The following is a 69442-nucleotide window of genomic DNA, read 5'->3' on the forward strand; positions in this document are numbered from 1 at the left end:
GGGCTCACTGAGGCCAGCTGTTGCTTATTTGAGAGGATTTAGGAATTTGTATCGTATAAGCCAAGACCAGCCATTTATGTGGGAAAGCGGCTTGGGTGGGCCCAGAAGTTGGGTGTGGTGGAGTCTCTGGGGATCTCCAAGGCAGGTCAAACAGCGTTAGCTAGGTTGACGGAGTCCCAGATATGGCACCAGCTTGCTGGCGCTGTGGCTCTGTTGAGGAGGGGCTCAGAAAATGGATGATGGCCTCTACTCACCCAAATGCCAGACACTTCAGTCTCTCCCAGCATGCCACTAGTGCCACTTAAGCTGCCACCTAGTGCTGGAGCTCAGAAGGAGTGAGTCTGGGTAGATGAGTACATGTGTGGGTTCTTTAAGAGGAACTGTTAGGGCTCCTGGCTCTGGTACTTATTTTCTTGGCCCTGGTACCCTCGACTGGAGGGCCTGGTGTGGGGCTGGCACTCCTCACTCCTGAGATAATCCCTCTTGAATTTTTATTTATGACATGTGGGTTAGGGACTAGCCCATTCTGCATGTGTGCTCGTCCTACTGGTCTAGATACATGTGGGTTTCTTTAATTCTGTAGTTATTAGACTTCCATTCAGTTCAATCTGATGGTTCTAAGTGATGGTTGTTCTATATTTTAGTTGTAATTTTGATGTAGCTGTGCAAAGAGGCAAGCTATGTTTGCCTACACTGCCATCTTGTCCAGAAGTCTTAGGATGTGGACATCTTTGAGGAGCCATGCATTGTTCTGCCCATCATAGCTACCCTGTGTCAGAAATGGCTGGAAAGTGTGTCCTACCTGCCTTCTGGCTAATCATAATCCTAAATGGTGATTCCTCAACCATGTCCCTAAATAATTGGAACTGTTTTGGTGATTGCTCCAGATGTATCTTTCTCAACACTCCCCTCCAAAAACTTACCGATTTCACTCTTTTCTGGTTTTTTGTTTGCTTGTTTATTGTACAGCCTCTCTTTCTTTGACTGTTATTATCATTGTCAGACTAAGCCTGTAAATTGGAACCTGATTCAGAGAAATAAAATAAAAGTTGCTGATAAGAAAACACTTCCTAATGTCTAACTTAAATTGCCTTTGCTGAAACATAGTAATATTCCTTTCTGTCCTCATTTTGGAGGTAACAGAAAGCAACTAGTCAATATCCAACCTAAAAAAAAAAAAAAAGAAAAAAGAAAAAAGCCTTTTAGAGTTCATCTTTTTAATACCAAAAGGAAAAAAAAATAAACAGGTATGTCTAGCAACCAGACAATCCAGAAAAAAGGTCAGTCAAGTTGGTTAGTAAAGTGATAAAGTGATACGGTCAAGCCCTAAGATAAATAACCACCCACAAACATGATCGATGTGGTACCTTCAGTTTTTTCCCTCAGCCAACATACCTTTATTCAGTTCTTGCCTGTTTCCTAAAGTTCTTATAATTTAGGTTGCCCTGCCTTAGTTCTGAATCCTTCTGGAATCTCCTATGTAAGTTCAACTTAGACTTGGAGCTTCTTTCCTCTCTAACTAGCAAAATCTTCTTCATCTTTCAAGACTTTTCCCGTATGATCCCTTTCTTCCCCCAGAAGAAGTAGCCATTTTCCTCTTTGTGATCCCCTGGGTGTTGCTAGGGTGTTATACTTCTATTACCCTTAACTTGTGGGATGGAAATTCTCTACATTACCATCACTTTTGGACTCAAGTCTGGTTACTGGACTATGAATCTCAAGGAGGCAGGTATTGTGTGTCATATTTTATTGTTTGTAAGTAAGTTTTCCAAGATTTCTTCCCACCTCTCTAGCTACTCCTTCTATTTTCAGGTCAATTCTCCTTTATTTAGAAGAATTCCAACTCAGTGTTGGAATCCCTCAACACTCAATCTCTGGTCCTCCTCCTTCCTCAGTGTATACTCCTTACTCTAGTTGATTTCATCAATTCTTTCAGTTCCAATGACTACCTTTATACAAATTTATCCCTACAGATTCCCTAATGTCTCTTCTGAGATTAAGCCTAGCCCATTACTCCAACATTTCTTGAATGTCCTAAAGGCACCTCAAACACATATGCAAAACAAAACTCAAGAACTTTCTTCCTGATAATAAGGACTTTTGGTGACCCTCCCAGCACCCATTTCTCCCTTCTTAAAACAGCAGTATCCTACTTTCCTTTAAGGCCTTCATGCCTTACATTCTTGGCCAATCTGGTCTCTGTGAGGCTGACACCATGCTCATTCACAGCTCTAGGAGTAGGAAGTAATTAATCTAAAGCAATCCGCATAGCGCACCCCCCTGGGAAAGATGTCTCGTGGACTGTGGGTGTACAATACAATCAGAACAAATGAGCAACAGTCGTGCCTTAGCTGAGGCTCCTGGAAAGAAAAGCCGTATTCCAGTACTTGGTGGTGTATGTGGTTATCTTGCTTCCCCAAGTGGCCATAGGTACCTTAAGAGAATCAGAGCCAAGAAACGGATCCTTGTCACATTGTTTAGCCCCTAAATAAATCATGCCTAAAGCCAGATGATCTTTTTTTTTTTTTCATTTATATTGGTCAACTAATTTTCCTCTTGTGTAAGCCTGTTTATATTGGGTTTTCTGTAACTTGGATCATAAAGAACTTTAACTGATGCTCCCTCCCCTACACCTGATCTTCCAGAGTCCCCCAGATCAGTGAACAGAGCCATCATGAAACCAGCTAGGGAAGTCAGACATGCAGGAGTCATTTTAAATATCTCCTCCTCCTTCACCAGCCATATCCAATCTGTCACCAAGTCCTGTCAATTAGAGACCCTAAATATTTCTCAAATCTGTCTATTTCTCTCTATCTTTATTTTTCCCATTCTATTCCACCTATGTTTGCCTAGACTACTATAGCAAACTAACTGCTCTACTATGCCCTACCCCTTGTCTTCCTCTGATCTATTCTCCATACTGCAGCCAAAAAAATTATCTCTCTGAAGACCTACAATGCTAATTTAACCATCCTATTTAAAACAGGCAAAACAAAAATTCCAAACTTTTTAACATGGTACCTCTACCTGGCTTCCCCCCAAAACCGCAGGACACAAAAGCTTGCCTGTACATAGTTTCATTTGGGAAGTGACCCCAGAGAGCAGGAGTCAGGAATTAGGGAAAGTGAATGAAACTGGGAAGGAGGGAATGAATAAATTGATCACCACTGTGAGCAATTGTGATCAATCCCATGGGAAACTTCTGAGAGATTATGGGGAATATGTTTCAAAATTCTCCCCCAGAGATAAAGGGGAGAAGCATTGACCCATTGACTTTCATCTGCCAGTGGCTGAGAGTTGCCCTGTGGATAATAACTCCCTGGTACTTCTGTGCTGCTCACATGTGACTGCCAGTTGCCTCCTGCAAGGACCCCAGACCTGGTGACCAGAGAAGCCCAGGCACAGTTCAGATGAGATCAGCACAGAATCAGTGGGAGCTGGTGTAGCACGGTCCACTATAGCCTTGGTTGGCATCAGACTAAGACTTTGAAGTGGTGCTGTACAGGTGTCTGATGCTAAGCATGGCCTTGGTCCTCTTCTCTTCTCTCCACATTCCTCTCCAGCTTCCTCTCATCTTCTGACTTCAAACCATGCTAGTCCTATAGCTCCTGGATTTTATGTGTTCCCACCCACCACAGGGCCTTGGAATATGTTGTTTCCTCTGCCTAGAATGCTCTTTCTTTCCCTCTTTGCCTAGTTCCCTCTACTTTTCATCAAAACTCAACTCAAGCATCACTTTCTCTGGGAAGCCTTTCCTGACAATGTCAAAGCCACCATAATGGACACTCACAAGTCTGTATGCTTCTCCTTTGAGACTTATATGGAAGTTGCAATTGTCCAATTGAGTGATCATTTCAGAACTACAGGCAACATGAGGATAACTACAGAAACCCCAGCATCAGCATGGTATCTGGCATGTGCCAGGCACTCAATAAATCATAATTGAAAGGATAAACAAATTTATCTTTTTATTCCTATTAGTATCTAAAACAAATAGGTGTTCAAATATTTTTAACATAATTAATCAATAATTGATGAAGTTAATACTTTAAGAAGCAGAAATGTTATTTTCTCATGGAATTTATTTAACTTACACTGAATTGCATTTTATTTCTTAAAAATGCTATAGTGAGATTCTTCTCTAAGAAGCCCTAGGACAAACATTGTTTGTTTGTTTGTTTGTTTTAATGTATAACACCTGTAAATAACAACTGGATTCCCCTGGAAAGAACAGTTGAGAGAGTAAAGAGAAATCATCAATGTAGATAAGAAAGCTTCATGGTGCACCAAGATACGGATCCTATCTAAAACAAATGGGTATAGGTTATTGACCACAGGAAGGATAAAATTCATTGGTATGTGAAAACAAACTCCCCAGAATCACTCTGAGCTCTCCCTTTTAGCCAGCACCATCAATTATGATTATTAAGTGCCTGCTCAGCTGCTGTACTGTAGAAGAGACAAGGAGGTTTGGTAGCTAGGCAACAGCCTGGAAACTCAAAGGGTAGGAGTTGTGATTCTGGCTCCTCCATAAAAGTGATAAGTGGCCTTGGGTAAACTCCCCTGCCTTATTTTCTTCATCTAAAAAATAGCATCACCAGTCTACTTTTCTGCACTAAAGGAAGAAAAACAGAGCAAACAGTGCACTGCAACTGTAGAAAAGTGAGTTTGTGGGGCCCAGGGAATGAAGAACTCAACAGAAGACCAGCATTTCAAATGAAATCACCACTTAATACTAATGGCTTGAGCCTGAGTAACTGTGCCTCAGTTTATCCATCTGGAATGATTCACAGACAACGGTCAGGTCCTGACTTGAAATACTAATTAAAATGTGTTAATTAACTTCTGTAGGGTTTAGGGGAAAATTTGGGTGCAGGAATCTTTCCCACAATGTGCTCTCAGAATTTCTCAAGTACCCATAGACTGTAAGTGCCTCAAAGACAAAGGTCACATCTGTCTGATTCACACATAAGCCCCAGCATCTGGCCCAGGATCTGGAGCACAGTTGGTGCTTAATTGTGTTTGCTGAATAAATTTATTAATTATTTAAATAATATCACCTTTTTAAATGGGACAAGATGATATATAACCTTAAATGAAGCATAACTAGTCTTGAAAAAAAATGAAGTTCATTGAACAACTTTGGAGGAAATGGCCTTGATCTGTACTCTAGAGTGAAGATAAATCCATGCCAGGTCATGAACAGATATGAAATGAGGTTATACTCTGACTAATTCTCTTTCATTATTTTTACTATTATTTGGGACAGTCCCAAATAATATAGTTACAGCCTAACAGCATTCCTCCCTCAAAATATATCTGCCATTGCTATAGAGTAAGTTTCAGAAATGTTTATATATTATCAAAATGAAGTTTCAAAATGAGCTACAGTATCTGGGAAAAGGGGATAATAATATTTCACAGAAACTAATTGGAAACTTGTTTTGAAATAAAGTAGTTATTATTTCCATCATGGAGAGATGAAAGTACAGAGATTTCCTTTTATCTTACCCAGCCTAGAATCTTGCATTATTTATTCAAACTAAAATTAAAACCTGGCCAAATCCTACTGAGGCATATCAGTTAGAGATTATTCTTCTGGAAATGAACTTCTGTTCACAAATTTCATTATGCAGTTACAAATGACTATTATTAAAATGTAACATAGAAGACTAAATTGTCTTTTTTCCCTGGCCATCCACAAGGTTCACTTTCCTATGAAGTATTTTTCTTTCCTTCTAGACTTAGCCGCATGCTTTCCCTATGCCCAATGACTCAGCATCCAGAGAATCTCACAACGCCCACCCCACTCTCCTGGAGACCCCCTCAATGCCACTTTTTATTGCTTTATCCCTTAAACCCCAAAAAACAGACATCAAGGACATTCTCTACCTGGTGACCTTGTCCAGGCCCATTTTCATATTTTCTGCAAAGTGTCTACCTGTAAAATGTGCCCAGAGTATGGTATTGACCCACTTGCAGATTTCTGAATGCCTGCTGCTGAAGCTCTTTCTTGCCCATTCACCAGGCCTTGCCATGTCCTACTCACATTGCCCCCATTGCTCTTCCTTGGTTGCCTAACCATGACTTCTCCCTCAGATCTCAGTTTATGTGGAACTTACTCTGGAGCAGCTACAGGGTCAGGTACAGCCTCTGTGTTGCCATGGCACCCTGTACCATGCAGCACTTACAACTTTTTCTTTTCAATTTTCAATTCCCTTCCTCCCACTAGATTGTAAGCCTCATGAGAGCAAGAATTAGATCATGTTGGCTATCATTCTTTCACCAGTTCCCCAAACAATGACATGCATACAGCAACTGATCAATAAATATTTCATTTTAGATTTAGATTCAGCTCTGGTATCTGGCCCATTGGAAAAGCAATCTCCCATCCAAATCCCAAAGAACACACTATCTCCAGACTTTCCGGGCATTAACTTTGTGGTTCGCTAGAGTTCTCCTTGATTCTTCACTTTCAGAACACTGATCTTCCTTCTGTTCATGTCCTTTCACTACCAGAAGGTCCTATGTAGGTCACATTTAGGGTTTTCTCTTCTGGTCAATCTGTTCATATAATATTCATTAACCGGTTTTCAAACTCGGCCCTACTTCTTGGGTTCTTTGTACCACTATCCCATCTCCTGTACATCCAGGCTGCATCTTACTTTCTTTCCACCCTCCAGTCTACTCTTTACTCTCTCTAGCTTGGCAAAGATTAAGCCTGGTATGCACTTTTTAAGGGGGAGGACCAAAAATGTATCTAGGCACTGCATGGATTGTTGTACAAAACAATAATTTTAAGAAATGTACAATATTAGTTTCTGTGTATCCTCATGATCTTTGCTCTTGATTCTGCTGAAACTTTTCCTTTTTTCCAGGACAGGATACTCTTCTACCTCCTATTCTTTAAAAAAAAAGAAGAAAAAAAAAAGCCTCCCATCCCACCCCTGAAAGTTATTTTCCAATCACCTAATTTAGCTTTTCTCTATGTCTATGTGCTAACAATAGCTCCTTTTTCATATGGGTTTCTAGATTTATTTGTTTATTTAACTCTGATGAAGGATAGAAATAAGGGCAGGTTTTCCCAGGAGGAAGTCAATCAGGTCATTTTCGCACAGGTTGCTTAAAGACTGTCTTGGTTATAAGTAAAGAAAAAAGTTAATAAATATTGCTTACCTCCACTCTTATTATTTGCATCATTTGAAGTATGAGAGGATCAATGGATGATATCCCTTTCTCTCCTTAAGAATCAAGACACAGGAGACAGAAAAATAGAGATCAAAACATCAGCTTTATTATTACTGATGAAACTGACTTGAGAATCTGACTTGAGGCTTAGGCACAAATGGTCTTGCTAAGACTGCTTCTCAATTAGGCAGATTTACCCACCAATCATAGGATCACTATACCACTGTAGGACCTTCCCCACTCAGGCAGTAGCTGCTCCTGTAAGTTTCCAATTTGTCAGATCCTATAGAAAGGAAAACTCCAAGAAAGAAAGATCTGAGTTAAGTAAATTTAGTTCTGTCTCCAGTCAGAGAAAGCCATAAATGTGATCATTGTTATGCCAAAGGAAACCTATCATAAAAACATAAAGGCAGACAGATGGAGAATTCCTCCATAGAGCAACCAACCAAAATATATCAAAGCTTCCATCAACAGCCCTAATACGGTCTAAAGATACGATAGGCTCAGGCTTCCCTTGATGATTACAAGTTTACCTTTTCATACTGTTGTGAAACAATATTTTAGGATTCCCTTGCAGTGTTATAGATTTGTTGACCTCATCTAGAACAAAGATGAGTTTTCCTTTAGTATTCAAACTAAGCCAGAAGACTTGGAAGGGAGTATACTGGTTACCTGGCTTCTCTGATTAAAAAGGAAGTTCTTTTTGTATTTCAAACCAGACTCAAATGAGAGTCTTTATTAAAATGCATCCATTTACTTTGCTGTAGCCATGAGCACACTAAATGTAATTTAATCTTTCTTTGTTGATTCATGATCTTTGAAAGCCTCATGTCATCATTATTTATATCAATTCTCACTATTTAGGACTGGATATAGAGATACAAGATACAAACAATTGGATTGAATGTGCCCTAACCAAGACAAATTGTGGCTGACCTGGAAGCTCTCTGATGAGGTCAGACTTTTAAAATATATTTGAAAGATGAATAAATTAGAAATAACGGTGGTGCTGATGGTGGCGGTGGCAATAAGTACTTACTACACACCAGACACTAATCCAAGCCTTTTTTTCATATTAAATTAAATAATTTACTCTCAAATTCCAGGAAGTAAGCATTATTACTTCCATTTTACAGATGAGTCAATTCAGATTCAGACAGGTTAACTAACCTTCCATGGTGTCAGTGCAATAAAAACAAAAACGGCACAGCCAGGACATGCCCTTGCACTGTGTGGTTCCAGGACCCTGACTCATAACTGCACATGAAAACAAGAAAGAATGTGCATGGAGTATTGAACTGAAAAGACATTATAGGAGGCTTAATAACTCAATGCGCTGTAGTGAAATATGCGTAAGCTTTTCATCCACAAACTCAAACACACACACACATACATACCTTATCAGCTACAATCAAAGTGAAAAAGATGAACCTAAAAAGCATGTTTGGTGCTTGGGGCAGATGATATAACATTAACAAATAACAGAAAGAAAATAATATATCTCAACTTCTGTTGTATTTCTATCTTCTTTATCAAGGAGAATGATCTTGAAATTCAGAAGGGCTCAATAAATGTAGTTTAGAAGGAATTGAAGTATGAGATAAGTAAGGTGATAGCAGGAGACCATCTCACTATTTTAAATGAGTTCAAGTCTCTAGGCCTAAACAAATTACATCCCAGAGTATGAAGAGAATTTGCAGGTATAATCTAAGAGTTACTGTCAGTAATCTTCAAGGGATCATAGAGAATAGAAAAGGTACTGTGACAATGAAGCTAGAAAAATAGTATTCTAATTTTTCAACATGGGAAAAAAATGTATTCCATGATCGACAAATCAACAGACTTGATTTCAAAACATGGTAATATTCTAAAATGATTAGATGGACGATTTGTGCACCCTTAGAAAAAGAAGTGGTGATCACTAGGAACCAGGACAGACTCACTCTTTTTTTATAGGTTTAAAGGCTGGTGAAAGGGGGGTTCCATGCACACAGTGAAGGCTATGAGGGCCACCTGGAGGGTCCTATTACTCCATGGGTCACCAAGGTTGGTTCAGACACTATTGCTAGCTGATGGAGCCCCCTTTGCTTTATGGTCCATGAAGCTGCACATTTGCTCAAGGGGAAACACTAGCGAGAGAAAAACCTTGCTATGGGCAAGGGAATACAAATCCTGTGCCTCCCCAAAGCTCCCAAACAAACTCAGACCCATCTGTGGTTTATATTAATTAGGGCAAGCATATTTACAAAGTCTCTTATTCATGGGACTTCAGGGATAAGTAAGACAGTGTTTTTAAGGGAATAAATCCATGGCTGACCATTCATGCCAAAAGTGCTTCAATTTATAAATCGATATCCTTCTGACTATAACCTTTCCCTTCAGAGACTTGCATAAGTCATCAGGACTCTCCCCAGTGTCACCTCCTTAGAGAGAGCCTCTCTAACCATCTAACATTTGGTATGGCATTTGTCCCCATCACACTCTGAGTATCTTGTTTTGTTTTTCTATATAGTTCTTGTCACTATCCAATATCATATAATATCTGATATTATATATTCTAGCTCTTACCACTATCTGACATTGTATTATATGCACTATGAGATGTATATGTGTGTGTGTCTGTCTGTTTTTCTGTCTGTGTGTATGTGTCCTTTTACAGAGCCAACAAATTCTATGTGAATGTTATCCCTGTGTTATGCAGCAGCCCTGCACATTTGAATATCCACAGTATAAGGATAGAGACTCTGTTATCTCTTTTACCTCTATGACACTAATCACTAGAAGAGTACTAAAACACATGTGTGCTCAATAAATATTCATTGCTTAAAATATTTATCTAACTAATGTATGTCAACCTGGGGAATGACCTCTAAAGGCTACATGGCTCTGTCCTTGGCCCTATCCAAAATATTACCTCTGACCCAGATAAGGAGAAAGAAAATAAGAGAATTTATTCTAAGTCCATGTCAATAAAACATTTGTTGTTGTTGTTGTTGTTATCACCACCTTCCCTTACTAAACAATAGGTATTTACATTATTGTGAATGCTCACAACAAACATAAAAAGTAGAAATTATTATTATCTTAATTTTTATTATAAGCAAACTGGGCTTGGGGAGTTTAAATAGCATGCTAACATCAGATGGCAGGTACACAAAGCTGGAATTAAAAACCAAGATCTATCTCACTACAAACTGCATGCTTTTTTTTTTAAACAATACTGTGACAACACATATGAAACATGGAAAACCTACTTAAAGTTGCAGCTGACAGAAAACCAATACATTAGATGAAAAATCAAGATTTTACAAGAGTTTGACAGATTTGAATGGCAGTTCAGAATTCAAAACCATATATATTAAGTATAAAAGTAAAGCACCATATGACAATTTTAAGAATCAAATGCACAGTTACATGGCAGGGAGGAGAAAAGCAGTTATGTACTTAAATAGGCCAAGTGGCATCAACTGACCACAAGTTCAGCCTGGACCAACATTAAGATGTGGCTGTCAAATAAACTAAAATGATGTTGAACTGCATTATCAGAGACTTTGAAAAGGAAGGATGGATCCAGTTCTATTCTGCAGAAGCTAGACCTAGCAAAACACAACCAAAGTAGAGTGTCAAGAGCCCTACAGTGGTGAAAATCTTGTTGCGAACAAAATGATTAAAGGGCATGGTGAAGGTTGACCTGAGAAAGAGACTTGGGGGATAAAATAACCATCTGCATATCTGAAGGAGCATCACAACAAAATGACAGGACATTCTGTGTTGCTCCTGATGACTGAGGCACTAAGAAATAAGTTTCGCTAAAGACACAAAGCTTAATAATAATTAAGATACCTTCTGAGCTACGAGCTCCCAATCTATCGGGGAGATATTCAAGCAAAGCCTGCGTGACAACCTGGCACCAACATTTTAGTATCAACCTAAAGAGGTGGGAAATTACATTGATTTTGTGCTCTTGGTTTTGTTTTTTCAATTCAACCTCCTTCTACAAAGAGTGACCTTATTTTCTGGACCCTAAACCAAACCTGTGGTCCTATCAAAGACTTTTATGTTGCTTCTGGGTCTGAAAGACACCCTAGTAGATACAGTGCTATTAAAAATACTGAGTTTCTGGAAGATGTCAATGATTAAAATAATGGGGAAAATATATGAAATTGGGACTTTCCTAGGAAAAGGAAAATGTAAATTCACTCTAGGGAAGGCATTTTTCTCTCTTTAAGTAAACATATTTTTAAAAAATAAGTGGAAATTCAGTTAAATTTCACTTTTTTTTTTCCTTAGCACAGCAAGTTTTCTTGAACTATGGACTCTTCCTCCTAAAGCCAAGTGCCAAAATATAACTACCTATTTCAGTTTGTTCGAAGATCAAGAAGCCCTTGGAATGCTTCTTGAAGCATAGTAAAGTTCCAGGCCCTCCCACAGAAGCTATGCCACCCCTGTCAGGATGCTCCAATCTGTGCAACTTCTCAAGTTTCCGAACTAGCCTGGCTCTACCAGCCTAGAACAGAGTGCCTCCCTGCCAAGTCTGCTCTTATAGTTCTTGCACCAAGAGATGAGTGGGTCAGAAGATTCCCACCACCACCACTGGACAAATCTGGACTCTCTCCTTTGCCCATAGGAATCAATCAGACTGATTAAGATACTGTAATTCCAGATATCATGTATTGGGCTGGTATCAGCTGTTGCTTATTAAACACAATGTTCTTTTCAATAGACTATTTTGTTTCACACTGACAGTCATTTTTCACCCTGCATGGCAGAATTTCAAAGCCAAGAATCCTGTATTACACAGTAAACAAACAAAATTAGACTCAAAATTGCCTTTTTTGATTTTGATATATTAATCAACTCTTCAGGAAAGCTTCTAAACATTTTCAATTACATCAGAAACAGACTGGCAACATTTTCCAACTTCAAAAAAAAAATCAGACTCAGTTAAAGGTTTGTTTTCTATTCCTCTGATACTCTATATTACATATTTGCAACTGTTTCTGTTTTAAGTTAGATTGATTAATAACATCAGTCCTAAAATCCCAGCATGTCCACAGGAAAAAAAGTATTTCCATCTGTGATCTTCATTAAATAAGGCAGATCTATCTATTTGGATGTGTTGGCTGCTTCTTTCAGCTGCAGCCCTGGGTCCCTGCATTATTTCTGAGACTACGGGCCTCATGGTTGTCATTAAAAGGTAATTGTAAGTCAGGTGCGTGCACTTTAGAGATGGAAGGTAAATAAAGGATCAAATGAGCCAAGGTGAAAGAGAAGTTTTAACACCCCAAAGACCCACCCATCCTCCCTCCTGTACTTAAATCTAATTTGACTGGGCAGGGAAACTGGCATTTGAACTAACAATGAAAATATGCTAAAAAAAAAAAAAAAAAAAAAAAAAAAAAAGACAGTATGGTCAACAGGAATGTATTTTTAAAGTGTACTGAAGAATTATATGCTTAATAGATTAGACAATGACAATAGCTAAAGTGCTTAAATTATGTCTATTGTTCATGCAAACAGCTTTCAATATATGATAGAAACTGGACAGAAACACTTGTAAAGCATGTAATACTCTGAAATGTGAAAACAAACATGCTCTATTATATAATTAGATGGAGCTGTATGTGTCACTACACTGGAATTTCACCTCCCCCACTAAAATAAAACATAGAACTTGACAGCTTTCAGCACTTTAAGTTTCTTCTGGAGGACAAAAGGACTGACCAAGTGACCACAGCTCTGCCCTGGGAGTTTTCATACACACACACCACAATTTTGTTAGCACTCTCTAATACTCATGAGACATACTAAAATTCTCAAAAAGAGTTTATTATTTCACTTTATGTAAATGTTTAAAAGCAGTCAAGCCTATAGGGTCCAGCCTCCCTCCTGTAGCTACATAAACCTCTTGGTCCTCACAAATATTCACATTCTTATTCTGCAAAGGAGCTAGTGATCCAGCAGTAACCTGGGGCTGTGGGCCTCACAGATGCCACTTTTAGGTCCTGTCATAGGATTCTCAAAAATCAGGGATGCCTCTAATCTCAGCATAAACTATACTTTAATTCTTTATATCATAATGGGGAGGAAATTTCACGATGCCAGAAGATAGACTCATGAAAGGACCTACATGCTTTTATTTCCTATCAAATGCAATGCCAAACAATATCTCAGTGTTATTCATATTGCTTCCAGAATTATGTCTAAAGGAAAGAGTATTTTATCATCCAAAGCTGGTATTTCTCAATTAGGAATTAAAATAGAGAGTGGAAAGGAGTTTCATCCCTAAAGAAAAGTAAATTTCTGTAGGGACTGAGTTGGAGGAAGGTTTCCCAGCAAGGAGGTGGAGTTCTGAAAAAGGTATTACTTGTCTATAGGCAGAAATTGAAAAACCCTATTAACTTTCAGTCACACATTTTTTTTTTTTTTTTTTTTTTTTTTGCCTTACATGGAACAGTAAAGGACAAGTTTCTTCCCAATGTCTCTCTACAAACATACCTACTAAAAAGTGCTGGCAGGCAAGTGTTCTAAATTAACAAGCATCTCTTAAGTTATATGCAGATATTGCTTGTTTTCCTTCCCAAAGTAGATATATTGCAGCCTGTCCACCAAAACAAAAAAAAAAAGGAGTAAGGGTTTTGTTCTTTGATTAAAAATAATGATCACATTCTATTAGTCTGTCCATTACCAAGAGAAGAAGAAATCACTACATAGCAATGCCCACATGGGGACCTCTCTAAGGGTCTCTCTGAAGAAGCCCCATCTGTTCAGTTCACTCACTGTTTGCTTTGCAAAATGACTGATAGGAATATCTGACTGCACAGTGTCACCCTTAACTGAGATCCCATCCTCTGATGGTTTGGTCCCTAATGGGTCTGATGACAAATCTCTTGAAACAACATTCAAAGAAGGGTTATTCACATAGCAAAGAGGGGTACTATTCTCTTAGTACCTAAACATGGCAAGGATGTGTAAATGATTGGTAGCCAAAATGGAGCAACTTATTCAGGAATGAAATTAATTGAGAAAGGTTTTCTGAAGATAGTAAGACATCCCTATAGATTTGACCATTATCCAATAGCATTTATTTTATAAGGCTCCTATAAACTATAAATCGGTGATTTACATGAATCAATTAACATCTTTACTAGTCACCCAGCAGAAAAATTAAATATATCTGAAGTATGTCAAATTAATTTTTTGTTTCATTTATCATAACACTAATCCCAATTCACATATGTTCAGTCTTAATCTACAGCTGCTATTGCATGATTCTGTGCTCATGACCTTTAAAAACAGGAAAGTTAATTTTAAGATATCTAAATGAAGCATTTTTGTTAGAAAAACAGTATGTCAGCCCATAGGAGATGGCTGTACTAATGTAACAGTCTACAGCATTCCTTGCACTGACTGAGGTAATCCTCCGTTCAAGTTGGCCTTCTTACGTGTACTACACCCCAGAATGATGGTACCTATAGAGCTTATGAGAGGAAAAAGGAACTGCAATAAAAATGGGACCCTATTATATTATTTTATAATTTAATATTTACATGATTGTACCTAAAATACTAACTCAAAGTATAAAGAAACATTATTGGTTAATATAAGTTTAAATACTCACAGTTATCAAAATAGTGGTCATTGGCAGGTGAAACCACAAGAGAAGAGGCCCATGCTATGCTTTGTCCTACCAAGCAATTTTCAAACTTGAGCTCATTCTGGCAACTACGATCAAAGAATACAAAGAAATAAGAATTATAATTACATGATTTTACATTGTATCAGCATATTGAAAATAGAGGAAGGCCAAGTAAAATTGGCTTAAATAATGACTTTTATTATATCACGAAACAAGAGGTTCCAGGGTAAGTTTACTTGGTAATTCACTGACATCAGGCAGGACCCTGGTCCTTTCTATCTGTCTAGTCTACCAATGTAAGCATGTTGGCTTGTCCCCTGAGGCTGGTCCTCCTCAAGGCCCTAAGATGGCTTCTGAAACTTCAGGTACCATATAAAGATGAGAACAATCAAGGCAAAAGTGTTTTCTTCTATGTGTAAATTTACTCAGAAACACCCTACTCTCCAAAGACTCTCCGTCAGTTCCCATTGACCACAACTGTGTCACATACCCATCTGTAAATTAATCACTGAAAGGGTAATATTTTAGGATGTCTGGTTTAGATTATTCAAGATTTGCCTCCCCTCAAGGCTAAGGGGAACCTCAACTTCCTCTAAAGCACATGGCCACCCAATATTTGAGAAAAATTAGGGTCTAATTGCAAGAAAAAAACGGCTGGTGAGAATGACAATGGAGAAGGCAGCCTAAAGTGTCTGCCACATATACCTAATAAGAATACACATGGCTCAATGCATAGACCTGACACTAACAGTTTAACTGGTGGACAGTATCTTATATCTAAGATTAGCCATTGTTGCTATAGCAATATGTCTTCACAGAGAGCTACAAAGACATAAATCTCTCTTTAAAAGGCAGTAAGTGATTATAATTGAAGAACAAATCATTGCTAAATCCATATCATCTACATGGACCCATAATAGATATTTCCTCTTTTATTGAAAAATCCAGGGTTCCCTTTACTGGAAATTTCATTTCTAGTGATTTCCAGTAACAGTTTCACATTCCAGATGTGCATTTGTAATAAGTTTGTATTGGTTAGTTGGGCTTAATTTATCTAATGGGCCAATAAAGTGATCAATTGTTCATGCAAATTAGGAATTGTAGCTGTATTAAAAAGTAATTTATTATATAATGTACTACTTGAATATACTCACACATACATTATTTAATTTTTCATTTCATTCCAAATTCTGCATTTATTACATAGCCACCTCTTACTTGGAAAAGTGATTAAGATGATACTTGCTATGTTTTCTAAAGTATTTCATCTTTTCTAATGAGAAATGTTATTGAAATATTTTAATATTTTTAAGGAATATCAGGAGAGACAATGTGGTACAACTATAAAACAATCAACTGAGAGGGAGGAGACATACATTCAAATAACATGGATTCAGTACTATGTACCAGGCACTGTGCTGGTACACATTAACGCATATTCATTTATTTAATCTTCATAATAGCCCTGTAAACTATATGCCATTTTCAGATGTAGAAACTGAAGCACAGAAGGTGACATAAATTGTGCAAAGTCACATAGCTGATAAAAGACAGGGGCAGGATACAGGCACAGACTATGGGACTTCAGAGCCAAAGCACTTAACCATAGTACAGTAAGACTGGAATTGCCACTAGTTCCTTAACCTTGTTGGAGCTGCGGTTTCCTAACAAAGGTTGAATAGAGATCTTTAAGGAAATTTCCAGTCTTAACATTTTAAAGCCATGACCTTACAGACATCCTCTGCCAAGTGGTTTATATTAAGGTTGCATTTATCACACAAACAAAACACCTGTGTCTGGGCACTTGCTGTCTAGTAAATACAAAAGCAAGATGATCAAGAGTAGTGACTTTCAACCAGTGTGCCACCACAAGAGGCTGCAAGAATTTTTAAAATATGCAATACCTGACTATTTAGTCAGGGGCACTGACCTCTTTTTTCTTAGATTGTCAAATTTAAAAAAAAATGACAATAACAACACAACAATAGCTTTCCAGTATGAATGAATGAAAATTATACCTATTTTTTGTAGTATCAGCCAAAATTTTATTTTTTGGTGTGCCAAAGAATTTTAGTAATTAGTGTATGTGTGCCGGAAGATGATAAAAGTTGAAAATTGCTGATCTAGAAGAAGTAACTAAAAAGGTAATCATGGTATATAAGTGACCAGAAAAATATATCTCCTAGAGGAAGAAGGTCGCAGCTTATCAGGCCTAAATTCATGAATTGCCCCAGACATGGTGTGAAACCTACTTTGAGGGCAGGCTACAGAACTGGGTTTCCTAATAACATGACTTCTGAATTAACACAAGATCTTCCAAAGCATACAACATTTCCTGATATTAGGCAATAGAAAATTCTTCCCTCTTCAGAACAAAATACACCTCATTTGTCTGGGCCTCCTAAAGGAGTTAGAATTGAATTATTTTAAACCATCTCACCAAACACAATTATGAATACTTATGAGATTCCTCAAAATATCTCCTTTGGGATATCCAGAGACAGAGGCACAAAGTAGAGCTCTACATTTGCAGAAGAATTAACACTAGTTATATTTCTCCAAACACTGTGAACTACCCATTAGAGTGGCCTACCATTCAGCTTGTCTGAAGGGAGAAATTTTAAATCTAAATAATTTAAGTCTCGAATCTTATTTTAATAATATAAGAAGTATTGGACAGTATCTTCCTGTGGTCCATGAAGTAGCTTGTACTTGCTGTACTTTTTCACTGTGTGTAAGGAGGGACATCAAGTGGTCTAAGTTCCGGCAGACTCTGTCTCATCAGGAGTATTTTTTCGGCCCAATCTGTGGAGTTCCTGTGACCCCTGATGGGATGGCTACAGGAAAGGAGTACAAAGGATAAAAAACTTCAAACCACTCATCTTCTTAAATAATCACTTGAGTAATTTCAGCAAATTTTTGTAAGGATCAATTTTCTTTGGTTTAGAGACAATTTTCTTTTGGGTACACAGTAATGTCTCAGTTATCTCCTATAGTTTGAGATAAAATAATGTTTTGAATAAAAAATAATTTATGTGGGAGGGAAGTTGTGTGGCTCGGTGGAAAAGATGAAGGAGTTAAGGAAAAAAACTCAGACACAGACAACACTATGATAATTACCAAGAGGGAAGGGGTGGGGGGAGGGAGAAGAAGGTATGGGGGGATAAATGGTGATGGAGGGAGACTTGACTTGGGATGGTGAACATACAATATCCAGATGTTGTATTATAGAATTGCACACCTGAGACCTATGTACTTTTATTAAACAATGTCACTCCAATAAATTCAATCAAAAATAAACTTAAAATGATAATTTATGTATCATATATGTGTTTGTAGATATCATGTGTGTATGCAGGTATGTTGTTTTATAGACTAATTTGCTTTCTTAGTGCATTGTTTTTATGTTAAATAATAAATTTAATTTGTTGTTTCTGAACAAAAAAAGTTACCAAAAAGAAAAGTTCAAATCAATTTGCTACAGTACGCGAGGGTTATTCCATAACAACTTTTTATTCCCATTCAGGGCACATGCTTAGGTTTTGGTTCGGTCCCCAGTTGGGGAGTGTACTGAAGTCAACCAGTTGATGTTTCTCTCTGGCATTGATGTTTCTCTCCCTCTTTCTAAAATCAATAAGCATGTTCTTAGATGAGAATTTTTTAAAAAATGTTAGTTACAGTTTGTTTACATCCATGATTTGAAATGTATTCCATACAAAAGTGCTAGGCACTTTTACTCCCATAATGTCTTTGTCCTCTATTTATGGAATAGATCAATTAAGAAGAGCTTTATGAAATTTTACACCAAGAAAGAAAGGTTAGGCAGCTGGAGGAGTGTACAGAAAGCCACTAATAACAAGAACTATCTGCCTATTTTTAAATGTTTCTTAAATCAGAAAAGCATGAAGTTCTTTGAGGGTTCTTTCTCCCCTTAGTTCCTTACCCCAGTCAGGTTCTACAGACTAAGGAGAAAAAAGTGAGAGAAATTACTAATCTGTCTTGCCTGACTCATTGAGTTTATAGTAAAGTAGTTAAGGCTAATAACAAAATTAATCTACAGCAGGGTCAAGCAAATATGAACTGAAATAACAGAAAGCATTCTATAACAGTAAGACCTTCAGAACCAAGGGAAGTGAAATCATCATGAATTGATTAAAGCCTGGGCAGGAGGGCCTCAGCACCTCAGTTCCTGGCCTGGTCAGGCAAGTTATTTAACTACTCTAGATCATGCTTCTTCACCTGTAAAATGAGAATACTCAGCTCAAAGGGTTATGGTAATAAATAAGCAATCAGATTGAGAGCACTTGTCAAAGTGCCTGGCACATATGCATGCTAGCTGCTAGCCTAATTAACTGAGAAATGAGATTATCCAACTGAGGAATAATATTTGAACAGGACATTCTGATCTGAGAATGTCTTCCCTTTCACATATTGACCTAATTTATTTAAGTCTTTCTTTCATGAATTCCTTTTTGGCAATTTTATTCTAGAGATAATACACACATATTTTTTAAAATAAAAAATGCTGAATAATAGCTTAAAAGTGAGAATCCTTTCCCCATTCCCCATACCAACTATGATTATTCTTACTTTAAGATTTTTATTTACTTTTAGAAAAAGAGGGAGGGAGAACGAGAGGGAGAAACAATGTGTAGTTGCGTCTCGCGTGCCCCCTGCTGGGGACCTGGCCCACAACCCAGGTATGTGTTCTGGCTGGGAATTGAACCAGTGATCCTTTGGTTCGCAGGCCGGCACTCAATCCACTGAGCCACACCAGCCAGGGCATATTGTCCTGACTTTAAAAATAACAACTGTTCTTGGTTTGGGGTATATGTTTCTAATATTTTTGCATGTTTAAACAAAAATAGATGCGGTTATTCATAATTTTTAAAATAGAAATTTAACCATGTTATAAAAATTATTGTCTTAATTGCTCTTTCACTTAACAATATATCCTAGATATCTTTCGGGTTATGTTAACGTGCTAGTGACATAAATTTATTGTTAAACTTTATAAATAAGAAAAGTTAAATGATAAAAATGACACAAAATGTTCTTTCATCATTGTTTAACTTTTAACTGTGATAAAGTCATTGTGATATGTTGTTTTTTAAACTCTTTACTATTTAAAGATATCTACTGAAATATTTACAGGTAAATTATGTGATGTCTATGACTGGCTTCAAAATAATTGGAAGGGGGATAGAGAGAAAACTTGGGTAGGGGAGTACATAAATAAAAAAAAATTGGCCATGAGTTGATAATTAAGTTAGTTGGTGATTATATGGGTGATACTTAAATTATTCTCTATACTTTTGAATATTTTGGAAATTTTCCAAAATAAGAAATTTAACCATTTTATTTTCTTAAAATTTATCTACTAAATGTCAAACATTCATCCATTTAAATTACAGCAATTAATTTCTGATTAGATAATTTAAACAACACTAATCATTCCTAACACCTATCCCCCAGGCAGCACAAACAAACAAAAAAACCTAGCTTCCTTGCAGTTTGAATGTTGTTATAAAAATCCAAATAATAAAATGTTGTGGAAAGTATTCATTGACTACTATAACTTATAAATTATTACAATTGTTGCTTTTTAGAGTTAATGAAAAAGTGTTTTCCTTTTTCTCTTATGTTAGAATTACTGCAACTGGATCAAAAAAGAAAAACAGTTTTAGCCTATTTCAGTCATGAAATCAAGATAATGTTGTATGCTCTGTTCACCCAGATAAAAGGACATATACAATCTGGAGGGCACTCACCCAGACTCTGCCCTGCTGAAGCCAACAGAAGGCTTTTGTTAGGTCACTAGAGAAGAATAATTTTTAGAGTTTTAGTTTGTGTGTTATTCTGTGCATGCCTCAATAGTTCCAAAAAGGCAGTCAAGATCTTAATTTCATACAGGGCACAGAGTAGAAGCTGCTTGGATTCTACAGTTCTTCACAACTCTTGTTAAAGTCTACACTCACTAAAGAGGTATGTCCATGTGGCCTGGAGGCAAATGGGAAAGCCAGAGTACCTTCTAAAGTAGCAAAAGGGAAGAAGAAACAGTTTCTCCATATTGGGAAGAAGTCTGGATTCAGAAGATGTCATGAGACACAGAATCTAGCAAGACAAGGACAGTCTCTGTGGTGTAGTGCACCTAAAGAGGTTGCACACTTGGCCCCCAGTCCTTTCAAAGATTCCTCAGCACCAAAGCATGGACTAGAAGCCATGGAGGAGTAGAATCTAAAAGCACCAAGTTGGCTATACAATGGCCAACTCCATATTATCCAGTGAGATCCAATGATCACCGACCAGAGTGATCTTCACCTACGCTTTGCACCATTTAGGATCCTGAACCTTGTCACAGTATTTGGGACAGGAGAGTGCTAATAAATATTTAGATTTCATTCCTGCCAGTCCAGAACTATGATGAGATCTTAGATTTGGGTTTAATTTGGCTTTAAGAAAAAAAGATGTGCAACAGTCTTTATAAACCTGGGTGTTTGTTAATTCATACAGACTACTTCATTTAAAAAAGCAAACATGCCAATAAAAGTGGCTATAAAAACAACCTGAATCCATGCTGTAATAATAACCATTTTTCAAAGCTGCACAGTTTTGTACATTTGATAAGGTATTTTCACATGCATTATCTCATTTGATCCTTACAGAATAGGGTTCAGTGGCTTCTCCCCCGTGCCTGCCTCCCTCTCTCTCTCTCTCTCTCTCTCTCTCCCCCCCCAACCCCCCATCATTCCTGTTAGAAGCATGAGGAAAAATCTATTCAACACTTAATTTAAAAACATCTATGCGAAGTTGTAATTTGTAAGATCAATTTCACAGAACCCAATGCCAAGGATGAATTCACTTTTTAAAAGGCTGCAATTTAGGCTGCCACCCAATGGTGGTAGTAAGTCATGGACAAATCTAACAGGACAGGGTAAAACAGAACAAAACAGAAACAACAACAAAAAAAACACCTCTAGGCATATTTGAGAAATAAAAGAGATTATAACACTTTTAGTGCCTTCTTACTGTTAGAAACACTTACCTTTCTTAAAATAACAGTAAGTATAAAGTTTATTTAAAGAGTATTCTTTTAGCGCTAACTTCTAAAGCCAAAGGATTTAAGAGTTTGCTTCTGAGGAATGGGAGTTGGGGGAGTGAAGTACATGAGACCTTCATTTTGTATCTTATACGTTTCTATATTTGCATACTGGTTAAAGTGAAATATATTACTTTTATAATACATTATAATTGGAAAAACTAATTGGTTTTTAGCGAAAGGAATCTAAATAGATTCTTTTCCTCTTTATCACAAAACATCATTACTAGTTCTCTTATTTTTTACCTTACAGGGATTCAAAAGAGAACCTTCATTTCTTTCTTTTAATTCTTCACTTTTGTCATGAAAAATCCCTGCCCTGGCCTGTTCATGCCCTCTAGGCGAGGAATTTCCAACTGTGGCAAGAACACCAGACAAGGACTCAGAACTAGCATCAGAATTCAGAATCCACTCTCTATCAGCCTACACCACTTGGCAAGTGTGCAGGTCTGAATGCACCTGCCATTGATTTTTCAGGCATACTTGTAGTAAACAGGTAGAAATCTAGGAGAGCAGATTTTTGTTTGTTTCTATTTTAAACTTGTAACAGGAAAAAATTTCTCCAAAATGCAAATAAATTTTGCTGTCTACAAAACTTACTACAAATAACAAAATAGCTACAAACAATTAACTGTACTTGTAAGAAAAATAATGGGTGTTATCTCTTTGTGACGATGAAACTCATATTCTTAGAGTGGTAGAGGGATATACAGCAAGAACCACTAATCTGGCTTGGTTCAAAGTCCCTATAGCCTCCTTTTAACTACTGACTTTGACTTCTATAACCTGACCATTTCTTTTTTATGAGTGACAACATCTGGTAGGTGAAGAGAAGACTGTTTAGTTTCTCCAGCCCTCTAATTTAAAACCCTTCTTTTGTACCTTATTACTTACAAATACACAATTTATCCCCAATTACATGTTCCCCAAACACTTCATTTCCACATTCTTTTTCTTTCTGAGAAACTCATTCATTTCTCACAATGTCTTCCAGGTTTAGACTTGGTGGCTTCATTTGCATAAATTGACCTTTTTTAAAAAAAAATTTTCTCTTCATAATCCCCATAGCAATTGACTTCTTTAGAAACGTCTACAGAAAGCCCAAAGATACTCTATCTCTTAACTGAACAGAACATTTTGAATAGAATTAGTACAGGAAAATAATCTGGTTTTATTACCATGTTCTTGGCCTTTATTATTTTTTGCTTTGTAAAATAAAAAAAAAGTTTTAAATGTCAATTCAGCGAGATAGAATTTGTTAGGTACACTGCTGCTTATAAGCTATTAAAAGATATGTATAATTTTAAAGATGTGGCCTCACCCATTTTAAAGAGCAGGGTTGGTTTTTTTTTCATTTATTCATTCAATAAGTGTTTATTGAGTATATCAAGAAATGCTTGAAACTGTGAAAGATTCAGGTAACCATAAAGCTCAGAACTGCCCCCCTGCATCTGCAATTGTGTTAGGTAAACATTAAGAGGTAGTGTATAATTAAATATTCAAAGTATAAAATAGCCCTTAAGGCATTAAGGGGGGCGGGGAATCATCATTTTCAGTTGATTTAAGAGGAAGGTGCAATTTCAATTGGGTTCTGAGAGATAGGGAGGATTTAAAAATTGCAAGAAGCAAAAGCATTATTCCAGGCATCATTCCAGAAATAGAAAGCAGTAAGAATATTTACATGGAAGGTAAATCTGGAATGTTTGAAGGCATAGTGAGTAGGTCACTTTGGCAACAGGAGATTAAACTTAGGTATATGAGATAGAGCTAAAAAGCTAGGAGACAAGACAAGAAGGCAGGTGTAGAAAGCCTTCATGGTCAGCCTGGATTTTATCACATAGTTGATAGAATTAACTAGTTAAAATAGGGAATTAATCTAAAAGAAATTAGGAAGAGTAATCTAAAAGAACGTTTGAGATGATGTGAGAGTTAGACTTTCTCCCCGCTTTTTGTTTTTCCTTCCTCCATTTCCTTACTTCTCTTTCAGCCAGTGATCTTAAAGATCACTCTCTGTGGATTTTGAAAGGTCAACAAATTCTAATTGTGCAATTTTAAAATAATGTCATTCTCCTAACACAATTCAATAGTTTCACAACTTTCAAAATCCTGTCAACTTAATCTGGCCCTAACTTGCCTCTCCAAACTTGTCAATTATACAATAGGCCTTTACTTCTCCTGACCTTTTCCCTTCTTTGCCTAGAATACTCTTAACTCATCTTGCCAGCTCCGTTTTAGATGTCACTTCCCCAAGGAAGGCTCTCCAATCTTCTCAAATCCAGATTAGGTTCCTTGCCATAACTCATCTTTATGACAGCTCTTAGGACCTATATCCTTGTCTGTGCCATACCATGGGAAGGGGAGAACAGTAGTTTCCCCAACATATACCAAAGGGTAGGGAACATGAGATTATCAAAAATACGTGTTAAAGAATGAAAAAGGCATGAGACAAAGAAGAGGAGTCTATGGCAGTCAGGTAGTCATAAAGTAGTAAGATTTAGCCATTAAATTCAGGGATCGACTTGTGCCAATGGAAAAGAAAGAGTGAATGGGGCACAATGAAAAGAAAGTGTAAAGTTCAGAAATCTGAATTCTGAGTCGATGCAATTTCATATATATAATTAGGAGATTCATCTAGCTCAGGAGTTTCCTAATCGTGGCTGACCATCAGAATGATCCAGAAATCAGAAATAATTTTTGTTTTTGATGTGTTCTAATTTCCTCTGGTCATTGTCATAATCATTGATTGATATTCAGGAATTACTAACCTGGATGTTCCAAAAGGCCGCTTCCAGCACTAATGCTCTAATTTAAGATAGCCACAAGATAACCACAAACAAATAATTGATAGGAATTGATAAGTAACTGACTGTAAGAGCAGAAGAGATGTACTACACTAGATTTTTAAGCTAATTGACCTAGAGTCCCAACTTACACATAACAGGCAATGAATAAATACTTGCTTAGTAAATGAAATAGGAGAGCAAGAACAGGGAGCACATTTGGTGAGAAAGGGTGGATTTGATGTTGAATATGAATTTCTCAAATGACACTCTACCAAATATTTGTCCTTCAGGGCTACGTCAACATAATGCTCTTCTTTCCTGCCTTAAAGAAATATTTGCCCTTGGCATTGCTGTTTTGGCTATCATAAGGATTACTTCTTCTTTGGGTTACAGCACTTAATTTCTCTTTAAAGAAGTACACTCACCCATTTTGTATACTCTTACAGGGACTATAAATCAGGCCTTGTCCTCTCTTAACTAAGACTCTATGAGACTCTCTCTTATACTTTAAAAACTTGATAAGAATGTCCTAAGAACAGAGAAATCTGTTGGTGTTCATCATTTTTGCAGTGGCATTAAATTAATTCCTCTTTCCTAGATCCCTGGATTACCCTAGTTTCTGTCCTTTTAACTTGGCCTTATTCTCAAAACATCATTACGTCTATGAATTACTCAGTATCCTTCTAATAAATCCTCATTTTTATTTAATAAATCATTATCAATTTCTGGCACTTGCCAAACAAACAAAATAACAGAAACTAATACAGATAGTAGAGGAAGGAAAAGAGAGGAGGGAAATGCAAGTCATATATGTAATTATAAATATTCTAGCATCTGCATTAAAAAACTGATGGATTTAATTTCAATGCTAGGTTTTATTTAAGCCAATACATCCAAACCATATGTTATCAATCTGAAAAATAAAACTTTTTACTTTCTTTTTTACTCCAAGTCTTTGAAATTTGGTATGTATGCGTATTTGACACACAACCCATCTCAACTCAAATGCTAAATTTTCAGTTTAAAGTGAAATGTAGTCCTTCCAAAACAATAAAATGGGCATAAAAGGAAAATATTTTACACTGTTAGTTTTTAAATTTAACTGAAATTACCTAAGTATTCGGTTCCTCAGTCACATTGGCCACATTTCAAGTGCTCAGTAGCTACATATGAGTAGACCTACTGTAATGAGCTATACAGCCTTATGTACAGTGTGGGGCAAAAGTAGGCTTACCATTGTATGTGGAAGTTTATCCTTGTATTGTTAATTATTGTATTATTCTCCATACAAACAGCTGTAAACCTAATTTTGCTCCACCCTGTATAATTGGCTACAAGAGTGAAGGCTCAGGGGACATCTTCTTGATAGATCTAGCTGTTAATAGGAATTAGAGGTTTTCACACTTCCACCAAATTTCATTATGAAAGGATTCAGAATTGTATGATGACCCATAGGAGTCTCTCTTCCCCAAAATAATGTTTCCTTGCTTGTGTAACTAAAACAGGTTAACACATTATTGAGTTTGAGATCTACCCTCTGCATCCGACAATTTAGTAGCATAGAGATCGAAGAATTATCTTTCTTGTCACGGAGTTTAATTCAAAGTTAAAATTACATGATTATGTACTCTTAAATCACTTCTCATGTACTACATTTCGATGGGTGGGAAGAGATTTTAAACATTAGCTTTAATTGTAAGCAGTTTCACTGTCAAAAATGTGGAATTTTGAGTGGCAGTTTGAAGAATTTGACCTTCATATCTCAGATAAAAAGTTATTGTACATTTTGGAGTAGAAGAGTGGCATAATGAAGTATTGTTTCAGGAAAACAAATCAGAATCCAGTGTGCAAATACACCAGCAACAACAGAAGTCTTCTGCAGAGAAGATGTGGAGCTTCTAGGATCCTTAGCTGGTGTATATATGCTCTTATTTCTGTCAGCAATTATTTTTCTCTTACATTGAGAAGACAAGCAGTCATCCTTCAAGATCCAGTTCAAAGTCAGCTGTTTGCTGGATGCAGATGTCAGACTGAGCTGCTTCACCTCTGATCACATAGAACTTCTAAATCCTGAGCAGAAGTTAAATTCATAGAGGAAGGAGAATAGTGGTTGCAGGGGAGGAGGGAATGGGGAGTTACTGTTTTAATTGGTGCAGTTTCCATTTTACAAAATGAAGTGTTCTGTGGATGCATAGAATTATGGTAGGGCAGAACTGAAAGACAAGGCCTTTCCCCAGCCTAACTCCGTCCCTTTCAGATCACAACTTAAATGTCACATTTTTAAGCAATCTTCCCTTTTCCAGGCCAGGATGGTTTACGTACATTTGCTATTCCCTCTCACAAGCCCCACACTCTTCTTAAGGTTCCAATTGTAATTTATAGCTAATTATGTGGTATTTTAGTTTGCTTGGGCTTTCGTAACAAAACAGTACAGTCTGGGTGGCTTACACAAGACTTTGCACGTATTTTCTCACAGTTCTGGAGGCTAGAAGTTCAAGGTCAAGGAATAGCCACGTTTGGTTTCTCCCAAGGCCTCTCTACCTACTCCATGTCCTCACATGGCCATTCCTCTGTGCATGTGCATTCCTGGTGTCTCCCTGTGTGTCCACATTTCCTCTTCATATAAGGACATCAGTCAGATTGAATTAGGATGTACCCTAAGGGTCTCATTTCAATTAATCACCTTTTTAAAGGCCCTACTTCCAAATGCAGTCATATTCTGAGACAAAATTCTAATGAATTTTGGAGGAACACAATTTAACGCATAACATGTGATTACCTCTGTCGTTCTCAGTTGGTAAACTCTGTGACAACAAATTTTTTCTCACTTCAGGACCTTTACAGTCATTATTTCCTCTTTTTAGAACACTCTGACAACAATTCTTCATACAACAGGTTTTTCTCAACTTTCAAGCCCTGTCACCTGACAAGAACGATCCCAGACCACCTTATTTAAAGTAACCTAAAAGTCCCTCTATCACATCATTTTCTTTCTTCCATGGCACACACGAGAACGTCAGCTCCAGGAAAAGGTTATGTGTTTTTCCAAACTCCTGTGGCCTAGATTATTAGCCCTGTGTTTCATGTAGTTATGAATGAATGAGTTTCTGTAACCACTTACTGCATTATAATGACTTTATTTAATCCATTGAGAAAACCTGCCCAAGAGGGACCACATTTTTATGAAGCTTTCTGAATCTCAGCTCTAACACTGAAGAGCTGTGAGACTTCTGGCAAGTTCCTTAACCTCTGTGGGCCTCAGGTTCCCTATATGACACCACTACCTTCTTCAGAGTTCTTCTGAAGATTAAAAATAATACACATATTGTACCCAGCACAAGAATTTGGCATATAGTGCAGTCTATCAACTGAAATGCTATTAGGTTTAGGTTGAATGTTTTCCAAAGTGTGGCACCTGTGGATGGTGTAAAAAATGTCTTTATAGGTGGTTCAGAGCATTAAAGTAATTATCATTTCGATATTTTAGATTAAAGTAAGGTTGTCTTTTCATCGTCTTTACTATCTCTTGTTATTCTTCCTATTTAACAGAAAGATGTCTTAAGGTCAAAGACACACGCAACAGTTAATGTGAATTTAACATTTTCCATTGTATTTGTGAAGCCAGGCTGCCTGAGTTTAGACCCACCTCCCTCAGTCTCACTTTGGGCTACTTAAGGAACCTCTCTCTACCTCAATTTATTCAAATGTAACGCGAGGATAAGGACAGTACCATCCCATGCGTATCGTGAATATAAAATGAACAGTTACACCTAAAGCGATGTAGAATATAGAAAGCCCGACATCCATTTTAAAAACTTGTGAAAGAAACGGTCCCTTGGGATGGTGTGGCAACTGTCTATAAAAGGTCTCACCAGGACAATTGAGTCAGCGACTCCTGGCAGGACGGGGTCTGAGAGGCGGGGCGGCACTCGCCACCTCCAGGCTACTCACTGCCTGGTGCGGGGCCTGAGGAGCACGGCCGAAACCCGCGCGAGACTAGAGCTCGCACTTCGCTTCTTTGGGGTTTCCCTCGGTCTGTTGAGACTCTTCCATCCCTGCGTGGGCTGTCGCGCCCTTACCCTAAGCTACCTGAAATTGCAAGCGTTTCCTGAAGCGACCAGCGAAAACCCCGAGTGTTCAAGAGGGAGGAACACGGGCGGGGCAAGGGAGACGCGCGCTACGTAAGACGTCGCCGCTGCGAACAGAGCAGCGCGCATGCGCGATGGCGCTCTTGGTGGAGAGCGGGACCAGACGGAAGCTACAATGGCGGCGGAGCGCAAGACTAAGTTGTCCAAGAATTTGCTGCGCATGAAGGTGCGGGGTGCGGAGGAGCCAGGATGGGAAAGCAGGACCGCCCGATGCAACTGGCCTGGCCGCGGCTGAAGCACCGGGCGTACGGGGGACTCAGAGGGCTCCCAGCTCTCGGGTTTATTCATTCACTTTAATGCCTGCTCTGCGTTAAGGCACTTGGATCTGGGTTGGAATTCTGGCAGATTCTCTCATAAAGCCCGCGATCGAGTAGTAGAGAAAGACACGTAAATAAGCAGTTAGGATAAAGCGTACTAAATACTGTGATGCCAGAAGCCCCGGGAGCCCCGGGTACTCACTTGGGTTTATGCGGAAAGTGGTGCGTAAGTAGAGAATGAAGGGTAGGGTAGGGGCACAGCATCATAAACTGGGTGAAGAGCGAGTGCAGAAGTCTGAGAGGCAAAAACCAAGAAATCTATGGTGAGTTTGAAGAACTAAAGATAGTTCAGTATGTCTGGAAGGCAAATAGCAAGGAATGGGCCTGAAAAAGTAGACAGGTTACTGCAGGGAATTTTAGGCCAGATTAAGGAATTGTTTTCCTTGTGAGCTTTGGGAAGATTTTGAGCACGGGGAACAGTATCATTAGCTGTGCCTCGTATTGCATCCTGTGGAGAATACTTAATAAAAGAAAGATCCAACAGGAGATAAAATTTGCAGTCAAACCATGCAAAGGTCTGAGGACATGTTGATTGTGCCATGGAATTATAACAGTTAAGGTGAAAGTGAGTTATGTCAAGCAAAATTATTTTTATATTTTGAATTTAATCAAATAATATCAAAATGTTAAAGAAAGACAAATGTAGATAAAGTGAATCCAGGAATTAAAATGGGAACGAACCAATCCTTTAAACAAATATTGATAATAGCAAACATTTACAGTTTTTGCCATGTGCCAGTCTTCTAAGTGCTTTGCATATATCAACCCAAGAAATCCACCTAACTGCTTGAAGTGGGTATAGTTATTATCCCTCTCTAACAGTCGAGGCAACTGAAACAGAGGAGTAAGTAACTGGCCCAAAGTTACTGCTAATAAGCAGTATTGACAAGACTCAAACTCAGGCAGTCTGGCTCCAGAGCTCCTTTTGCTCTTAATTACTACTGGTTGCTGAACACTTACAATGTAAAGTGTTAGATGTCATGTTCAGAGAATTTTGGAATTTCCAGGAAAAAGAAACAATGCTCAAATAATGTCCTGAAAGATCAAAGTAAATACTGCATGTGCAAAATGTTGATTGAGGTGAGCAAGGGCGTAACTAGGGATGAATAGGGTGAGTGAAAGTGGAGGGTAAATCATAGCATAATTTACAGTTTCTGAAGTACTTCTTTCATGTGTATTAGCAAAATTTGAATCTTTACTGAACGGAGGTTTTTCTTGGTTTGTGGTTTGTAATCATGTAGATTTCAAAAAAGTGGAGTAAATTGACAAAAAGACACTGGAAAGATTTTAGCAATTGTTTAACTCTTGGAATAAGCCAAATGAAGATCTGCTGGGTGATTAGGACCCAGACCAAAGATCTGACTTGGGAATATTCAAAATATTCAAAATATTATTCATCCCTTACTCGAGTGGTTAGAGAAACTCAACTAGTCATTGTAAGCAAAGGAGAGGGGGGAAATACCCAGGTTCTCTATTTGGGTTAACAACTTCATCATTGATAAGGAAGAATTTATTGGCAGATAGAGTGGAGTGTCTTAAGAGGAGTGGAGCAGCTGCCTGAGGTTATTGTAACCAGTGTACCTGTTCAGCCAGAGTTAAGTATAGAGCAAGAATGACAGGGTTGAGGACTAAACTTTGACTCATTTGCTTTCCAGTGTACTTGTCCTCTGACTTGGCTCAGCTATGCAGGGCTAGAGGTTGATCCTGATGATAAGTAGAAAGTGAAGGGTGGAGTTGGAAGTCTGTCGGTATGATGGAATTGTTGTGGAGAGGGTGTAAGTTTATTTGTAATTTAACTCTTTTGAGTTCTTAAGACAAGAGTTGGTAAACTTTTTCTGTAAAGGGATAGATAAATACTTGAGGTTTGTGGGCCAGTCTGTCCACTGAACTTGTAGCCATTGTGCCTCAGAATCAAATGAGCATGGCTTTGTTTCAGTAAAACTTTTATTTACAACAACAGAAGTTTAGTCTAAGGACTATATTTTGTGATACCCACTCTAGGCCCTTGGTCCTGAGTAAAACTAAATCACTAGCTTTAGAGTATGTTCTTAGATGCTGTGGAGTCAGAAGAATTGAACTGCCAGCTAAGTCTGGAGTTGCTTCATTCATAGCCACAGGGTTTTCTGTCCTTTCCATATGTATAGAAATATTATGTGTGTGTGCGTGCACGTGTGTGTGTGTGTGTGTGTGTGTGTATTTTTGGTACATATGTATCTGGCTATTTGTATTCCATAGAGAATATCTACTTAAAAATAGGAGATAAAAGGGCAGTTGAACAGGATTGGTGAATTTTATCACAAAGAAGATGAGTAATGAAATGAGACTTTTAGGTTTAAAGAGAACCATTCAAGAAAGGAAATCTTGGAAAATGTCAGGTCTGTAATCATTTACATTCAGAGAACCTTTATTGAACCCTTTTCTGTGTAGAAGGTACAGCCCAAGTACCAGTAATATAAGATGAACAAGGAAGGTGATCTACATTCACAATCTTAGTCTTTTGGGAGGAGACATAGAAGAAATGGAATGAAAAATAAACCAGTGTTATAAGGCTGTTGTAGAAGGAAAAGGAAGGTTTATCAAATGACTCATGCTGTGGGCCGTCACAAGTGAATATTTTGACAGGCAGGAAATGGTAGCATAATGTTGAATAGTGGAGGCAGAAGGACTGGGGACTACAAGGTATGCTTTTCAGAAACTGCCAGTTCTTTTCTGTGTTGAGGATATAGGAACAGGTAAGAGGATGAGGACAGAAGAATAAATAATGCAAAGCCAGGAAATTGACAGTGGTACAATCCACAGAATTTACTCAAATTTCACCATTTTACTTGGATTCGTTTGTATGTTTGTGGTTGTTCCATCACAAGTTTCCCTCTAGCTTCCGCTTTGTAGCCACACCCACTCCCTTATGTTATCCTTAACCCCTAGCAACCACTAATCTGTTTTTCATTTTTACAATTTTGTTACTTTAAGGATGTTATATAAATGGAATCATGCAATATACAACCTTTGAGATTTTCTTTATTCACCCATCTAATTCCCTTAAGATCTGTTTAAGTTGTTGAGTATATGAATGCTTCCTTTTTATTGCTGATTAGTATTCCATGCTGTGGATGTAACATGGTTTATTTTAACCATTCACCTGTTGAAGAGTGTTTTGGTTGTTTCCAGTTTTTAGCTATTACAGATAGAGCTGCTCTGATAATTTGTGTATAAGTGTTTGAGCAAACATTAAGTTTTCATTTCTCTGGGATAAATGCCCAAGAGGACAATTGCTGGGTCATATGGGTAAGTTCGTGTTTAGTTGGGTAAGAAACTGTCTGGCTATTATCCACAGAGAGTTCCCGTTTCCTCATATCCTCGTCATTGGTAAAGCCCTTATGTCTAAAAATTTTGTGTCTGGAAGAGCTGGGGTATTGGAAAAAAGCATTATGGAACCAAGATAAGGGAAAGAAATAGGGGTAAATGCAAACCAGTGGAACCCTAGACCTAACTGCTGGATGGTTTCTGAACTTACTTTTTCCTGTATTGATACTTCATCATTTCACTGTGATCAACTTACTGGTTTGTGTGCCTGTCCCCTGGAAATAAAGCTGTTTTTCGGCCTCTCTCTTTTGTTCTGTCCTCCCAGCAGCTAATGTCGAAAGAGACTAATAACAAAACTGCTATTTTCTCTACTGGCCTATGTTGAGTTGAGCTTCCGCAAATTTTAGAATGAAGAGCAGCCATGGAGTTAATCAAGCATTTCAGAGAACTGATACAAGTGAAAAGCAGACTGTTAGATGTAGCTTTGCTTCTCTCTACATTTATAGAGTCCTCAATTGTGAGATGGGATTCCTGGACAAATGGGGAAGGACAAATTGAAGATTAAAGTTGTTCGAGTTTTCTTTTACTCTAATTTGGGGAAATTAGTTGCTGACACTGATTTTGTTTTATTTTGACAGTTCATGCAAAGGGGATTGGACTCACAAACCAAGAAACAACTAGAAGAGGAAGAGAAGAAAATTATTAGTGAAGAGCACTGGTACTTGGATTTGCCGGAGCTTAAAGAGAAAGAGTAAGTTTTATTAGAAATTATATTAATGATACTTTGGGCATTCCGAGCAAAATCCCTATAAAAGCGGTCTACTTGGATATATTTTTACTGGCCCTGGGCTGTCATTTATAACATTGTTTGTTCTCTCTCTCTTTTTTTTCTTTCCTTTCCTTTTTTTTTTTTTTTTTTTACATTTCATAACGGAATCTAACCCATATCTCTGGTAGTAACTGGGGACCTTTTATGAGAACCTGTAATGTACTTGCTACCTATTAAATTCCAAAGATTAGGCGTGTTCTTCAGGGCTCTCCAGTTTTATTTCAGTTTAACAGAATTCTTCATTAGACTGAACTTCTCAAAGGCAGGTCAAGAGATTTTTGCTTCTTTTCCTTTTTTAAAATTTTTACTGTTAATACCAGTCTTTTTAGCTAACATTTATTGAGTTGGTAATGTGTGCTAGGAACTGGACTAAGCACTTGTATCTTTTAATTAGTCAATCCTCACAGCAAACTTGAGAGCAGCCTATTACCCAATTTATAGTTGAGGAAACTGAAACTTAAGAAAAAATAACTTGGTTCAGAGTCACCCAGCTAGTCAGTGCTAAAGCTGAGATAACACACTGAACCATTTCTCTTCCACTCGAAACTTGTTTGGTCCTTGACAAATAATTTTGAATGGAGTGATGGACTCATGGCATTGATTAATTTATCTTAATTCTTCTGGAAACTATGTATCATTTCTCCTTGATGCTTTTCTTACCTTAGTAAGCCTCTGTGCTGTGGATGTCAGGGACTGAAAATGCTCCTTGTTATCTTCAGGCATGTTTATGGTTTTTCTTTCTGTGCCTTATAATTTCTTTTATAACATGTTATATTCCCTTGTTCATTTGGATGATCTTCTCAGGACCTTTTTTGGAAGGTTAGATACCCTTTTCTGAAGCTAGAAAGTATGGCCCATCACAAGGATGGGAGGAAGGTACCTTATTTTCTCTGCTTGCTTCTCTGTGTACTTGCTTTTCTTGACTGCTTCTCAGAGGAAGGAAGATGTTAGTGAGGAGGGGGAGAATAATGCCAGAGATGTTAAGGACTTGGAAGCAGGAGTTGTAGGAAGGGACCGTTTTTGGTAAGGAGTTATAATTTAATTTTATGCCTTGATTAAACTTGTACAAGGTATCCCAGATATTTTGTTACTTACTTCTGTTGAAGGGCTTCTATTTCCATCTTGTTTTCAGCGTCCCTTGCCCTCCAACACAGTATATTATTCCCAGAAAATGGACTGTTAGGTTCCTTCCCTAGGAGGTAAATGTCTCAGTTTGTTTGAAGTACTGTAACAAAATGGAACAGACTAGGTAGCTTATATGCAACAGAAATTTATTTCCCACAGTTTTGGAGGCTGGAGGTCCAAGATCAGAAGAATGTGCCTGAGTTTAGATTCCCTCGGGGACAGGCAGTCCTGCGGAAAGTGAGGTGCCAGCTGGACTGGAGGGCCAGTGAGAAGAAGCTGAAGAATGGTGGTTCTCAAAGTTTTGGGCTCAAGGATCATTTGCATTTCAAAAAATTATTTAGAACCCATAAACTTTTCATGGTGTGGTTTATAGCATATCAATGTTTATATAAGAAATTAAAACAAAATTTTAAATATTTAAGAAACAAATGCATAACATATTAGCATAAATAACACATTTTGGATGAAAAAGAACTTTTTCTAGACAAAAAAAATTAGTGAGAAGAGTAGTGGTATTTTATATTTCCTCAAATCTCTCTAATGCCTGGCATAATAGAAGACAGACTCTGGCATTCAGCCTTTTGTAGTATGTTGTTTTGGTTGAAGTATATAATGAAATTCCATATCACGCAGATGATGTAGTTAAAAAGAGAGGGGTGTTTTTTCAGAATTTTTTTTGATACTACTCTAAAACTCAGCAAGTAGTAGTTTCTGAAAAGTTAACTGCAATGTAGAATCCAAAAACATCTTTGAACCTTTCATGATCATTGGACCATCTTACATTTTGAATAGCTCTTTTGTCAGTGCACAATTTTATAACATACATTTCTCATTTAGACTCTATTAGTTTAATTAGTTATATAGATTTTCAAAATAACTCATTTCATTGTATAGTATCAGAAATCACAATAATATCACCATGGATTTCATCAGAAAAGTCTTTAAGTATTGGGAAGCTGCCAAGCCCAGAATGACATATACCAGCTATTCAAAATTCTAATTTCTGCTTGAAGGCTTGAATTTTGTTATTAGCAATAAGTATTGTCAGTTGTTTCCCTTGCAGTAACAAATTTAGTTTATTCATTTTCAAGCAAATGTTTGCCAAGTACACAAGTCTGAATAACCATAGTTACAGTGTACCAAGAAAAAAGTACCTAGTTCAACTCACAACTCAGTCACACAAGTGTGCTTTCTTAATACAATCATACTTCAGTAGCCAGCAGTACCTCTTATATATGCTTCCCATTTTGTGTAGGGAATATTCTTTAAAAATGTAATCAAGGTCTGAGATCAATAACAATTAATTTTTAGTTCTTCATCTAGAACACAGTTATTGGCTTAAGCTGTGAAAGCTGGTGGTGAACAATGTAATGAATGCTAGTACAGTGTATTATCACTACTTTAATTCATAATGTGTTTTTACCTGTAACTGCTTTTATACACACTGTGCAAATGTCAACATAGTGAAAAAGACAAATAACATCTTAGTGTTATCAGGAAAATAATTTTTACCTCCTACCATTTTTACCTTCTTTCACTCCTGTCAAGTCATGGAGGCCTCTTGACTGTTGCACAGGCAGGCCACTTACGTTCCCTTCTCAAGGCCTTTACCTCAACAAGTCCCTCAAGTGTTTTTTCCCCAGGTATCCTCATATCTTATTCTCCAGTGTCTTCTGGACTTTGCTCAATGTCACCATCCAAGTGGCCTACCCATACCCCACATCATAAAGCGACCAAAGACAAATTCTTTAGATGAAAAGAATTTGGATAAATTGGATAGAATTCTGTTTTCACATCTCTTAGGTAAATGTGGAATAGCTGGATCATAAGGTTGGCATATATTTAACGAAAGAGAAGCTTTCAGGTCCAAAGTGATTGTACAATTTTACACTTTCACTAAGGTAGTTTTAAGAAATCTAGTTGTTCCACACCCTTCCAATATTTGGTGTTATCTTTTTAATTTTATCTGTTTAATAGTCTAGTGGTATCTCATGGTTTTCAGTTTGCATTTTCCTGGTGACTAATATTAAAGAATGTTTATGTGCTTATTGGCCATTTCCATATCTACCTTTGTGACATACCTATTCAAATCTTTCATCCATTTTTTTTTAAAGGTGTAGTGTTGTCTTTTTTTAAAACATTTTGTATCACATATTTTTCCACTCTCCTATACATCTGTCGATTTATTTTGTTTTTGCTGTATGTCACAATAAATAGCAGACAGTACATTTTATTCCTTAACTAGAGTTCACTGTTTACATAGGGTTTTTTCTTTTTAATGTAATCAACTTACTTCTATACAGATGGGAGTCCTTTATATTCTGAACACAAATTCTTTGCCAGGCATATGTATTGTGAATATTTTCTCCCAGTCTGTGGCTTGCCTATTCATATTCTTACTGTTACCTTTTGATTAACGTTTTTATTAATTTATTCCTACTATAGTTAATTCTTTCTGGCTCTTGTTAAGTGAATATTCGCTAGAATCCTTGTAATTTTTATCTATGATCTGTCTGATTTTATGTGTATGGTGTGAGGTAGGGATCAAGGTTCATTTTTCTTCTTTAGATAACCAGTGGTCCCAGTACCACTTACGGAAAATGCTTTTCTTTACTCATTTCATTGTTTTGATGCTCTAGTCAAAATCAATATGCTGTGTTAATATGGGTCTATTTCTGGATTTTAGTCTGTTACATTGATGTAACTTGCTACCCTTTTCCTGATTACTACAGATTGCTGTGAATCTTAATACACAATAGTGTAAATTTTTCACTTTTTTTCCCCCCAAGATTGTTTTGCTAGCCTTCGTCCTTTTCTTTCCCATATAAATATTAGAACCAAATTGTTTATTTCTTCCCTTCCCCCCAAGAAAGCAGGACTTTGATTGGCAGTGCACTGAACCTGTAGATCAACTGGAGATAACAAAATTGTCTTCCAACCCATAAACATGATATATCCGTTTATTTAACTGTTACTTAATTTCTCTCAGCAGTTGTTATAGTTTTTGGTGTGGAGATTCTCTGGAAATATACAATTAAATGTATTTCTACATATTTCACATTTTTAAGTCCTATTGTGGCCTTTTTCCCAAAAATTGTTTGTTGTTTTATATATGTAGAAATTGATGGTTATATGTTGACTTCGTATTTTGTAACTATGCTAAATTGACTCACTAGCTCTAGTAGGGGATTTTTTTTTTTTGAAGATTACTTAAGATTATTTACATATACAATTATGTCATCTACAAAAAAGAAAGTTATACCTTTTATTTTTTTTTATTTATTTCAGTGGCTCCAGTACAGTGGTAAGAATGAACACCCTTGCATTGTTTCTCCTCTTAGGGGGAAAGCATTAACTTGTTTACTATTAAATATGAAGTGCTGTGTGTTTTTATAGCCTCCCTTTATTAGCGTAATATATTTTCTTTTCCTAATTTATTGAGGATTTTCTATAAATGATGTTGAATTTTGTGAAGTCATTTTTGATGAGATAATCGTATGATTTTTCTTTCCTCTGTCAGCATGGGAATTATTGATTTTTGAATGTCAAAACAACCCTACATTTCTGAGACAAACCACATTTGATATGTATTTGTAATACATATTTATTTTAATATACTAATATTTTAGTAATGATTTTTGTATCAATATTCATAGAAGGTATTGTACTACAGACTTCTTTATGCCTTTAGTTTGGGCAATAGCATAACTTGGGAAGTATTTCTCGTTTTCTTCTTATTTCTTAGTTTGTATAAAATTGGTATTATTTCTTCCTTAAGTGTTTGATAAAATTCACCAGTGAAACCACCTGGAGCTGGAGTTTTCTCTGTGAGAATATTTTTAAATAATGAATTCATTTTCTTTAATCGATATGAGACTCTTCTGATTTTTCACTTTGGTATTTTTTTTTCCTGTTCTAAAATTTCTGTTTGGTAATTTTTTATTTATTTTTTAATTCATGTCCTCTATTTGTCTTACTTGCATTCATATTTTCCTTTAAATCCTTGAACATATTTATAATAGCTATTTTAAAGTTCTTTACTACTAATTCTATCATTCTTTCTCTGTTTACTTGTTTTTCTTCTATTAATGGATCACATTTTTCTGCTTCCTTACATGTCTAGTAATTTTTAATTGTGTGCTATGTATTATGTTATATTGCTGAGTATCCTTCCTTAATAAAGGGTTGAAATTTGTTCCATTAGGCAGTTAATTTACATGCTGATCAGCTTGATCCCAGTTTTTGTTAGAGTAGGTTTTATAGCCTTTAGGGTTAGATTAGCCATACTTGAAGGTGAGACCTTTCACAGGGTGTTCAGCTTGGTCTCTTCACTCTAGGTACACAAGTCAAAACATTTCCCTCCTCTGTGCAAAGTTTCATACTTGCTCAACATACAATTCCAGGATAAATTTTCTCTCCCAGATGTGATGAACTGGAAAATGGTCTCCCAAATAATATCTAGGCCTTCTTCTCTGGAACCTGTTACCTTGTATCCCAAAATTGACTTTACTGGTGTGATTAAGTTAAGGATCTTTAATCAGGAGATTATTCTGGATTACCTGGGAAAGATCTAAATGCAATTAATTATATCCTTATAAAAGGGAGGCAGAGGCTTTCCCCCAGACTGGTGCCTTATGGAGGGGAGTACTCAACCCCAAAAGATGGCATCTGCGCTGTGGGAGAATGGCTCAGCACAGGGGTCCTGGCTGCTCTCTCCCCATAGCCACAAACCCCAGACTCTTCTCATGCGACTCTAGTCCTCCCCATCCTCCCTCAGTCAGAGACCAGGATAAGTGGCTGCAAATGAAATGTTGTTGTTGGCTCTTTAAGATGGTGCCTATATATCTAGCAGACTCCCTTCTCTCCCTGGTGGACAGAATCTCCACTGATTTTCACAGCCAGATGTTATATGGGCGCCTCTTCCCGGCTCTGGTGCGCTGGGCTAGGGAGCCTGTCTTGGAGTTGAGACCCCACACACCTCAGGGGGAAGCCCCCGCAGCTGAGATAGCCCCCTGGAATCTCATCCACTGCCTGTGGGAGTGGGGCCAACCAGCCTTTTTCGTATCTCCATCCTTCCTACCAGTCTCAATGTGGCCTCTTCTGGAAATCCTTGGTTATAAGACTTCTCTTCAATTAGTCTTCAGTTGGTTATTCAGATTGCTTTCTCTGTATTTAACTCCATTTTGGTCCTGAAAGAAGGTGAATGTAACATCCACCTATTCCACCACCATCTTCGAAACTATTTAGTTTTATAATCATGAAAAAATAGGTTCTTTTCAAAATTAGAATTAGTGTTTAAGATTATCGTCTCAATCTGTCAAAGAACAAGGCCATCTTAAAATTAAAAGATACTCAGTGACAATATTCTTTACAACCAAGGTTGCTTTTCTTTTTTTTAATTTATCCCTACTAAAAAGTCATTCTTTAGAAAAGCAAAAAATGGTATGGGAGACTTCTTTGGTGAAGGCCTCACTATTGCAAATGGTACAGTAACTATTTTCTTAAATTCCATTGAGCTTCAGGTGTTATTCATACAATAAGTCAATCCCAACAACCCTTCAGATATGGTATCTCCATTTTATAGATGAAAATGCTGGGGTTCAGAGCCATGAAGATAAAAGCCCAAATATGACTTGTAAATTTACTAAAAAGTGAGTTTATATTTGAGACTTTTTCTTACTCCAACCAGAGCTTTTTCTTATTATTTGGTATAATAGATGCTATATTAGGAGCAGAAGGTAAATAAAATTAGATAGATTTAACATATGGAAATATAGAAAGCATAGGTTAGCATTTGAGTCTTGACATTAGGTGTAATTCTGTCCAAGAAGCTGAAAATACAGTATCCACTTTATCCGCATAGCATTCACAGAACCATTGCAGGACCTTCCAGAGAAATTACATATTTCTATGAGTCTCAACTCTCAGAGGAGAGTAAGAGCCTGAAAAATTAAGTGGCTTTGGCCCTGGAAGGTGTGGCTCACTTGGTTGGAGCATTGTCCTTGTTAATCAAAAGATCACAGGTTCAGTTTTCGGTCAGGGCACAATGCCTATGTTGTGGGTTTAGTCCCTGGCTACAGCACATACTAGAGGTCACCAATTGGGGTATATACGAGAAGCAACGAGTCGATGTTTTTCTCTCACATCAATGTTTCTCTCCTTCTCCCTTGCTTCCTCTTTTTCTAAAGTCAATAAGCATGTCTTCAGGTGAGGATTAAAAACAATTAAGTGGCTTTGGAAATAAATAAGATAGTCATAGAATTTTAGTGATAGGAGAATGTCAGAAGCACTGTCAGCATTTGGACCTTTTAAGCTATGGCTCCTTCCACAAGCATTCAGAAGGGCCAGAAGCCACAGATGTTGGTTGAGTGCACTGAAAAATACTTTATTGATGTGCTGGAATGGGGTAAAAGCCTCACCTATATATCTTTGATGTAGAGCATTTAGCATGGTGCCTGACATGTACAGGAGCCATTAAAGTAAGTATTTATTAAGCAGATACATGCTCCAAATGAATGGCAACAGTAGGAACCAATAACTGCAAAATCATTTAGTAAATATTTTCTCTAATAATTATTCATACATAAAAATAGTAACAACAATAGATTCCTTTATACTCTAAAAATCTTTTAACAGCTAACTTTTTGTGTGTGTTAGAAAAATGCCCTGAGATGTTTCAGAAGAGCTGACACCCACGTGTTTTGCTATGTTATGGCAGTCTAAGTATATTTGAGTAATCTGAACACTGATTTTATATATATATATATATACACACACACACGCCCACATACATGGAGGCAGAGAGATATGTCATGCACACAGGAGATGGCATTGTGACCGTGGAGGCAGGGACTGGAATGATGCAATCGCAAGCCAGTGAATGTTCTGGCTTCCAGCGGAAACTGGAGAGGCAAGGAATGAGTTCTCTCCTCCCTCCCTCTCAAGGAAGGGCAGCCTTGCTGACACCTTGATTTTGGTCCAGTGAAACTGATTTCAGACTTCTAGAATTATAAGAGCATACATTTCTGTTGCTTTAGGCCACCAATTAATTTGTTACAGCAGTCCTAGGAAACTAATGCACCAAGTAATTGTTCTCCTCCTGGAAATCATTATTTTTTTCTTGACACTGTGAACTCACCTTGCACATGTACAGCCTAGTACTCAGCCAAAGATTCAAGGCCCCAAATTTTTTTTTTGTATCTCCCTTGTGTATCAGGTATCTTGACCCATGTATTAATATTTCAGCCACCTCTGGAACCTGAACTTCGGTTTGTCTCTTAAGTTCAGTGAGAGAGCTTCCGCTCCCTGCTCCACAGTGTACAAATTGCCTTCAGTCAGACGGTGGGCATTCATGGAGCTCAGTTCATTTGGTTTTCTTCTCAGGCATCACATTGCTATGCTTTGACTTGTTCACTATTTTGTATTTGGTCCCGTTTTATAGTTAGCTGTAGTAGGAGGGCTAGTTAGATACCAGTTACTCCCTTATGTCCAGGAGTAGAGTAACCTGCTTTATCTATTGTATAAATAAATCTTTTATTTATTATTTATTATTTTTATTTATTTATCATTTACTGTCTGGCACCACTGTAGAGTGTAACCTCCATGAGAGAAGATGCTCTCTCATCCATGGCTGTCTTCCCAGCTTCTAGAACCGCCTGATAATACAATTCAGTTTAATAAGTGTTTATGAGTGAGTGAATGAATGAGTAAATCTTGACAAGAAACAGGGCTGACTTTCTACCAGAGAAGCCATAAAGGCCAGGTATTTGCTTTCCTAGCACGCTTTATGGTTGATAGCAGAACTATAGCCAGATAGGCACACCTGGCATTGGGGTTATGTACTGGTAATTCAGGAGAATCCTATTCAGAGACAGAAAACACCCGTACCCGCATCCTGTTTGTAGGGCAACGGTGGCTGGCCTGAGAGCCCCCGTGATGTCCTGTATTTATCCCTCTCAGCAACAGCAGTGTCATTTTTACTCAGGTAATTGTGTAGCATGACTTTGGTTTGGGGTTGACAGCCTATCCACCATTATTTCTGCTCATTTTTTAGTTCTGTTGATCCACCTTTCCCTGTGATTCTGTGAGATGCCCAGTATCCTTACAATAAATTCCTTTTCTGTGCAAGTCACCAGGATCAGTGATTGTTTATAGCGACAAGTTCCAACTAATAAATACTTTTAAAGTTGCCTGGGACTCTGATTTCTGAGTATTTAGTAAGAACTTGGTGGGGGGTATAAACATCAAGGAAATTTTGCTTTAAATTTGGGTTTATTACAAATACTTTAGGTCTCTACATTGTGCATTTATGTAAATTAAATGTAGTGGTTAGAAGAGACTGTGCCTCCAGCCTGCAGCTCTTGTCTCCTGATGTGTTTGCCAGACAAATTAATAAGTTTTTATTTCTAATCCTAGGTTAGAAATCTTACTATATTTTTAGGTAGTTCTACTGAGAACTCTAAGATCGATTTTTTTATTTGAAATCTTGACTTATATTTGCTGTGCTTTGTTATGAGTAGGCATACTATTAATACAGGTTTATTTTCCCGTTTAGGAGTTTTATAATAGAAGAGCAGAGTTTCTTGTTATGTGAAGATCTCCTCTATGGAAGAATGTCATTCAGAGGATTTAATCCTGAGGTTGAGGTATTAAATGTATTGCTTCAAATTTTAAATTTTTCCAATTGAATTCTTTCTGCTGATAATTGGGTTTAGGTTTTTCCCCACCAGGTAACATTTCTCCTCATTATACGGAAAATAACAAGCCTTGAAATATTGCCATAGCTATTTAAAGAAATTGCAGGCATTGCAGTCTAGTTTTATGGTAGAATTGAGTAGATAATTTAATATAGCAGCAAGTCCCTGGCAGTGCCACTGTGTTAGAGTTTCAGCTCAGGTCCTTTACAGGATTGTCGGGATTTTACTCATACGATGTTATTATGAAAAATTATTTTCTGACATCTATAAATATATCTTTCTTAATGGAAAAATGTTTACTTAAAAATTGAGTAATTTGACTTTTTAATGGGCAGGTTTTGATACAAGCTTGTAAATTTTTAAAAGAATCCTTTGGGAAATTTGTTTGAAAAGTAAATATTCACCTGAAAACTGCACTGTTCATTTGAATTTTCCTGACTCGGGTTTGTAAAGAAGCAGAGGCTTTCACTTAACAAATATTAGAGCTCTGGCTGTGTATTAAAAGCCATCCTATCAGGTACTTAACCAACCAAATGGAAGTCTGTGTGATACAGAGCTTTAGTTTTATAACACTTGAAGCCAAGGTTTCTCAGCCCTGGAACTATTTTTTAAATTATTATTATTATTTTTTTAATCCTCGCCAGAGGATTTTTTTTTTAATTGCTTTTAGAGAGAGAGAAACAGAGAAAGAAACATCAATATGAGAGAAACATCCATTGATTGCCTCCCATACTTGCCCTGACTGGAGATCAAACTTACAACCTAGGTATACGCTCTGACGGGGGTTCAAACCTGCAACCTTTTGGTGTATAGGACGATGCTTCAGCCACCTGAGTCACCTAGCCAGGGAAGCCCTGGGACTGTTGACATATGGAGCTAGATCAGTTTTGTGGCAGGGGCTTTCCTATGCCTTATAGGCTGTTTAGCAGCATCCCTAGTCTCTAACCTCTACTCCCCAGATACCAATAGTGTGTATGTGTGCACACACTTAATGCATGCACACACAACACACACCCCATTTGTGACAACAAAAAATGTCTCCAGACATTGCCAGAGGCCCCCTGGTGCGCAGACCCTTCCTGGTTGAAAACCGCTTTTCTAAGAGTGTCTGTAGACAACCACAGCTAACCAAGTTAATTGCCAGAGTTCATTTAAAGATTGTTAGTTTTCCTTTCCCCCCCTTTTTTGAAGGGGTATGATAAATGTACTTCATACAAATTCAACACTAGAAGTATTTGTTTTTAATATATGCTTTCTTTGCTTTGGTCTGTGTAAAGCTTTAGGCTGGGAAAAGAAAGAGGGCAGTGGAGCAAAGGAGGGGAAAAAAAAAAAGCAGAAATGAGTGTGTGATGCCCCAAAACTGGGGCTGCAGGTAGAGAAGCACTCCAAGGTATGTTCAGTACGTGACAAAAAGAGTGGATTCAGCCCTCAGAATTTGATGTGAGACATCACTAGGAAATGGCTTTAATTACTGGCACTCTCTACCACTGAGTACATTCTCTCTGGGGAAAAGTTTTAAATTGTTTGGTTTGCAGATAGGAGCTGTCATAAAATGTAAGAAAAGTTTGATATGCCTGGTTATGAAAAGAATGATACCAACTTGAGAGCACTTACTTTAATATAAGCAGGATGTATTTAGAACACATTTAATATGTATGTGTTTCTAGTGAAACCTAGCACAGAGTTTATTTCTTCAATAAATACATATTCTGTGCCTGTGGTACATCAACCCTTTTGAGGCACTGGAAATGCAGCAGGGAACTCAACTGTATACCCTCACAGATTTTATATTCCCAAAATTATTTTATCAAAGCTAATTGAGACTGGTTTCTCATCTGCTTTTCCCTTCCTTGTTCCACCTTTGCTATAAAGAAAGTATAGTACAGCAAAAATAAAATCTGTCAGAGGGTAACTATCAAGTAAAGGTTAGTTAATATGAGGGGAGAGGAAAGATGGAGGAGAGACCCATGACACATGGACATCTTACAGGGATGCACTATCACCCTCATGTTTGGCAGTGTGGCAGGGCTTCCCCATGGTACAAGGGCCAGCTTTCCGATTCTTCCATCCAGAAGTTCGCTGCCCCCCAACATCACCATAAAAAAAACCAAAACATTAAAATTACTCTTGACTATAATATTTCTTCCATTTGACTCGAAGATGGGACGTTCAGAGGAAATCTGAAACTTTACTTTTCCCCCCACTCACTAGAATGTGTCAGCAGTGTGTCTGCTTTATTTTTTTATTATTTCTTAAAATACTTTTTTATTTTCAATTACAATAGATGTATAATAGTTTATTAGTTTCAACTGTACACCCTAATAATTAGACATTTATATAACATATGAAGTGATCACCTCAATAAATCTAGCACCCACTTGACAATATACATAGTTATTATAATAATATTGGCTATATTCCCTATGCTGTACTTTACATCCCCATGACTATTCCATAACTACCAGTTTATCTTTCTTAATCTCTTCACCTTTTTCCCCCAAGTCCCCTCCATCTGGCAGTCATCAAAATGTTTTTGGTATCTATGAGTCTGTTTCTGTTCTGCTTTGTTTATTTTGCTTTTTAGATTCCACATATAAATGAAATCATTTGACATTTGTCTTTCTCTGTCTGACTTATTACAGTCAGCACAATACTCTCTATATCCATCCATGTCTTTGCAGATGGCAAGATTTTTTTTTTATGGTTCAGTCATATTCCATTATATATATGCACCACTTCTTTATCCATTCATGGAAACTTAGGGTGTTTCTGTACCTTGGCTGTGGTAAATAATGCTGCAATGAACATATGAGTATGTCTTCTCAATTTAGTGTTTTTGATTTCCTTGAATAAATACTCAGAAGTGGGATCGCAGGGTCCTTCTTTGTCTCTTGTTAAAGCCTTTGTTTTAAACTCTATTTTGTCTGGTATAAGCATTGCTACTCCAGCTTTTTTGTTTGTTTTTTACATTTTCATGAGCTATCTTTTTCCATCTCTTTACTTTTAGTTTATGTGTCTTTCAACCTGAGGCAAGTCTCTTATAAAGGGTCTTGTTTTCATATACATTCAGCCACACTATGTCTTTTGATTCAGGCTTTTAATCCATTAGCATTTAACATAATTATTGATAGATACATATTTATTGTCATGTTATTTATATTTTTTATCTTTTTCTTCTTCAAGAAGTCCCTTTAATATGTTTTGAATACTGGTTTGGTGATAATGAACTCCTTTAGCCTTTTTTATTTTTTATTTTTTTTCAGTCTGGGAAGCTCTTATCTGTTCTCCAATTCTAAATGATAGCTTTGCTGGGTAGAGTAATCTTGATTGTAGGTCCTTAATTATCATCACTTTGAATATTTTGTGCCAGTTCCTTCTGGCCTAAGTATCTGTTGAGAAATCAGCTGACAGTCTTATGGGAATTCCCCTGTAGGTAACTAACTGCTTTTCCCTTGCTGCTTTTAAGATTCCCTCTTTGTCTTTAACCTTTGGCATTTTAATTATGATGTGTCTTGGTGTGGGGCCTCTTTGGATTCCTGTTTGGGATTCTGTGCTTCCTGGACTTTTATGACTGTTTCCTTCAGCAGATTAGGGAAGTTTTCTGTCATTATATTTTTCAAATAGGTTTTCAGTTCCTTGTTCTCTCTCTTCTCCTTCTGGCACCCCCATGATATAAATGGTGGTATGCTTGAAGTTGTCCCAGAGGCTCCTTATACTGTACCCTTTTTTTTGTATTCTTTTTTTCTTTTTGCTGAACTGATGTGTTTTCTGCTTCCTTATCTTCCAAATAGCTGATTTGAACATTTACTTCATCTACTCTGTTGTTGATTCCCTGTAATGAATTCTTCATTTCAATTATTGTGTTCTTCATTTCTGACTGCTTCTTTTTTATGTTTTCTTTCTTCATTTTTAAGTTTCCTGTCTCTCTGTTGAAGTTATTATTAAGTTCATCTACTCTTCTCTTAAGTTCATTGATCTTATAACCAGTGTTTTGAACTCTGCATATGGTAGGTTGCTTGACTCCATTTTGTTTCCTTTTTTTGGAGTTTTGTTCTTTTCTTTCATTTGAAATGTGTTTCTTTGTCTCTTCATTTTAGCTGCCTTCCTGTGTTTGTTTCTATATGTATTAGGTAGAGCTGGTACATCTCCTGGTCTTGGTAAAGTGTCCTTATATAGTAGATGTCCTGTACAGTCCAGTGGTGTAGTCTCCCCAGTCCCCCAAGCTGGGCATTCCAGCTCTGCCTCCTGTGTAGGCTCTGTGCACCTTCCCATTGTAGTTGAGCCTTGATTGCTGTTGGCATGTCAATGGGAAGGATTTACCCCCAGTTCAGTGGGCTTCAAGGACTGGCCAAGACCACAATGGACAATCTGTTGTACAGGAGTCTACCCCAAAAGCAGGACTCACTTCACTAGGTCTCTGGTGTCTGCTGAGTCCACCTCTTGAGTGTATCAGTCATGTAAGTGGTTGGGTTGTAATTTGGCATGGCCTGAAAGCTATCTACTGGGTTTGCTGGTGCCAGAGCCTCCCAGAAGGTTCAAGCCAAGGTCAGCAGTTTCCTGTGCCCTGCCTGGGGTCACAGCATGAGCTACAGAGCCATCTGCAAATGGATGCTACTTGTGCTGGGCTTGGAGGAGCCTGGGAGAGGCCAAGCTGCGAACCAAGGCCAGCTGCTGCTAGTGCCAGGAATGGGACCACTTAGCAAGAAGTACAGGGCAGGCCAAGGCCAAATGCTGCCTGTTTGAGCGATTTTAGGACAGTACGCAGCATGAGCCAGGATAGGTCGTTTGTATAGAAGAGCCACTGGAAACAGCTAGGGTGGGCCCACAAGTTGGGTGGAGTGGGATCTCAGAATCACCAGGGCAGGGAGAACAGTGTTAGCCAATTTGATGGAAACTCATATAGTGCCGACCTGCTGGCTCTATTGTGGAAGAGGTTTCAGCAAAGGAACAATGGCCTCTGCCAGCACTTCTGTCCAGGAGAAAGCTGCCCTTCTAGCCTTCATCCTGATGCCAGACATTCAGTCCCTCCCCAACATGTCTCGAACCTTTTGAGTTGCTACCCCATAGCTGGAGCTCAGAGTAAGTGAGCCTGAGTAAGTCCATGCATGGGCCAATTAAAAGGAATGCCTGGAACTCTAGTAGCCCTTTGTCCAGCTCAACCTCAATCACACTGACTTTCACAGCCAGAAATTATGGGACCTTTCCTTCCCAGCACTGGACCACTGGGGTCAGGGAACTTAGTGTGGAACTAGGACCCTTCACTCCTCAGTGGGGACCTGGGCAGTGGAGATATCCCTCCCAATTTTTAACCACCACACATGGGTGTTTAGATATAAGTAACTAATAAGATTTATGATCTGAAATACAATTTTAACCCGTTAACAAGTCTGTTGTAGTGGGGCTTTGTCTTATTATCTTTTTAATTCAGATCTGACTTGTGTTAACACATTGTGGAATAAAGTATTACAGAGAATCCCTTTTAAATTTTGCCAGTCCTATAGATTCTGACTTGCTCTACCTTCAGATACATTTGACACTAGTTCCTTTCATAAGCCTTTTTCAGCTCTGATAGCCAATGTTGGTGTATTTTTCAGAAATTAATGATTCAGATGAATTCTAAGAGCAAAGCAGAGGAAGTTGAAGATGAAACAGTGGAGCTTGATGTGTCAGATGAAGAAATGGCTAGAAGGTAACCGTTACGTTGAAACAGCTTTGTAATCTGGGCCCAGTGTTCATCGGCTCTCACGTGTACATTCCTCTTACACCATGGTCTGCCCCAACAGGAAGATGACTATTCCTGCTTTCTCTAACATAACTGGGGGTGGATTCAGACCTGTCACAGGCTGGCAGTTAGGGCCCATTTCCAGTGCTGCTTTCAATACATATTTTAAATACACATCTCCTTTTACTTAGAATAATACAAAAACAAAAAATGGGAGAATTTAATCATTCTTAGAGAAGTTCATACGTTTTTAACTCACATGGCTTCTTTTAATCATAGTTTTTATTTGAAATAAACATAGTTCTTATTCTTTGTTGCATTCTTGACAAGACTTGATTCCTATCTTTTTATTTGAAATTAAACTTGTGTTATTTATGTCATCTTAACAGATATGAGACTTTGGTGGGGACAATTGGAAAAAAGTTTGTCAAAAAAAGAGACCGTGCCAATTATGAAGAAGATGAAAATGGAGATATAAAACCAATTAAAGCAAAGAAGATGTTCTTAAAGCCGCAAGATTAAAATGGATGCTTTAAGATATAGCTCAGGAATGCCTTGTGAGACTTTACATATTTTGGAATCATTTCAGTGGTTTCTCTATAGTTAGTAGTATTGTAATGTTTATTTGTAAAGAAATATATAATTTTAGAAACATGCTGTTCTTGAAACAGATGTGTGATGGATGTTATACATCCCTGGCTTAATAGTATTCATCAATAGTGGATTTTTAGCCCTTGATCTTCAAATGTTCAAAGGTTATGGTTGCTTCCTAAAAACTTTTTGACCCCAGATCTTTTTTAATATATCTCTCCAGTCATTGACCTTAAATTGACTCATAAATTGATACCAGTGTTTAAATTGTCCTTATATTTACATTTTGTTTTAAATTACTAATAATGTCAAGCCAGTTCATACATTTTAGAATCAAATGTCATGAGAATATTATATGTAAATTCATCAAGAACAAACATGCTTTTCCGACCTGAAGTATTTGCATGTTACATAGTCATTTCAAATTTGTGGAATTACGAGGTTTTCTGTTGTTGTTAAAGCCTTTAATAAAAAAACAATATTCTGTAATCAACCTCTGTTTTTATATACCTTTTCTGTTCTCTCATATCTTCAAGTAATAGATTTAGTCTAATCCAGTATTGAAACTTTCAAAAACCAGACACTAATTTAGAATACGGTGGGATATTAGATTGAACCATAACAAATTACCTCCTATGGGTCAAAACAGTCATCAGTTTCTTATAGTGTAGCTCATTAGAATTCACCACCAACCAGACCATCTCATAGTCTGTTTATTCTAAATACTGAGTACAGTAGCCCATGGAATTTAGTGTATGTATGTATATGTGTATGTCTCTGTCTGAAGATATCTACCTAGGACTTCATTTCATTTTATTCCTAGCAACCAAATCGGGTATGTGTCTCCTCTCTCTGAATCTCCTTAATTTTTTAAAAATCCTCATCCAAGGATGTGTTATTGATTTTTTTTTTTTTTCCCGAGAGAGAGAGAGGAAGGGAGACAAAGAGAAACATCAATTGGTTGCCTCCCATACAAATTCTGCCTGGGGCCCCAAACAGCGATCAAACCCACAACCTAAGCATGTGTCTCAACTGGGAATCAAACCCCTTTGGTGTATGGGATGATGCCCCAACCAGCGGAGCCACCCAGCCAGGACTCTAAATCTCCTTAAATTTTGATTGCTCTGTGACCTCAGCTTTCAGGTGAATTATGAAAACAGTTGTGAATTTGAAGTTAATCTGTCTCCTTTTCATTGTGAAGGTAAGAGCAACGCACCTTCCAGTTTTCTACATCCTGGGGCAGAAGTCAGAAGTTCTTATCAATGCTCTGCCAGCACCACAATCCATTAATTTAAAGAACATTGTCTTCACACTCATTTTGCACAGCATTACTTTTGATAGACGATCCCATTTCACAGTAAAAGAAGTGTGGCAATGGACTCGTGCCTCTAGAATTCACTGGTCTGAGCCCACAGGCAGGTGCAACAGGTATAATAGAATGGTGAATGGTCCACTTAAGACTCAGTTGTGGCCCTAGGTGGGATACAAAACTCCATCTTACAAAATGTAATTTATGCTTGAATCAGTGACCATTTAACGGGGCTGTTGATCTCCTTTTAGTCAGAATACGAGGTCTGTCCGGAAAAAGTCCAACCATTATTAGTATAACGAGAATGGTTTGTGCAACATTGATGTAATCTGGCAGCTAAGGAGAGTGGACTGGAATGTACTTAGTGAACAATTGAAAACTTCATTGTACTAGTCACTGGGGATCAGTCGAAGCCATTGAGTGAGCATGTGTACTGTGTGCCCATCACATTCAAAATGAGCTAGTAGAGCAATAAATCTGCGTCAAATTTTGCATTAAGCTTGAACATTCCTTCTTGGAAAGTGATTGGATGAATCAGAAGTCCGCAGCTATGGGCAACTGGTGACAGGCAGCTTCATAATGACAATGTGCCCACTCACACATCACATCTCATGCAGTTTTCTGGCAAAACATTAAATCACCCATGTGACTTAGTCCCCCTACAGCCCAGATTTGGTGCCCTGTGACTTCTGGCTTTTCCCAAAACTAAAATCACTTGTGAAAGGGAAGAGATTACGACGGGCCAGCGGATGGCAATTGGGGAACTGTGTGAGGTCCCAAGGTGCCTACTTTGAAGGGAACTGAGATGTCATTGTCCAATGTACAATATTTCTTGTATCTTCAATAAATGTCTCTCTTTCATATTACACAGCTGGATACCTTCTGGAGAGACCTTGTATATGGCCTGGAATCAAGCAGAGGCGGAGAAAGTGGCTCCTCTCAATGTTATTTTAATACACTCAAAAATGTGTTGCTTCCTCTCCCTTAATTTTGAGCTGTTTGGAGGTCTAAGTTCCCAAGGGAGAAGCGCTCCCACCAGACATCACAACAGTGTTAGGAGAGGAATTCAAACAATTTGGACATTTTGCCACTAAACCAGTAGGCAAAGGAGTTTACTCTCCACACTGATACAGGAGAACAAAGGGTTATTTGTGCTGTTCCTACACAGTAGATAATGGAGGATGATAAGTGGAACCCAGGGTCATCTTAGCACTTCCATGCCCAGTCCCCTTTTTCAATATCCTTACCTGAGGACATGAGAGAGGAGAAGGAAGGGAGAGGGAAACATTGATGCGAGAGAGAAATACCAATCAATTGCCCTATATGCACCCTGACCAGTGATAGAACCCACAGCCTAGGCATGGGCCCTGACCAGGAATCAAACCTACAACCTTTGAGTTTACAGGACAATGCCCAACCCCCTGAGCCACACTGACTGGCAAGGGCTGATTTAGGTTCTTTAGGCAATGAAGTTTTGGGTCACCTTACAAGGTACAAACCACGAGTATCAGAGATCCTGGCTGAGGGAAGAGGAAACATGGAATATGAAGAGAAAGAATGAAGCTTATTAATTGCAGCCTTGTGAGCAGTTACAAGTTACTGAAGAGTTATGCACATTTTCTTCCTTGGTGTGTGTATTAATTTCTCATTTATCTTACTGTATATGGGATTTAGAGCGTTGCTTTGCTAGTTAGTGTTGAGATAACAATGTTCAGATGGACCTGTGGCTGAATTCTATCTGTGCAGGGTAAGTTACATGGTCAGGAGATGGGATGAATAATGTGACTGTCTCCCAGAAGCTGACATGATATCTTCTGGGACTTTGTCTCCTCATTTTGGAGGAAGGATGAGAACATCTTTTATACAAAGGATGATTGCAACTTGTTAAGTAAAAATAAAGAGTTGTTTTTCTTGTGGGAAGTTTAATTGTGTTTAGAAGTGCATGCATGTGGATGCTAAATGGCCCAAGGAGACACACCGCAGCAGATAATTAACTTGTTTCTCAGACTGACTCAAACTCACCTTTCTACTCAGCTTTTGGTGCTGGCCTGGGGCTCAGCAAACTCTGTTTCTCCTTTGCCAGCTGACTCCTTATTGGGATCAGCCAGTGGGGCCCAGATGGAGATGGCAAGGCCAGGGGAGGAAGGAGGAGCTTGGCCCTTTCTGTGTGCTTCTTCCTCTTTGCTTCCTGTTCCTTTGTCACCCCAAAACACCTCTTCTACCCAGCAGAGGCTGATGTTTCAGTAACAGTCATTGATACCAACTGCTTAGTCCTCCTTCCTCAAGTGTCTGCCCAGTACCCTGGCACATAGGACTACCCCTCCACACAAACCCCCCTTTTCATCTCAGACACTGAAATTAACCTTACCAGAGATCTTGGGTTTCAGCTCTCTGGGGTCTCCCCAGTCTCCTAAAATTAAACAATTAAAATTTTTTTTCCCTATGAGTGACAGCTTCCTGCATGATACCTTAAATGTTCTCTTTTTGTTTTTTTAGTTCTTTAATACCGAATTAACAATCCTTTATATTGAATTTCCTCTGTTGAAATAAGGGAGGCTTTTATCTCCTGATTAGGTTTTGACTGACAGATTTATCCCAGAGCATCTATGAACTCATGGGTTTGGTGGGCTTCTTTTTCTAATCTATGTTCAAGTTTACAGCTATTAAATTAAAAATGCTCAACCATTTACAGCTCTTGGAAGTTATGTACCCAACCAGTAGTTAGTATACCACATTTTGGAAACCACTGCCCCAGCACAGTGACACCTATTGACTCAGTTACGGCATCATTCACATTCATCTCCATAGCTGTAAAGCTACTGTCCTCTGAGGTAGGGACTATACCTTTTTTTCATTTGCCCCTGTGCCTAGGAAAGAACATGACCCATATTAAAGCTTTCAGTAAATATTTCTCCAGTGAGTGAATAAATGAATGAATGATAGTTAAATGATTTGGAAACCAAATGCCCTACAAAGAAGCCTACTTAAACCACAGTGCTGCCCTGGCTGGTGTGGCTCAGTGGACCGAGTGCCAGCCCATGAAATGAAAGTTTGTCAGTTCGATTCCCAGTCATCACATGCCTGGGTAGTGGGCCAGGTCCCCAGTTGGGGGTGTAGAAGAGTCGATGTATCTCTTGCTCACACATCAGTGTTTCCCTCTCTCCCTCCCTTCCCCTATCTCTATAAGTAAGGTCTTTAAAAAAAATTTTTTTTAACCACAGTGCTGTGGAAATAAAGACCAAACAAATGGGAAAAAGACTATTTAGTACAGCCCATATAACAGGGGAGTCAGCCACCATCTGTGTTTTGGCAGAATCAAGGGCAGAGGAATGGGAAAGCCTATTGTGGAAAAAAAAGAGAAAGTTTCAGATATGCCTTGATTGAAGGCTGTCGGCATGGTGGAACTGTCGGTGACCAACAAGAAGCAGGGTACACTGTGTGATTGGTTAGACGTGCATATTTGGCCTTCTCTGGTTGGTTGTAAGATGGAAGTGGGAACAAAAATTAGAGAAGGTGTCAGTTATTGATAAATCCTTACCATTTGGGGCCTATTGCTGTAGAAATCATTGTTTAGCTTCCTAGATTGTCAACAGAGATACAAGGCTGACTTCTGAGTTCAGTGGAGATAAGGGGTTGGTTTCTTGGGCAGGTCGCTGCACGTTATGGATCAAAGTCCTAATTTTATAGAGTGTCTGGCATTGTTTGTACATTCAGTCTCTCAGTAATTAAGTTTGTTTCTAGTCATACTGTAAAACACAACTGTTTGATCATGATTCTGTGGAAATACTCAATTTCAGAAGATGCCACCAATTGAATTAGGGGTATTTGTGGCTCCACCCATTAGTGGAGCTGCCTGTGCTGGAGGCAGACACTTCAGGAGTTAGTGTCACAGAGACAAGGCCACCAAAGCAAGTAACTGAAAAACTTCTGCTATTCCAGATCTTGGGGAGAAAAACTAAATATCATTGGCTAAAGAATAAAGAATTCAATATAACAGATAATCATCATTTCACTCATTGATTCACTGACATTTATGTTGGTGGTGAACTTCTTCAAAGTGGGCTATTTGGGGAGCGAGAGAAGATGTAGCAATAATAGTAGTTTCAAAAAAATCCCTAGAGCCCTGACTGGCATGACTCAGTTGGTTGAGTGTTGTCCCACAAAGCAAAAGGTCACCAGTTCAATTCCCAGTCAGGGCACATGGCTGGGTTGTGGGCCCCTTCCCTGGTTGGAGTGCAGCAAGAGGCAACCAACTGATGTTTCTCTTACACATCAGTGTTTCTCTCCTTCTCTTTTCCCCTCCCTTCCCCTCTCTCTAAAAATAAATAAGTCTTAAGAAAGAAAGAAAGAAAGAAAGAAAGAAAGAAAGAAAGAAAGAAAGAAAGAAAGAAAAGAGAAAGAAAGAGAGAAAGAAAGAAAGAAAAAGAAAGAAAATCCTTAAAGAACTTCCACTTTTTAATATGTCTTTCATGAAGAGATCAGTTTCCCTACTTGCTTGCTGAAACATTTTCCCAGCCCTAGCCTCCGAGAACACACAGGTGCCATATCATTTGAGTCCAAAGTATGTTGGAACTTCTTAAAGAGAGTCTGTGTTCTGACATGCCTTCTTCCTCTAGGAACGTTCTTCCATGAGTGGTTTATTAAAATTATTTGGTGGCTCTGTAAGTTCTTACAAGCTTCTCACTACACAGTAAGTTCTAATATTAATTTCAATCATTATAAATAATTAATGATTATGGGTGCATTCCCATAATGCACCGTTTAGCTCAGTTTAGACAAAGAAACCATTTGTACAGAAAGGATACCACTTTGCAAACCAATAGCTCAATTGTATATCCTAGAGTTACCTTTTAACATATTATACTTGTTTTCTGTGTGGCATATTTTCCTTTGCCCAAAGGATAAAAGATGCCCCGGGTTTCAGATATTCAATGTAAGCAGAAGTCCCTGGACTAATTCGTACAGTCACACTATTTTCCATAATGCATATTTAATCTGGATGGTATCTCTTGCTACTAATCTCTTCCATCAGCATTGGATGTGAGGAAATCCTGCCTTCTCATGACTAGCAGAGGTAACACGGTTGTTGCAAAATTGCAGCAGGATCAAAAAAAACCAATCAGATAATGAAGGTGACAATCTGACAAATATTAGCAGACTATGATTTCCAGTAACTTCTCTCCCTCCTCTCCCATTCACAGGGAGGCTCTCACACCCACACCCCCTTCTCTGACCTCTGCCCTGATTACTGTCCCTGAGTCCCCTCCCCACACATAACACCTGTGTCAAATGGATTCTATCCTTGAACCTGACACTTCTCACCTTGGATTCTCATTTAACCTCAAGGGGATGGCCACAGTTGAAGAAGGAGAATAATATAGGATCAGGTCTGCAGTTCAAACCATAGACCAGGTTGTGGAGTTCACAGTAACAGAAAACCTGACCGAGGTTACAGGTGCACAGCACACGCTCATAGTTGACCATCGGAGATCCTATCAGGTATTTACACAAGAAGGGATCTGATAATGGTGGAACTAAGCTGTTACCTGGAGGAAAATTAAGCAAGGTGGAAGCAGCTGCTCTGCTGGGTAGTTCAAAAGAGTAATCACTGTGGCGGCTGTGTTAAGGAGATTTGCCACTAAATGTCAGCAATGTACCACGAAGATTTATGACATTATTCATTTCACTTGACCAGGCACTGATTTAAGGGCTGGGATGTAAAGTATTATCTCTATTTTACCCATGAAGAAACTGAGGCACAGAGACATTCAGTAACTCACTTAATGTCTCACAGCTGTGAAGTGATAGAGCCAGGATTTAACCCAGACCTGCTGACCTCAAGTCCCATGCGCTTTCTCTTAGGTCACACTATAGGGAAAGAAAAGCAAAAGAATAGAATTGGGAAACAGATAAAAAATAGCCTAGTCCCATAAGAATTTAATTTTTTCCAAACAGAATCTTTCAGAATTATGTTGCACTACCTGGTATTTTTTAATGTTGCCTTTTTTATAAATTGACTTTTTACAGACAATATGAGTTAAATTCACATTAACAATCACTTTTTGACACAAATGATTAATATTGTAAATAGGTTATTCTCAATATTAATGATCCCATATTAAGAAAGATTATACCTGTGAATCTTTGGTAACAAAAAAATTGTAAAAATAATTATTTGATGAGTGATCACTTGGAATATAACCATATGTCATCATATATTCATTTAGGTCATATTCTATAAAATATCCAATTTGAAAGCAAGGATTATACCTCAGTCTTTTTTTTTTCTTTCTGGTTCCAACCCCAAGTCCCTCAGGGAGAGTATTGTAAAAAATAGATGCTTAATAGTGAATAGAATGAAAATTTTTTCTTATTTACCCAACTTCACATAGGTGTTATTTGTGACTCCCTTCTGTGAATTTGTTTAAAATATTGAACTCCTCAAAGATTTTGCATACATCATTGTTTCGCAAGATAATTCTATCTGTGGGGCATGTATTCAGAAACTCAAAATCCTCAGTTGTTCAAGGCTCAAGAGTACTAGAGTAGAACATTAGTATTTTTGCCAGGAAGTCAGAATTATAAAATTCTTAGCCTGGGATGTACTTCTTCACTCTGATTTAATCCAGGTACTCAATTCTATTCTCTTTTGTCAAGTGGTATATATAAAGAAATATATATTTATATAAAGAAATATATATAAATATATATATTTAAATATATATTTATATAAAGAAATATATATAAATATATATATTTAAATATATATTTATATAAAGAAATATATATAAATATATATATTTAAATATATATTTAAAGAAAGTATTTAAGGCTAGTTCTTCCCAGAAATTAATTCCAGGCCCTGCCGCATCTGGTAAATCTGGCTGGGGCAATATCCAGGAAGAACATTAAAAGTGACAAGTGGTCCCTTCAGGCTGCCTATGGTAAAATACAAACCAGATATAAAGACAAACTACTGAAGGAACTATTTAGTTTTGTAGCTGAATTTAGAGAAAATTGAGGATCTAGGGTAGTCTTTATGGCAAGCAAAAAATTCTCAAAGTTAGAAAATGCAAAGATGAAATCTGAAGTTTTGCCAATAAAATTTGTTCTCAGGATAAATTTTGAGGTAAATCCTCGAAGTCAGGGATGCAACTGTAAAAACATTTTCCCATTTTGAGATGTCAGAAAGATTTAAGGGTATACCTCCTGGACCTTCTTTTTTATATAAGAGGGATTCTAAGCATCTTAAGGGCGCTGTCAGAGTTTGGGGGTAATTTATTATATAACAATATGTAAGTGAAACACCAACTTTAAAACATTTGCCAATCCTTTGTGTCCAAGGTGTGGCATCTCCGTGTTTCTTTCATTTGCATTTTTCTGGCTGCCAGTGAGTTTGAGAAGTTCTTTTTGAATCCTTGTGAATCCCCTGTAAATTGGCTAACATGGTTTGGAAGGGGCAAAAAGGTTACTCTGAATTTGCCAGATGAAATCAGCTAAATGGGATCAACAGTGGTGCAGATGTTGGTGGAGAGATATTTCCAAAGAAGAAAATAATCCCAGAATGTTGGTTTGGCTGTTGGTCCATCCTTATACAGGACTAGTAATGTTGTAGCTAACTTCAGGAGACTTATTCAACAGATTATGGCCTCTACCCCCTTGATTTCAGGAATGGTGGCATCTGGGTTTTAGAAATTACAATCCAAATGGCCAAATGTACAATTCTGGGGCGGCTGCTGTCATCTGTACTGAAAGTGGCAGAAGCCCTAGAGCCCCTAGCAGGAATCAAGCAGGAAACTACTGGGTCAGAAGCCTTGCTAATTAAAAGGAAACGAGGCTGCAATTGTGCTCTTGTTGAGGCGGAAACAGCTGGGTGAGGACAGAGGGGCTTCAAAACACCCTCAAGCCCTGATCTGTGTGGCCCAGTTGGTTGGGTGTTGTCCCGCACAGCCAAAGGTCGCTGCTTTGATTGCTGGTCAAGGCACTTACCCAGGTTACAGGCTCAGTCCCTGGTCGAGGCATGTATGGGAGGCAACCCATCCATATTTCTCTCTCACATTAATGTTTCTTTCCCTTTCTTGTTCCCTCCATTCTCCTCTCTCTAAAAAACAAATAAATAAAATCTTTAAAAACAAAAAGCTCCCTCCAGCTCCCATGGATTGGCAGTCAGCAATTTTCAAATCAGGAATCGGATGTTTCCAATGTTTATACCTGGGAGCGGAAGAACAAGACAAAGGAATGCCTGCAGACTCTCTGAGTCAACTTCTCATATAAGAAGAGATAACAATAAAGCAAGTCCACTAAATATATGCCAATGAGTTCAAAGGTGTGAGGAAGCTAAGAAAAGCTCTCTCATGAATGTGAATTATGCACATAGGAAGCTGACTGGCTTTTAATACTTAAAGTGTTAGAATTAGTACCATCTTATTCCAAAAAATTTAATTTATATTAAATCAACTCAGTATAAAAATGCTAATATAAGCTCACTCTTCATTTCCTTGATGAATACATACTTTCATTCTTAAAGTAGAAAGATGTAGGGGAGGAAAAATGAAAAACTCTTTCTTTACTGAACTTTCCTGAAAAGGGGCCAAGGAAGAAATTAGCTTCAAGTTGAAGGCTTTTAAAGTAACTCTTTCGAATGGTGGGACCAAATCTTCACACTGCATAGGTCTCTTTTATTTTGACACTGTCAACTGTTAAAATGAATTGTTGTTTTTAGTAAGTATTGAAGTATAATTTACATGTGATAAGATGTACCCATTTGAGCTCTGCAGTTTGATGAATTTTGACAAATGTAATCCTGAGTAATCATTACCACAGTCAAGACATGGAATGTTTCCATGTATCCTAGAAATTCCCTCCCACATCTCTGTGCTCAATTTCCAACCCCTATCTAAGGCAATCATGGATCTGTTTCTGTCACATTATATTTGTTTTCTCTGTTCTAAAATTTCATATAAATAGAATCTTAGAAATGTATTTTTTGTTCCCAGATTCTTTTGCTCACCATAATGTTTTGAGATTTATTCATGTGTTTGCATGCTTTGGTAGTTTGATTCTTTTGATTGTTGACTAGTATTCAGTACTGGGACTTTACAAATATTTATGTTATTTATTTATCTGTTGAAGGTTTGTGGCTGTCTTCAGTTTTCTTCTATCATAAATAAAGGTGTTATAAATATTTATGTATAAGGTTTGTGAAAATACGTTTTCATTTCTCTTAGATTAATACCTAGCAGTACAATTGCTGGATCTTACGGTATGTGCTTCTTTTTGCAGGAAACATAGTGTTTCTCCAAAGTAAGTAGACCATTTTACACTCCCATCTTTACCATAGGAGAGTTCCATTTGCTCCTTATCCTTATCAACACCTAGCATTGTCCATCGTTTTAATGTCAACTATTTTGTTTTATTTTGTTTTCCCCACATCGTGCAAATAGATGTGTTACTTTTAGGTAACTCATTCTGTAGTGCTCTTTGGTTTTTTGAAATTAACTCTTGAATTTATGAAAAGAGTCAAGAGAGGCTGGACACCCAGCAGGGAACAAGTACAAAGCATTATGCACATTGATAGATTTAGTTCGCGGAGCCAAGGGCAAAGGATTTCTTTTGGGTTTCTCACGGTAATTGAAATGGATTTTTGTCTTTAAAATTGTGGAAGAGTGGTTAGGAAGTAGGGACAGCAGGCTCTGGGAAGAAAGGACTTGGCTTTTTCAGGGAAGCAGAAACTAAACTATACAAAGGCTGACCTTAATCTGGGTCATAATCTTATCAGCCAGCACAGCAGTCCTGGGAGAGGTCAAAGGGACTGGAGGGAACTGTGGCAAAGCAGAGAGGAGCAACCCCTCTGCAGCTTCACCAGGGGGCAGTGCAGACTCAGGTGAGTTTTCAGAGAAACCAAATTTAAACCAGTCAGTGCAATTTCCCTGTTTTAAATGTTGGCAATTAATTCTAGATGGCTCAAGCACTGGATGGAAACAAGCCTGCAGACCTCATGTTTGCGCCTTTGCCCTAAACAGAACTGGTTTTCCAAAACAGTCACTGCAAAACAGTCACAGGGCATCATTCCTTCCTGAGAACTCCTGGAATCACCTTCCCGTCCCTGACACGGCCAGACCTGCCGCGTTTTGCAACCCGTGCCCCACTTCTGACAAATGAGCACATATACACTCCCAGACACCCACGCCCCTGTGTTGAGAATCTTTGTATCTTCCAGGTGTCACCAAAGCCAAGATTTTATTAGCTTTGCTTTCCTGATGTCTGGCTGATAAAAACATTTGCTTTTGCGCCTGTTTTTCCAAACATGAAATGATCGTTTTAAAATGTGCACACATCTCAAGTGGCTTTACCTTTGGCCTAGTGTGTGAGGTACACTCTGTCCCCTGCCACATGGGGGTCAGGGCCATAATTCCAACCAAATCGAGGCACCCTGGTTGACACGCCAGCACCCACCTCTGCCCCTTCCATGGCTTCCTGCACTCATTCCCTGGGGCGGCCAAAACAAAGTGTCCAGACTGGGCAGGTAGCTGAAGCAACAGAAACTTGTTCATTTTCAGTTCTGGAGGACAGAAGTTGTCTGTGAATAGGCAGTTTTATTTATCCATGACAAATAAGTTTGTCTTTTATTTCCTTCTCTTGCTCTATTATACTTGATAAATCTTCCAGTTCAATGTTAAATGCAGGTGGTGAGAGTGGACATCCTTGCCTTATTTTCAATCTTAGAAACCCTTCTCCTGAAATCGCCAGGACATATTAGCAATGAGGGGCAAACCAGAGAGCAAGTCTTTTCAGAAAGAAATTTCAAGGGGAAAAAAATTCATCCCAGAATGTTGGGTTACTGGCTACGCCATTCTTGCTCAGGACTACAATAGCCTGGTGGCTGGTACCCAGAGAGGAGTGTGACTTTTACCCCCTAGATTCTGGGGAAATCGACGTCTAGAGATTTTAGCAGTTATAGTCCAAAATTGCCAAATTTACAAGTCTGAGGTTGCTTCTAGTATTTATTCTAGCCCATGTGACGTGGGCACCTGAGGGTTTCTAGCACTGAAATTAGAAGCCTAGTTGGTTAAAAGCGAGGCTGAAATCTTCTATCCTGATGGTTGAGGCAGAAACACCCAGGGTGTCAGCAAAAGGAGGTGACAGAAGGCTTAAAAGTGCTCTCCAGCTTTGGCTGGTGTGGCTCAGTGGGTTGAGCACTGGCCTGCAAACCAAAGGGTCGCCGCTTCGATTCCTAGTCAGGGCACATGCCTGGGTTGCTGGCCAGGTCCCCAGAAGGGAGCACGTGAAAGGCAAACACACATTGATGTTTCTCTCCTTCTCTCTCTCCCTCTCTTCACCTCTCTCTAAAAATAAATAAATAAGATCTTTTTTAAAAAAGCAAAAAACAAAACAAAACAAAAAGAAAAAGCCCTCCAGTACCCATTCACTGGCAAACAGCAACTTTTAAGTCAGAAATGGAATAATTTCCAAGTTTTATACATGGCATCTGGAGAGCAAATTTGAGAAAACATGAAGTCTTTTTTTTAAAAAGAGTCATAAGATCTTTACTGACTGAAGTGTTTTCATCAAAAGTGTATAATATTTTGATAGGTAGTTTACCAAAATACTACAATTTCATTAGCTACAGATATGATACAGACAGATATAGAGGATAGAGATATATATGATGGCACAACCTAACACTGATTTATTTAGTGAACCATAAACTCTTTTAGAATGAAGAAGAAATCTTTGAAAGCCCATAAAGTAAACATAATTCAATCAGTCACAAATATTATATTTCAGCATATAATATTCCTGGGTACAAGCATATAATATTTCATGGTCAAGTATTTTCCCAAACATTGCCTCTTAATAAGTTTGAAAATAAAAAAAGAGTAAAAGGAAAGGAAAAGAAAGGTTTGTTGGATATTGCCCAGATCATTCAGGGGTAAGGACATTACCACATAATTCTCTAGGAACTTCCAGATTGAGGTTAGGATGATGGAGAGAATGTGGGTGGCTTGTAAAGCTGGTACCTTCAAATACATGAACAGAGAGGCGTGATGAGTACGACATCTTGGCAGAAAATTATGGCCCTGGATTATATATACAAAGTTTTTCAGTAGCATCCTTGTGCAAACATTTCACATTTGTCATAATAGTATCAGTGGAATTCCTAGGACAAAAATGTGCTTATTTTTTAAAAGCTTTTGAATGATGTTACCAAATGTTTTTTATCAACATTACACTCCAAGTCCACTGTGTGAAAGTTTGATTTTGCTTATTTAAAAAATCACTATTGCATTCTATTTTTTAAAAAACGTTTCAAAGGGCATTACTGTTTCGTTTGGTGTAAGAACTGTGAATAAGCTCTGAAATCACCTATGAAATGATTACCTGTTCAGCCTGCATATAAAACTTTCACATAAACAAATTATAGAAGTCTTTTAAACTTACTCCTCCTCCATAGATAATCAGAGATCCAGAAGTTTCTTTTAAAGCATTAAATAGATTCCAGTGGTTTCAAATTTTAATAATAATAATAATCACAAAGAAAAAAAAACGAGTATAAATTATGTAGGTTGGAAACATACTGACTTAAAACTTAAAGTATAAGATTTCATACTGTCCTTTTTCAAAAATTCTAATTTCTTCTAAACTACTTTCAGTTCAGAGAATCTAATGTAGCCTAGCTTACTCTCTGTTTTCTTGCTGAAAAATAAACTGAGAGATTTTTCATTTAAAAAAAAAAAGAAAGGGGAGGGAGGAAGGCAGGAAGGTAGTAAGAGAAGAAAGGAGGGAAGGAATTTGAGGGGAGAGAGGGAGAGAAAAAGGAAGTAAATGAGGAAAAAAGAAAGGGAGGAAAAGGAGAAGGGAGCCATCAAGAGAAACAAAGAGGTCTTATTCTTTCTATTCTCCCTCTGACCCATAGAATCTTTAAGAAATACTATGACATTACTACTGCATGCTCTAAGATTTGGGGCAATTCGTTATGTGGGAGAGTAGCAGAACTGGGGAATGAGTTCATATATTTTGACCTCAGGGTCCATGCTCTAGTCTATGCTGCTTCAAGATCCTGTAGATTTTATCTTGAAAAGAACAGCAGACTTGCTGGAAATGGGCCCAGGATCCAACTGTGAGAATAACATAGATAGACTTGACTCACAACCTTGGCAAATCTCCTATGTCAAAGTTGGGCCCTGATTAGGAGGAAGTGGGTAGATGCATTTGAGAACATACTGATTTTCAACTTAGAGTGTTGGAATTTATGCTATCTTTATTTAGAATTGTCTTATGCTAAATCACTCTTAGTTCAAAGAAACTAATGAAACCTAGCACACTCTTTATTTTCTTGCAAAAGAATAAACCGAAAGATAAAGAACGGAGGAAGTACATTGGTACCCTTGAACCCTATGAATCTGCAGAATTGACCCATTTATTTTTACTAAAACCCATCTTTGTCTAGAATATTCCCCTGCTCTATCCTGATTTCCTCACTTTCCTACAGGCTTCTCTTGTGAGCACTCCCTAAATAAGTCATTTGCACAGGAACCCCATCCCAGGTTTGGCTTCCACAGAAACTAACTAATGCTCATGATTCAGGGATGAAGAGATCAAAGAAAGAGAGGAGAGTCCCCCCATACCAACCGTTCTAGTGACCTATCTAGAGAATATGTGCTTCCTGTCCTTCAACTTTAGGCTTTCCTGGGCCAGAAGTTCTGGTTCCCAGGTGGAAGACTTCTACTAGGGTCACAGTCAATATTCCACTAAACCTAAAGTCACAGCTGCAGATCTTTTTGAGCTCATCATGCCTGTGGACCAATAGGCAAAGGAAAGAGTTACTATACCAGCAGGAGAAATTCACATAGATGATTCCATGAGAGGATAAGGTTGCTGCTACATAAGAAAAGCAGCAAGGAGTAGGTATGATACCCCAGGAATTCACCTGGTTTCTCCTGGTACCTCCATGTCCAAGGAAACAATAAATGGCAATTTGCACTAACCACTGCCTAATGAGAGCTTTGTAACCAGAGTCTCACAATTTTCAGAGATGAAGCTCTGAGTTACCTCATTAGACAAGCAACCTAGACAACTAGAAGTCCTGCCAAGTAAGAGGGAATCTAGAATTGGTGGGAAAGCGGGGAGGGGGCAGATTAATAAATATTCATTGTATTATCAGACCCAACTGCAGCAGCAGGATCTGTAACTTGTCTTCCCTAATCCTACTATTATAAGATTTTATTTTTGACATTGTGACTGGCCACCATCTTAAAGAAAAGCACTGACAGGCTGGAGGGCAGTAATATGGAACACAGGTAGGTCTGAGTAGTATAAAGGGCAGACGCTAGTAGATGTTATTTGTGCCCTGCCCTTTCCCTTAGGTCTTCCCATTCGGTACACTCCAGCCAACTTCCAGCTGCCAGAATCCACATCTCTGTGCCAAAGCCTCCTTCTAAATTTGTGAGTGAGCGTTCTGTCTGGGCACAGCACACTGGAAGTGCCAGAGACTTAACTTCTGCAAACATCCCTCAAGCACTCACTGATCAGCGTTAATATCAGAATACCCCATCACCACTCAGGAGTAACTATTTGGAGTTGTGTAACACTATTTCAGAGTTAATTATCCAGGAATTTAGCTCAAGTTGCCATCAGCATGGACTTACTGGATAAGGCAGCTTATTGGCTGCTTTCCTGTCTCTTCACTATCCTCCAAGTTTTTCCTGCACCTCCAAAAAAATCTGCTTGCACATGGATCCTCATCTAAGGGTCTGCTTTTGGGGAACTCAAATTCATATAACAACTTGGAACCAGGTATTTAAACAATTTGTATTGATAACGTAAAAATAGAGAGGTAGGCAGACAGATAAAAGATAGGATGGATGGATGGATAGGTAGGTAGGTAGATAGATAGATAGATAGATAGATAGATAGATAGATAGATAGATAGATAGAATTATGGATGGATGGATGGATGGATGGATAGTTAATACATAAAAACAAGAAAAGAATTATTGGGAAGAAAAAGGATCACAGACATTTTTGTCTGGAAAATTTGTGTTGATTATATTCATATTTTTTACTGAATATTTTAAAATTACAAATTGCCTTTAATTTCTTTCAAAAGATTTATTGTGAGGATTTTCATACTTACACAAAAATGGATAGAATAGTATCATAAATTCCCATGTACTCATTTTCCAGCCTCCAGCGATTATTTATTTATAGCAATCTTGTTTCATTTATACTTTCACCCACTTACCCCACTCTGTTATTTTGGACATACCCCAGATATCAAACCATTTTTTAAAATTCTGTTTTAATTTTTTTCTCCCCTTTATTCCCGGCCACCCTGCACCCCTCTCCCACTACCATTACCTCCCCCCACTTAGTTCATGTCCATGGGTTGTACATATAGGTTCTTTGGCTTTTCCATTTCCTATACTATTCTTGACCTTCCCCTGTCTATTTTGTACCTACTATTTATGCTACTTATTCCCTGTACCTTTTCCTCCATTCTCCCCCCATCCCCTCCCCTCTGATCTCCATTTCTGTGATTCTGTTCCTGTTCTAGTTGTTTGCTTAGTTGGTTTTTGTTTTTCTATTTTTTTTAGGTTCAGTTGTTCATAGTTATGAGTTTGTTGTCATTTCACTGTTCATAGTTTTTGATCTTCTTCTTTTTCTTAGATAAGTCCCTTTAACATTTCATATAATAAGGGCTTGGTGATGACGAACTCTTTTAACTTTACCTTATCTGGGAAGCACTTTATCTGCCCTTCCATTCTAAATGATAGCTTTGCTGGATAGAGTAGCCTTGGAGGTAGGTTCTTACCTTTCATCACTTGGAATACTTCTTTCCAGCCCCTTCTTGCCTGTAAGGTTTCTTTTGAGAAATCAGCTGATAGTCTTATGGGAACTCCTTTGTAGGTAACTGTCTCCTTTTCTCTTGCTTCTTTGAAGATTCTCTTCTTACCTTTAATCTTGGGTAACGTAATTATGATGTGTCTTTGTGTGTTCTTCCTTGGATCCAAGTTCTTTGGGACTCTCTGAGCTTCCTGGATCTCCTGGAAGTCTATTTCCTTGCCCAGATTGGGGAAGTTCTCCTTCATTCTTTTTTCAAATAGGTTTTCAATTTCTAGCTCTTCCTCTTTTCCTTCTGTCACCCCTATGATTCGGATGTTGGAACATTTAAACTTGTCCCAGAGGTTCCTAAGCCTCTCCTCATTTATTTGAATTCTTGTTTCTTAATTCTGCTCTGGTTGAATGTTTATCTGTTCCTTCTGCTCCAAATAGTTAATCTGAGTCCCAGTTTCCTTCCCTTTACTGTTGGTTCCCTGTATGTTTTTCTTTATTTCACTTTGCATAGCCTTCATTTTTTCCTCCATTTTGTGACCATACTCAACCATTTCTGTGAGCATCCTGATTACCAGTGTTTTGAACTCTGCATCTGATAGGTTGGCTATCTGTTCATTGTTTAGTCCTATTTTTAGAGCTTTGATCTGTCCTTTCATTTGAGCCATATTACTTTGTCTCAGCGGCCTGTAACACTGGAAGGGGCGGAGCCTTAGGTATTCTCCAGGGCAGGGCAACCCAGGTTACTGTGTTGTATTGCTATATATGGAGGAGGGGTCCGAGAGGGAGCAATGTCACTTGCTCAGCTCTCCCTGGCTTTCAGTCACTTCCCCCAGTACCCACAAGCAAATCGGGCCCTTCTGCTGCTGATTCCCGGGTGGGTGGGTTTGTGTGCATTCTAGGACCCTGTGAGTCTCTCCAACAAACTCTCCTGTGAGGCTAGGAGTTTCTCCCACTGCCACGACCCCCACAGTTTTTACAGCCAGAGGTTTTAAGGCTTTCTTTTCCCATGCTGGAACCCTGGGTTGCGACATCTGTCTTGCTCCCCAGCTGTTCCTCCCGGTTCATCCACACACAAATATGGGACTGCCTGGTCATCCAGCTACTGTCCATCTCCACCCCTCCTGCCAATCTGGATGAATGCTTCTTCTTTAACTCCTTGGTTGTCAGACTTACATACAGTTCGATTTTCTGGCAGTTCTGGTTATTTTTTATTTTTAAATTTGCTGTTGTCCTTCTTGTAGTTGTGCAAGGAGGCAAAGTGTATCTACCTATGCCTCCATCTTGGCCAGAAGTCCCAGATATCAAACCATTTTATCTGAAAATATTTTAGTGTATATGTCTAAAAGATAAGGGCTTTTCAAATAACTATTATCACATGTAAAGCAGTTAACAATTTCTTAGTTTCATAAAATATCAAATAAGTGTTAAATTTCCCAATTATCTAATAAATGTCATACGTTCTTACAGTTTATTATTTATATTGAGATCCAAATAAGCTTTCTACATTGTGCTTGGTTAATAATTCTTTTAAGCTTATTTTGATGTATAGTTTCCTTAATCTATCTCCCTCTTTTACTTACAATGCATTTGTTGAATAATTACTTGATATATTTTAATTTAACAAGATATGGCTAAATCTAACATAAATTATATTTTTACTTCCTATGAGTTGTGCAATTTATAACCCAGGGTTAAGGCAGTCCTTTGACATGATTTCTTCTTTTCTTCAGACTAACATCGGAAACTTGTATTTACAATATCATGTGGAAAGCATTCTCAACATGTAAATGCTTGGAGGCTGTGGAAACAGACATACGTATATGAAAGTAAAATTAGGGGCTCTTAGAAGCTGGATAAATAAAGAGAATGAGAAAGCCAGCAATAAATGCCAAATTACTTTCTAACTCTGGAAATTGATCATGTTACTTTGCTTAGTATGTTTCTATGGTTTTCCATTACACTGAGAATGAACTCCAAATTCTTACCCTGGCCCATGTGATCGGGGTCTGACTTTGCATTTGACCTTATGAGCTCTCCCTCTCCCTTAGGACACTACAATCGTAGACCTTCTCTTCTGGCCTTTCTCTTCTATGCATGTGCTGCTTTCTCCGCCCAGGTAGTGCTGTTCCTAACTCTAAATGTGCCCCCTCAAGATGGAGGACTGAACAGATGTAGAGTACTCCCCAAGCTTAAAAAACATATATCCAAAGATAAAAATAAGAGGAAAAATGTTGCAGTGGCCACCAGGGGAACTTAGCCACAATAATATGCAGAAATCAAAACTGCATGTCCTGGGAACATAAATAGTACAACCACTTTGGAAGCCAGTTTGGAATTTTCTTACAAAATTAAACATATTTTTATCATATGATCTAGCAATCACACTTCTTGGTATTTACTCAAAGGAGGTGAAAACTTAAATCCACGTAAAAATCTGCACATGGGTGTTTATAGCAGCTTTATTCATAATTGCCAAAACTTGGAAGCAAGCAAGATGTCCTTCTGTAGGTGAATTGGTAAGTAAACTGTGGTATATTCAGACACTGGAATATTATTCAGCACTAAAAAAAATGATCTATTCAAGCTATGAAAAGACATGGAAGAAGCTTAACTTGCATGTTACTGACTCAAAGAAGCCAATCTGAAAAGGCTGCATACTGTATGATTCCAACTATATGACATTCTGGCAAAGACAAAACTATGGAGACAGTAAATATATCAGTGGTTTCCAGGAGTTGGGGGCACTGGGGAAGAAGGAAGAATAGCTGAAACACAGAGGACTTTTAGGACAGTGAAAATACTCTGTATGAACTACAATGATGGCATTATACATTTATCCAAATCCATAGAATATAC

At 38.0% G+C, this 69442-nt stretch overlaps 1 protein-coding gene across 1 annotated transcript; it reads left to right on the forward strand.

Moving 5' to 3' along the window:
* The first annotated feature begins 28903 nt into the window (after positions 1-28903).
* On the forward strand, positions 28904-49916 carry MPHOSPH6 (M-phase phosphoprotein 6). Its single transcript, XM_054579005.1, has 5 exons — positions 28904-29023; positions 33116-33228; positions 42986-43076; positions 48722-48816; positions 49239-49916. Exons 1-5 carry the CDS (start codon positions 28925-28927, stop codon positions 49369-49371), a joined length of 531 nt encoding a protein of 176 aa, XP_054434980.1. The 5' UTR covers positions 28904-28924; the 3' UTR covers positions 49372-49916.
* The last annotated feature ends 19526 nt before the right edge of the window (positions 49917-69442 follow it).

Source organism: Pteronotus mesoamericanus, unplaced genomic scaffold (assembly GCF_021234165.1).
Source record: "Pteronotus mesoamericanus isolate MK-2021 breed Mesoamerican mustached bat unplaced genomic scaffold, CSHL_Meso_final contig_52, whole genome shotgun sequence".
NCBI lineage: Eukaryota > Metazoa > Chordata > Mammalia > Chiroptera > Mormoopidae > Pteronotus > Pteronotus mesoamericanus.

Bases quoted from the DNA above. Each gene is read 5' to 3' on its own strand.
- MPHOSPH6 (XM_054579005.1), top strand. From the start codon at position 28,925: ATGCGCGATGGCGCTCTTGGTGGAGAGCGGGACCAGACGGAAGCTACA. The intron at 33,229-42,985 runs GTAAGTTTTATT...TTTCCCGTTTAG, and splicing joins CCGGAGCTTAAAGAGAAAGA to GAGTTTTATAATAGAAGAGC. The intron at 48,817-49,238 runs GTAACCGTTACG...TCATCTTAACAG, and splicing joins GATGAAGAAATGGCTAGAAG to ATATGAGACTTTGGTGGGGA.